The sequence below is a fragment of the Polypterus senegalus genome, chromosome 15 (genome assembly GCF_016835505.1).
Source record: "Polypterus senegalus isolate Bchr_013 chromosome 15, ASM1683550v1, whole genome shotgun sequence".
Taxonomy (NCBI): domain Eukaryota; kingdom Metazoa; phylum Chordata; class Cladistia; order Polypteriformes; family Polypteridae; genus Polypterus; species Polypterus senegalus.
Window position 1 is genome coordinate 62813075 of NC_053168.1, and position 72089 is coordinate 62885163.

Consider the following 72089-nt stretch of genomic DNA (forward strand, 5'->3'; position numbering starts at 1 on the left):
AATATGCCCCGAGGTTGTCGCCCATACAGTAGTTCAAAAGGGAAGAACTCCGTGGAGGCTTGTGGGACTTCCTGATAGGCAAAAAGGACGAGGGGGTGGAGCTGGTCCCAGTTCCTTCCATCCTCGCTGACCACCTTACGCAGCATTTGCTTGAGAGTTTGATTAAACCTCTCTACTAACCCGTCGGTTTGAGGATGATACACCGAGGTCTTTAAATGCTTTATTTTCAGTAACTTGGGCAGTCTCCCTGAACGTCTCCGAGGTGAAAGGGGTCCCCTGGTCCGTCAAGACTTCCTTGGAGATCCCCACACGCGCAAATACCCCTAGTAATTCCTGTGTGATGGCTTTAGAGGTAGCTGAGCGCAATGGAACAGCTTCGGGGTATCGTGTAGCATAATCCACGAGGACTAAAATGTACTTGTGTCCTCGGGCTGAGGGCTCTAGGGGTCCAACCAGGTCGACCCCGATTCTGTGGAATGGAACATCAATCAAGGGAATAGGAACGAGAGGAGCACAGTCCCTCCTAGGAATTTGTCGCAGTTGACACTCCGGGCAGGAAGCGCCAAAAGCCTAACCTCCTCATTGACTCCCGGCCAGTAGAAACGGAGCTTGATCCGCTCCAGAGTTTTCTCGGTGCCCAGGTGGCCACCTAGGAGGTGGGCGTGTGCTAGCTCGCAGACCTGCCGCCGGAAGGTATGCGGCACTAGCAGCAGCCTCGTCTCCTGCCCGTCATGCATTGCTACATGGTAAAGAAGGTCATTATCTAACACAAAGTGGGGGCCCTGTGGCATCGACTGATCAGTGCGCTGGCCATCGACAAGGACCACTGCATTTTTTGCAGACTTCAGGGAGTCGTCGTTCCATTGCTCTGCTCTAAAAGAAGCCGGTTTCCTTTTAAATTGAAACCGCAACATGGAGAGAGGGTCAGCGTCAACCTCAATGGGCGTGGTTTCCTCCCGCTCCGCCACGGCGTTGGTGGATGACGTGTCAGCACGCGACGGCCCGGGAGTTGCCACATCACTCAGGACGGCCGCTTCGTCTCCCTCTGCCGGCTGATTACATGGCGTGGAGGCAGCCGTGGACACAGGTTATACTGGTCTTGAACTTTAGCCATTGTCGCGGTAGCACAAAACGGCGGGCAACAATGGAAATGTTGCTGCCGGAATCGAGCAGAGCGGACATTTTAAACCCGTTAACGATCACCACGTCTGTGTGCGGGACCGTCAACGGGTTTGTCAGAGCACACCAACCCATCCTCCCCCTCCACCTGCATTCCTCGTTTTCTCGAAGCGGGTTGCGAGCCCGCGGCACCGCGGACGCCGATACGAGCTCCGGGTTGTACAGGGAGGGGCTAGGTCTTGGGACTACCCCAGCTGAGATTGACAGAAGGACAGTTCTGCTCTCCCAGAGTGTGAGGCCACCATCTGTGTCTCCAGAAGTTCTATGAGCCCTGACATGTTCGTAAACTGCTTGCCACAGACCGGCTGGGTGAAGCCATGGGGAAGCGCTTTCAGGAGCAGAGAGCAAGCTACCTGCTCTGTTACCTGGTAGGGCTTGTTTTCTAACGGCCGTAGCCACTGCCATACCTTTGCCCATAAAGACCAGGCTTGTTTACTGGTCGGCCGCTCAGGGTCCAAACTCCATTTTTTTATTTCACTCACCTGCCAGTCTGGGGCACCCCTAGGTGGTAAATGGGGCTTTGGTTTCACTGGGAGGCAGGCACTCTCCCCCAAGAGAGCATACTGAGTCCCTCTTGCCTCCCCCCTCCAGGGCAGCCCAACTCTGTGAGCCCCACCCGCACACTCCCTGGCCTCTCTAGGTGGCCTAGTTCTGCATGCCAGGAGCGGAGCCCGCACCAGGTCTCGCCGAACCACGGGGCACCCTCCCTGCCTGAATACTCGGCCCCGGTATGCTCCCACTTGGGTGTATTGCAGGTCCTGTCCCCTTCTCTTCTGGGACTTCTCCATCCTGCCGACTACGCCACTGTAATAAAACGAGACAAAGACGGATAAAGGTTTGGGGCAGCCACCCATATAATTTGGTATCCTGGCTGCAAAAGTCGTTTTCAAAGCACTGGCACTGAGGAGCATACAACGGAGTCTAAAACCGGATGTGACATCAGGGGGGGCGTAGCTGGTAAAGGTCTGTTTCCATTGATTCGGTCCCAGTAGTGATGTCAAGAGAGCCAGGTGGAGCCTCCCGGGTTTGGTCTACAGGGAAGTGAGAAAAAGAGTTAGTGCACTCTGCCACATCCCGGCATGCCTCAGAACTGCCTTCACTCGAGCCCTTTAGCTGCCTCCCATGTGCGCGTGCGTGACAATATACATTATAAACAAACAGTGACAACACAATTACGTTGATTACATTGACAATCATGTTACGTTATTTTCAAAATATTTCCTTTTCTTTTTCATTACTTCTTTAACACACTACTTCTCTGCTGCAAAGCGCGGATATTTTGAGATATATATATATATATATATATATATAAAATATATATATATTGTATATATGTATATATGTATATGTATATATATGTATATGTATATATATATGTATATATGTATATATGTGTATGTATGTGTATATATATATGTATATGTATGTGTATATATATGTTGCTATATGTATATATATATATATATATATATATATATATATATATATGTTGTCACACAAGTGCACATGGGAACCAGCTGAAGGGCCTAAACACTAGTAATTATACGCCAGGCCAGGGGGTGGCAGAGCGTACTGACTATCTCTCTCAGTCCCTTGCAGACTTTTTCCGGGAAATCCCGCCTGTTGCCGGCCCCAAGGATGACGTCACTTCCGGGCACAAGGACACCACTCCCAGTTCCGCATAGATGACGTCACTTCCCTTCCAGCCCTTTAAAACTGCCATCTTGCCTCAGTACAGGCAGTTCTGTTCTGGACTCCAAACTAAGCACATTGTGCTATTTACAACTACTTTTGCAGCCGATTCAATTATATGGGTGGCTGCCCCAAATCTTTATGATGTCTCCGACTCATTCTTATCACAATGTATATATATGTTGATGTATATATGTATATATATATATATGTGTATGTGTATATGTAGATATAAACATATATACATATAAACATATGTATATGTATATATGTTTATATATGTGTGTGTATATATATATATATATATGACAGCAACACTCATAACAGTGACAAAACAATTACATTGACAGTCATGTTACGTTATTTTTAAAATGTTTCCTTTTCTTTTTCATAACATCTTTAAAACAATACTTCTCCGCTGCGAAGTGTGGGTATTTTGCTAGTAATAAAATAAAAATAAAAAGAGGAATAATCTTGGAGGTCAATCATCCCCCCGAAAGCGCATAGTAAACGTCAGGTAGTATATGTGTACCAAGTTTCAGGTCAATAGTTCAAACGGTTTGCGAGCTACAGGTGATTTAAAATTCCGAACAAACGAACAGCCATAGTAGCGTATTATATAAGAAGATGATGCCATAGGGGAACAATTTTGGTTCCATAAAGATACATTTTCATGAAGGTTCCAGAAAGAATCTTTATCTATTTAGATCTGTACCAGGCTTCATACAGCAAATAGTAATGAAGAGATGGTAAAACATGTGAAATACTAATGAGTCAAGATATAAAAAGGACTTTTGCTGCATACAATATCACAGGCTAAGTCCAGTTTTTCTAAATCTGTTGATGTCCTGCTCATAGCATATACAATAAAGATTTCAGGCTTTTTCTACATATTAGGACTTTTTCAAAGAAAGAAGAACCAATTTCATATGCAAAGTACCCTTCCCAAAATGAAAGGGTGCTTTGCCTAGCAATAGTTCTATGAGGAATCACACAACCCAGTAACGAACCATAGAGCGCCATTAAAGAATCATTATTTTTAAGACTGTATTTAAGAGTGTATTACAAAAGGTGCAACTCCCAAAACTATATATATGATATAGTAACAATGATAAAGAAATATTTATCTATGCTATGCTAATGTAACTGTTACAACTGGTTGGGGTGATAACAACATGATGGAAGGAGACATTACGCCGTCTTATTCCTGCTCACAAAACATAGGCCAAGTACTATCTCTTAGCATACTGTGGTAGATTGAGCTTATGGTTAATGATGCTCCATGACAATTGACAGCTTTAGCCATAATGGCCTTTAAGTTTGCTGTTGTTTTGTTTTCTGTTATTACCTCCAGTGAATCCATTGTGTTTTAGGTGTTCCTCCCCCAACAAAACCACATTGGCCATTACAGGTGGATAGAATAAGTTGATGGATGGGTTTAACTTTGACCTTGTATTCTTGAGTGACATGATAAAAACTGTCCTAACTCCAGAGTCCTGGATTCAAATTCCAGTCCATACACTTCATGAGTAATTGTCCTCATGAGTATGGTATACAAACTTCCTTCGCTAATCCCAAGAACATGTATTTTAAATTGACATGTGACTCTAAACTGGCCCTGTATGCCCTGGTGCTCATGTGTACATGAAATGTTCAATGCAGTTGCCTTGCTTATGTAAAGGATCATCTGCCATACTTAATCAGATAATTGGAGCCCAGAATTAGAAAGTAGTGAGAGGCGTTCAAGAAAGTTATCGTGCAAAGAGAACCGAAGTGAGTAAGTCTTTAAGCAGGACAACAAAAACCAGAAGAAAAACTGAAAACAAAGTAAACTGCTTCTGTTACTGAGTCTTTTTCTTCGGGAAGACAAATCCTGGACCATAAACTATCTGTGTCTTGGTCTTTAACAGACAGCAGCTGTGATGTGAAAAACTAGTCAGGATTAGCCTTGTGGCCGAGTGCCAGAATGACAGGACAAAGATGAAACAATGGTTGGGACACCAACTGGGTTATTCTATTTAATTCTACAGTCCAAAATAAAATAAAGGCTTCTATGGTTTCAAAAGACAGCCCGTCTGGGCAAATCAACAAAAGAAAAACAGTAGGCTCTTCAGCTGTCAATATCTGAGTTTTTCAATGAGCTCTCTCCACCTGTCTGCTCTGTACAAAAAGATGCTTCTTTCTGTGTGGCCTAGCTTCTTATCTCATGCAGACTATAAGGGGCGGGGCTAAATGCACTTACTGGACAGTTTCTTGGTGCTGCGTGGAGAGAGGAAGAAATACATGTTAGCAACAGTGCCCCCTCTTGTCCCGGTGGGTTATTATATCCCTCGAATGAGCATGTGAGAAGATCCTAGGACACCCTCAAAGACAAGAATTCCTGCTAAGATTAGAAATCCCTCACAATCCCTCCTAATTCATTAACAGCTGTGTTTATGTTCTCCCAATTGTACTTAAAGTGGAGAAGGACAAACAAACTGTAATTGCCTTTACTTCACTATTAGCACATAGACTTATCTTGCTCAACTGGAAGAATTCTAACCTACCTCTGTTAAGTCAGTGGGTAACTGATGTTATACAGTGGGATGCAAAAGTTTGGGCAACCTTGTTAATAGTCATTATTTTCCTGTATAAATCGTTGGTTGTTACGATAAAAAATGTCAGTTAAATATATCATATAGGAGACACACACAGTGATATTTGAGAACTGAAATGAAGTTTATTGGATTTACCGAAAGTGTGCAATAATTGTTCAAACAAAATCAGGCAGGTGCATAAATTTGGGCACCACAAAAAAGAAATGAAATCAATATTTAGTAGATCCGCCTTTTGCAGAAATTACAGCCTCTAAACGCTTCCTGTAGGTTCCAATGAGAGTCTGGATTGTGGTTGAAGGTATTTTGGACCATTCCTCTTTACAAAACATCTCTAGTTCATTCAGGTTTGATGGCTTCCGAGCATGGACAGCTCTCTTTAACTCACACCACAGATTTTCAATTATATTCAGGTCTGGGGACTGAGATGGCCATTCCAGAACGTTGTACTTGTTCCTCTGCATGAATGCCTTAGTGGATTTTGAGCAGTGTTTCGGGTCGTTGTCTTGTTGGAAGATACAGCCCCGGTGCAGCTTCAGCCTTGTCACTGATTCCTGGACATTGGTCTCCAGAATCTGCTGATACTGAGTGGAATCCATGCGTCCCTCAACTTTGACAAGATTCCCAGTTCCTGCACTGGCCAAACAGCCCCACAGCATGATGGAACCACCACCATATTTTACTGTAGGTAGCAGGTGTTTTTCTTGAAATGCTGTGTTCTTTTTCCTCCATGCATAACGCCCTTGTTATGCCCAAATAACTCAATTTTAGTTTCATCAGTCCACAGCACCTTATTCCAAAATGAAGCTGGCTTGTCCAAATGTGCTTGAGCAGACCTCAAGCAGCTCTGTTTGTGCTGTGGACGGAGAAAAGGCTTCCTCTGCATCACTCTCGCATACAGCATCTCCTTGTGTGAAGTGCGCCGAATGGTTGAACGATGCACAGTGACTCCATCTGCTGCAAGATGATGTTGTAGGTCTTTGGTGCTGGTCTGTGGGTTGACTCTGACTGTTCTCACCATTTGTCACTTCTGTCTATCCGAAATCTTTCTTGGTCTGCCACTTCGAGCCTTAACTTGAACTGAGCCTGTGGTCTTCCATTTCCTCAATATGTTCCTAACTGTGGAAACAGACAGCTTAAATCTCTGGGACAGCTTCATGTATCCTTCCCCTAAACCATGATGGTGAACAATCTTTGTCTTCAGGTCATTTGAGAGTTGTTTTGTGACCCCCATGTTGCTACTCTTCAGAGAAAATTAAAGGAAGAGGGAAACTTACAATTGACCCCCTTAAATACTCTTTCTCATTATAGGATTCACCTGTGTATGTAGGTCAGGGGTCACTGAGCTTACCAACCCAATTTGAGTTCCAATAATTAGTTCTAAAAGTTTTGGAATCAATAAAATGACAACGATGCCCAAATTTATGCACCTGCCTGATTTTGTTTGAATAATTACTGCACACTTTCTGTAAATCCAATAAACTTCATTTCACTTCTCAAATATCACTGTGTGTGTCTCCTATATGATATATTTAACTGACATTTTACATCGTAACAACCAACGATTTATACAGGAAAATAATGACTATTAACAAGGTTGCCCAAACTTTTGCATCCCACTGTATACTGTTTCAAATTGGAAAAAAAATCACATTCTCACTTACAGGATCTGTTCAAAACATTTTTAAAATTTGGCAGGGTCTAATCAATAATATCTTAGAATAAACATTTATATTGGAGAGAAAGACTCCCTCTATACTACCCTCAAAGTTTTACTCTGGCTGTTGGCCTTTCTCTCTTTAACATGAGTGAGGGTTGAGTTGAATTTAGTTTTGTTAAGTTTGACTGTATGGAATGTTACATGCTTTAAATAAATTCAATGAAAATTAAAAAAAAAAAAAAAGAAATCCTACTCAAGGCAATCAAATCAAAGTAACAGCGTAGTAATTACTTAATAATAAGTGGACTTAACTAAGGATGAATTATTAACAGCAGCATTTATTAACATAATTTAAATCAGAAAGGATAAAGTAAAAGGAAATAATACAAGAAAACCAGCTGAATATAATTAAATAGAATAAAATGATTTATTAAAAAAATAACCAAACGATCATCCGAAAACCGTTAATTTACTCACGGATGTTGGTATGTGAGGAGATAGTAGACATATTTAATATAACGTGCAAGCTAAGATAAAATCTAATTAATTCTATAACATTAAAAACAAGTAATTGAAAGGGAATTAATCCAAAGTCACAAGCTGTAAACAACACCAAGAGATAAAGTCAATAAATCCAAAAATAGGAAAAACTAAACTTAAGACTGAAGCAAAACCTGTATTCAAGACTATAGAGGAGGACCACTAAAAAGTCGAAACAGTCAGTGCTACTACAAGTGTTAACAAACCCTAAAAAATGTGTGGCATCATAAGAGAAAATGCACAAAATTCCACGGCCTAACCAAAATACAAAAAAAAAAAAAATAAAAAATTCCTGATTATGATAAACTGTCCATGAATGGTTTCAGTTTTATGTCTTGCCTCAGTACTGAAATAAGTGAGTTTGGAAGATTGATGGGTAGACTTTGGATTAAGCTTTTTGTAATTGATTTTCTTTAGTTGTGTTATATTCTATGACTTAAGCCCAGTAGAAAATAGGTTTCCCCTCACATTACAAAATGTATAAGTACAGGGAATGTGTTTTCTGGAGAATTAATCTGACAACATTCCATACAGTCAAGTCAAATGTAATAAATCAAAGCAAAATTCGACCCAAGACAAAGAGAGAGGAGCCAGCAACTGAAGCCACTCTATAAAAGGAGCAAGAGAAGAAGGGTATCCAATTGCTGTTATTGCATTACAGACTTCTTGCTTATGGATTTGTTGGGCTAAGATCTTATTGGCCTTTTCTCTGTGTTCATAATAATGATGTTGTGATTTAAAAATAAGCTGTTCCATTTTTTTAGTTGTCAACAAGTTAAATTGTGATTGTAAAACCTGTCCTTTCCTATAGAGTGCCTCATTTGGAGACCTGGCGTATTCTAGATGTATTCTGGAAATTTTGCTGATTATCTCAGACACCTTCTTGGTTTACAGTTTATTTTTGGGAGAAAGATATGGAATAATCTGTCCTCTTAAAAATGCCTTCAGAGTTTCCAAAAGATTGCCTGCTAAGACCTCTAAGGATGCATTTGTCTGTTTCTCTACAGTTCTCATCAGCTAATGACAGGGGTTTAAGACGGCAGCTATGAAATGAATGCATAGCACTGAGCAATTTAAGCCCCATGATCAGAGGGGCTTGATCAGAGATAAACATATAACATAAAACATTTTGCCTATAAGTAAATAGTCAATTCTTGAGCAACAATGATGTACAGGTGAGAAGAAGGAGTATGCTTTTAGGTAAGGATTTACGAACCTCCATGGGTCAGATAAGTTATGATCTGTTACAAACTCTGTAATTATCTTTACAGTATTTGATTTAGATATTATTAGTATTATCACTGTTGTATCTGAGGATCTCTTCAGGTCTGGATTAAAATACAATTAAAGTGAGTTTTCACATTAAGGATAGATGCAAATACATTTTGGAAGAAAGCTCTATCATCCATGGTAGGTGCATTGAGAGAGAGATGTTAGGAGCATGCACTGATACAGTGCACTGCCGCACCCACCACATGACAAACCAATTCAGGGTCCCAGATTAGGACCCAAGTACAGCCATGTAACGGGTGACACCTCAGCACCACACTAGTTCAGATGGAATGGAACCAATGTGAGTTTTTCTTATGGTGGCAGAGTGCCAATTCTGCCACCAACTCCCAGGTTTTTCCCTGCAGGTTGGAGGGCCGACATAAATTATTTTATCATGGGTTGTGCGCAGCACAGCAAGCATCTTGCGGTAGGCAGGAACAATCTCTGGAAGGGCCGCCAGCTCGTCGCTACCACTGCGGCACCATGCCTCAATGTTTTATACATGCTTTAATTCCTACCATCATGAAAATGATATCAAGTATATATCTTAGTATTTAAACTGTTCAGAGAGCTGTCACATCATGAATGTAACGTATTCTGTGTTCTGTTAGCATAATGAAAAGCCTGTTTAAGAACCACATACTGATTCAAACTCATAGATTACATAGAAGAACACATTGAATACGAAGCATTTAACGTGCCACTTTACTTACGATGGGATTTGAGAAACTAGTAGGGGAGAGTGGGATAAGTTGAGCCATTTTTTTACTTAGGCTGTCCTCTAGGCAAGGGAAAGTGATATGCAAATAAAAACAAAATGTCTACATCTTTTTTCGGATTTTTCCTGTCAGTGGAAATGCTAAGAATGCATACATGACATATGAAAAAAAAAATGTGGCCTCTTGAAAAAAAGTGGTCTTGTGGCTCAACTTGCCCCAGCTTAGGGGTAAGTTGAGCCAAGCCAGGGGGTAAATTGAGCCACCTGTGTGTAAACTGACCAATATATGTCATTTTGAATTATCCTAAAGGAAACTTTAAACTATATATAAATAAGTCAAATGCAAGTGTACTGTTCAAAATATTTTAATAAAAATGATGATATAACAATTGAACACTATCAACAGTGTAGAACAACTGTAAAAAACTCACAAAAAAGAACAGGCCTACTGTGGTTTTCCTTAACTATCTACTCCACATTCCACCCCTCAAGGCTGCAGGGAAATATGAATTGCTGCTCTCGCCGTGCAGTTCCTCTAGCCTTTTGAGGTTGAGGCAGCTTCTTTACCACTTCACTTTGCCGGAAAAGTGCCACGTCATCCTCCTTGAAAGCAAAAGTTGGTTTCCCTTTAGCTGTGCTCCCTCGGATTCTTAGGAGAAATCTTACAGTTACTTCTTTGCCTTTAAGATTCTCAACCAAACCAATGTAATGGTAGCTCCTGTGTTTGGTCGCAAAGTTAACTATAACAAAGTCACCAACAAACAGGTGTGTGCTTTATGGTTCACTTCTCTCATCCTCTGTTGCTTCATCCTCAGATGTGTCTTCGAGTGGGATGGAAACATCACTCTCAGAGCTACTGCTCACTGTGATTTTCTTCCTGGTTTGTTTCTTCGCCAGCTTTCCTTTTTCTTTTATGTTATTTTGCTTTTCCCCCTGCAGTTTCTTTGCTCTCTCTTTGTGAGCCCTTACAATTGCCTGCTTTTCAGGTGTATCAGTTAGGATCCATGATTTTACACGTTTTCTCTTTGTTTGTGCTCTGAGATGTGGACTTTTGGGTAAGGGCAGAATTTCATCTGCAGACCCATATGATGCAGTGTGGCTGAGACACACATCTGTGTCACCTGGTAATGCGCATCCTTGTGGGGAGGCTGATGAAGGCAGCATAGAAGTAATGGAGGTTGAATCAGTGGATGGATTATCTGCTGTGGTTGGCTCATCGGCAGTAGATGGATCTACTACAGTGGGAGACTATTGTTTTGGGTTTGGTCTGTCTGACACCATGGATGGTACAAACTCAGCATCTGGGAAAATATCTCGGTTGTATGGAAAGATCCCTGTGAACCAAAATCCAGAAATTATATTCAGGGATGTCATTGCTGACATGAAAGCTTCATTCACACATCCAGCGATCTGGTAAATGGTGGCTGTTTTACCTTGATTAGATCTCATCCACCCATCAAGAGCTTTGTTGAAGTGGGTCTTGAATGGACCATACACACTCTTGTTCAGAGGCTGCATGCGGTGGGATGTTTGGGGTGGAATGGTGAGCAGAACAACACCCTTGGTCTTTGCAATATCGACTGCCTTAAGTGAGATGTGGGCCTCGTGGTTATCAAGGATTAGCAGCATTGGATGGTCAGAGGAGCAGTTGGTGTACTGAACCAGATGTTCAAGAAACCCAGTCTGTCTTTCTGCTGTATTTTCTTGGCATGCTTACTTTTCTACAAGTAAAACATTAGGGGGAAAACAGCTATGTAATACCACAATAAAATATGTTTTGACATTTTAAACATAATATTACTTGAGCTTCAAGGTGGGGTAAGGTGAGCCAGTGGTTCAACTTACCCCAAGGCATCTGGCTCACTTTACCCCACAGCCACCACTTTGGAAAAAGTTACCTAGCTTAGCAATTCAAGCTAACCTTTAGCTAAATGGTTCACATGGTTTAATATGCTAGTAAATCATCAACGTGTATGGTATTAATTTTTAGGCCTGGATAAATTAGCTTTCATGTTACAGTCAAAATAACTGAAATGCAAAAAATTTACTTTGACAAGGCAAAAACAGGTTTTTGTGAATAGAGCATACTTACCACACTACCACAAGCTTCTTTCAATCACGGGGGCAGCAAAATGGAGGGTGCTTTCAAAATTTATGGTCACATGACAACAAATCTGCACTATTGCCTAGATACAGGGGGTGGGTCAACTTACCCACTGGCTCAACTTACCCCACTCTCCCTTATTTTTTTCATTTTTTAAATGAAAAAGTTTATGACACTCTACTTTAATGACAAAATAAACTTTGTGATTAAAGTGGAAATTTTGACCTTTTTTTCCCCACTGTGTCCCAATTTTTTCTTTCCTCTGTCCTAATACGTTTCCATACGACACTCAGATGGTGGGCTATGATTCACCTTTTTTCGCTGACTTTTATATCTGACCACTTCTTTTTATTTCATACACTGTGTGAATTTCTGAACTATAACTTTCGAGTTTCTCCACCACTTTCTGTCATTCAATCAGCTTCCTTTTGTTGTTTATACCACTGCTTAAACCAACAAATAGTAAATTTTCCTTGCCTCTACTTGGTATTTGCTGAGATTCTTCTTTTTTCCCCTGCGCTTTTGTCATTGTTTTTCATAGAATGCAAAACATAAGGGGCTATTTATATGGATTTGCATATTCAAAGAGGCATAATTCTGGGAGGAGTTGGGGTGGAGTGGCAGGCACTTGCATGTGTGTTACATTTCACACTAACTGGGATTTATGTAACAGAAGAACGTGGAAGTTGGCGTACGCACAGATTTATGCATTTGAATTTTTTTTGTGTGTGAATTCTATGCATGGTGTTATGCATGAGGCCCCTGGTTATCTTTGTACAGCTAAAGTGAAAAATATGACTAGACCACTCTCTTTGGAACTGAAACTGGTCCTTTCTAAATAAGTGAGTCTCCTATAAAACTACTATCTTGGCATTTACAGTAAACTTGTTAAGTGTGAGAGTACTTTCTTTCTCTTTAATTCATGATTAAGACCCTTGACATTCCAGCTCACAAAGTTCACTATTTGGTCATGGAAATATTTCTTCTGAACTTTTGTTGACATTTTGTAGTCTTAGGTTAAGATAGTACATTGTACATATAATAGATATTCATATTATTGCCAAGTGATACAGTTATGAATCGTATTGTTATGTTGTCACTAACAGTTATTGGGATATCTATACTAATAAAAGGCAAAGCCCTCACTGACTCACTCACTCATCACTAATTCTCCAGCTTCCCGTGTAGGTAGAAGACTTATTGCTTACAGCTTACTTACAAAAGGTAAGCAGGTTTTATTTCGAAATTCTACACGTAACGGTCAAAACGGTCGATAACAGTCGAAAACGTTCGCCATGTTGAACTTTCTTATTTATGGCCCCATCTTCACGAAATTTGGTAGGCAGCTTCCCTGCACTAATTGAAACCGATGTATGTACTTATTTCGATGGTATGATGCCACTGTCGGCCGCCATATTGAACTTTCCAACGTCACTAATTTTCCAACTTCCCATGTAGGTAGAAGGCTGAAATTTAGCAGGCGCATTCCTTACAGCTTACTTACAAAAGTTAAGCAGGTTTCATTTTGAAATTCTATGCGTAACGGTCATAATGGTCAACAGCGTCCGCCATGTTGAACTTTCTTATTCATGGCCCCATCTTCACGAAATTTGGTTGGCAGCTTCCCTGCACTAACCGAAACCAATGTACGTACTTATTTCGGTGGTATGACGCCACTGTCAGCCACCATATTGAACTTTCCAACATCACTAATTCTCCAACTTCCCGTGTAGGTAGAAGGTTGGAATTTGGCAGGCTCATTCCTTACAGATTACTTACAAAAGTTAAGCAGGTTTCATTTCGAAATTCTACGCGTAACGGTCATAACAGTCAACATAGTCTGCCATGTTGAACTTTCTTATTTATGGCCCCATCGTCACGAAATTTGGTACGCGGCTTACCAGCGCTAACTGAAACCAATGTATGTACTTATTTCGGTGGTATGATGCCACTGTCGGCCGCCATATTGAACTTTTCAACGGCCTTTGTTACTTATGGGCCCATCTTCAAGAAATTTGGTACGCGGGTTCCCAACGCTAACTGAATTCTACTTACGTACATATATACATCCATAGCCTGCAGCTCGGTCACCGTGTGAGGCGGCATTGGGTCCCCCATCCCAACGCCTCCCACCTTGTTGGATGCCTGCCTATATAAGGCCGTCCGTCGCTCCGGTCTCTACATTCCCTTCCTTGCTTCGCCACGGGATTCACGTCTCCCTGCTGATAACTAAAGCCTTTTTATTTAATCCACGGCTTCTCCACTGTTTTATTGTTCGTTTATTACGATTATAGTTATTGTGTAGGTATTTTAGACTTTCTTTACATTGTTCAGGTACCCATTTCCTTTATCATTCCAACCGTAACCCCATAACATGTCTATCGAAGTGATCACCATTGATCAAAGAACTGTCACTTACCGAGTGGTTTCCATGCCCAGAGATGGCACCTGCCTTTTCCATTCTCTTTGTTACATATTGCACGGCCATATCAGGGTCACTCTTGATATCCGGAGGAACATTGTGTCTTATGTATTGAATGACTGGGACAGGTTCAAGGTGTGGACTGATGACGGTACAGGAGATAATTATACTACACAGGAGCACTATAAGAGTGAAATGCTTAAGCCCTTCACTTATGGTTCTGCATGTGAGTTGATGGCTGCCACTGAATTGTTCGGTTGTCGCTTTCAAGTGTACCGAAATGGCCAAATATTTTACACCTTTCGACAACCGCCAATGCCTCTTAAACATCTTAGATTCACAGGTTACGATTTCAGTAGTGGACACTTTGATGTTTATGAATGTTTAAACTCTCAAAAGCTGGATGTGAAGTTATCAATGAAACCGGTTGTGTGCTTACAACGCTTGACAGATGCCGAATGTCACTTCAACACAAGTCCTGCAAATACTGTCGTAATTGAAACAAACCATGAAACTCAAACAGATTATGACAGCAGCAATCCAAGCTGTGAGATTTGAAACAAGGATTACTGTTCACATGGCCAACTGTACGTTGCAAACTCAAGAGTAAGCTCAGTGCACAGCTTGCTCATATTACAACTAGAGGGCCGAATTCACAATGTGGTATACAAAGAGATCCTTAACAAATAATTATTGGCATATTTTCCCTCAGTTTCAAAAGGTTTAATTTTCTTCTTAATAAAAATTTTAATGCAGTACTTCGCCGCTGCGAAGCGTGGGTATTTTGCTAGTAAGGGATAAAATAGAAATAGCATTGCTCTCTTTCTCTCCCTCCATCCCCTAGTGCCTCTGAAATGAGGCAAGCCTCACTTCGTGAAGTCCCAGTCCTTTGACTTGTCAAGACAAGGAGCATGTTGAAGTAAAATGAACCCCCAACATCAGAATGAAGAAGGATAAAACTGAGTTATCTTGTGGAGATACTATCCATGATATAATCTTAAACAGTCCAAAAATAATAGACCAAGGGTATGATGCTAAAGAAAATAAAACTGTAAAAAACACTGCAAAGGGCTGGTTACTTAAAGTTTAACAATAAGATAATAGCTTGTTACTCTGTGGTAGATAAGTGTGCATATAATTAATGAAAGAAATCTCAATATAACTGAAGCTTAAACAATAACTGTTTACTTTTTAGTAACCAGTTAGCCAAGTGGCCCAAATGTGCATATAATTAATGAATAAAATGTTGTCACAATAACGAGACATACTGAGATAAAGATTTGGGGCAACCACCCGTATAATCTGGTATCCTGGCTGAAAAGTCGTTCTTTTTATGGAAGTACACAGCACTGAAGTGCATACAAACGAGTCCAAAACAAGACTGAAGGAAAAGGGAAAAGGGCAGGCTTTTAAAGGGGAAGACAGGAAGTGAGGTCATAAGGATCGGGAATATGTTTTTCACTTATTGGATCGAGCCCGGACGTGACATCACAGGGGCCGGAGCTGGTAAGGTCTACTTCCATTAGCTCGGTCCCGGAAGTGACATCAAGAGAGCCAGGTGGAATCTCCCGGGAATGGTCTACAGAAAAGGGAGAAAAAGAGTCAGTGCACTCTGCCACATCCCAGCATGCCTCAGAACTGCTGTCACTCAAGCCCTTTAGCTGCCTCCCATGCGCATGTGTGTGACAACGTCAATATAATAATTGCAGTTTTAAAAAGGGGAGGAAGTGATGGCTGAAAAAGAAGTAAAACATAAAGTAAAAAAAAAAATATATATATATATATATATATATATATATATATATATATATATATACATACTAATAAAAGGCAAAGCCCTCACTCACTCACTCACTCACTCATCACTAATTCTCCAACTTCCCATGTAGGTAGAAAGCTGAAATTTGGCAGGCTTATTCCTTACAGCTTACTTACAAAAGTTAAGCAGGTTTCATTTCGAAATTCTACACGGAACGGTCATAACGGTTAATAACGGTCGACAACATCCGCCATGTTGAACTTTCTAATTTATGGCCCCATCTTCACGAAATTTGGTAGGTGGCTTCCCTGCGCTAACGAAACCGATGTACTTACTTATTTCGATTGGATGACGCCACTGTCGGCCGCCATATTGAACTTTCCAACGTCACCAATTTTCAAACTTCCCGTGTAGGTAGAAGGCTGAAATTTGGCAGGCCCATTCCTTACAGCTTACTTACAAAAGTTAAGCAGGTTTCATTTCGAAATTCTAACGGTCGCGGTCAACAACGTCCGCCATATTGAACTTTCTTATTCATGGCCCCATCTTCACGAAATTTGGTAGGCTTCCATATTGAAACCAATGTACATACTTATTTCGTGGTATCACTGTCAGGCATATTGAACTTTCCAATCTCTCCAACTTCCGTGTAGGTAGAAGGCTGAAATTTGGTACTTATTTGAGTATGATGCTGCTGTCGGCGCCATATTGAACTTTTAACGGAAACCGATGTCCATACTTATTTCGTTGGTATGACACCACTGTCAGCCGCCATATTGAACTTTCCAACGTCACTAATTCTCCAACTTCCCGTGTAGGTAGAAGGCTGAAATTTGGCAGGCTCATTCCTTACAGATTACTTACAAAAGTTAAGCAGGTTTCATTTCGAAATTCTACATGTAATGATCATAACGGTCAACAATGTCCGCTATGTTGAACTTTCTTATTTATGGCCCCATCTTCTCGAAATTTGGTAGGCAGCTTCCCTGCACTACCCGAAATCAATGTACATACTTATTTCGGTGGTATGATGCCACTGTTGGCCACCATATTGAACTTTTCAACAGTCTTTGTTACTTATGGGCCCATCTTCAAGAAATTTGGTACACGGGTTCCCAATGCTTACTGAATCCTACTTACGTACATATATACGTCCATAGCCTGCACCTCGGTCACCGTGTGAGGTGGCGTGGGGTCCCCCATCCCAACGCCTCCCACGTTGTTGGCTGCCTGACTATATAAGACCGTCCGTCGCTCCGGTCTCGACATTCTCTTTCTTGCTTCGCCACGGGATTCACGTCTCCCTACTGATAACTACAGCTTTTTTGTTTAATCCACGGCTTCTTGGCTGTTTTATTGTTTGTTTATTACAATTATAGTTATTGTATAGGTATTTTACACTTACTTTACATTGCTCAGGTACCCATTTCCTTTATCATTCCAACCCCCATTACCATGTCTATTGAGGTGATCACTATCGATCAAAGAACTGTCACTTACCGAGTGGTTTCCATGCCCGGAGATACTGTACCACCTACCTTTTCCATTCTCTTTGTTACATATTGCACGGCCATATCAGGCTCACTCTTGATATCCGGAGGAACATTCTGTCTTATGTATTGAATGACTGGGACAGGTTCAAGGTGTGGACTGATGACGGTACAGGAGATAATTAGACTACACAGGAGCACTATAAGAGTGAAATGCTTAAGCCCTTCACCTATGGTTCTGAATGTGAGTTGATGGCTGCCGCTGAATTGTTCGGTTGTCGCTTTCAAGTGTACCGAAATGGCCAAATATTTTACACCTTCGACAACCGCCAATGCCTCTTAAACATCTTAGATTCACAGGTGACGATTTCAATAGTGGACACTTTGATGTTTATGAATGTTTAAACTCTCAAAAGCTGGATGTGATTTTATCGATGAAACCGGTTGTGTGCTTACAACGCTTGACAGATGCCGAATGTCACTTCAACACAACAAATCCTGCAAATACTGTCATAATTGAAACAAACCATGAAACTCAAACCGATTATGACAGCAGCAATCCAAGCTGTGAGATTTGAGACAAGATTACTGTTCACATGGCTGACAACTGTAAGTTACATGCTCAAGAGTAAGCTCATTGCGCACAGCTTGGTCATGTTACAAACCGAAGGCAGAACTGACAACATGGTATACATAGAGATCCTTAACAAATAATTATTGGCATATCTTCCTCAGTTTAAAAAGGGTTAATTTTTTCTTAATAAAAATTTTAATGCAGTACTGCCAGTGTTAAAGGCTGCCAGTACCCCTTTGTCATGCAAAGCTGGTATTTTGTAGCAGCAAAAACAGGCCACTTGCTGCACTATTTGCAAGGGGTCAAATCAAATGGCCGTAGCCACTCACCCACCTGTTGCCAGAGAGCCATAGCCTGCTCTGACAGCCCTTTGTTGGGTTAAACTCCCAGTCTATTATATTCTTTACCTGCCGGCCTGGGGACAGCCCATCGTTAACAGGGACCTTGGTCCCGATGGGCGCCTCGGCTTTCCTGCCAGAAGAGCATACTGAGCCACTCGTGTGTTTTCCCCAGAAGCCAGCCCACGCCTGTGGGTCCCCTCTACCTTCTCCACGAGATGGGTTGGTAGCCCCGGTTATGCTCGTGGAGCAGAGCCTGCACCGCGTCCTTCCTGACCCTCCGGCACTCCCTGCCCGAAACTCGCCCCGTACTCACCCACCTGGTTCCTTGAAGGTCCGTGTCCCGGTTCTTCGGGACACCATCCTGCCGACTACGCCACTGTAATAACTGGAGACCAGAGGCGTGAAAGGTTTGGGGCAGCCACCCGCTTAATGCGGTTTCCGGCTGCAAAAATTTGAGGCATTTCAAACAGTTGTTTACACAACAGAGTCCAAACAGAACTGCCTGCCTAAGCAAAGGCAGTGAGCTTTATAGCTCAGAGGGCGGAAATGATGTCGACCTCTGGGCCGGAACTGGAAGTGACATCACCCTTGGGGCCGGAACCGAAGTGACCTCATTCTTGGGGCCGGAACCGGAGGTGGTGTGTCCTTCCTAGTATATATATATATATAATATTGTTACAGCAAATTTCACTTTACAAAGAGTTTAAAATGGAAGCTTCAAGCCTTTGCCTTGCCAGAACATGGTGTAATCGTGTGTTTCAAAAGAATGTCAGGATCAGTCTTCTCAGTGCTTTATCTGCTTCGTCTGAGAACTAAAAATGTAAAATTGATCTTCAATAACCACTTTCAGTTTAGCAGGGTACAAGAGGCTTTGATTTCAGCTCTACATAGGAGATGTTTAATGCTGTAGAATGTGGCACATTTAGCAGCTGTAGCAGGAGAGAAATCTAGGAAAATATGAATGTAGATATTTTAAAAAATAATCTCGTCTTTCTGTCTATGAAGGGACAAGAAATTTTGTTTGGCCTGTAGTTTCTCGAAACAGACAATTAGGCTTTTTGGTTTGGAGGCATTTGATTAATGTATACGGTAGGCAGCAGAGATCTCAATGTCTTATTTAAAGTCCTCTCCAGTTATTTTAGACAATAGTTAAGCTATGATTTTCACTGGGTTTGGACTTTTCCGTTTTTCAGGAAGACCTTTGATTCTGATGTTATTCTTCCTATATCTATCTTCTAGTATTGCCAGTTTGTTTACGAGCACTTTGCATTTTGATTTTTGTAGCAGTTACTTAACATCTTCAAACTGAGCAGCAAGTACTTTAATTTTAGCTTACTTGTATTTTTTCAGGAACTTTTCGTAGCATTTCTGTAAAGGTTATAATAAACTTATTACTTAAAAGTTTCTCTAGGTCTTTCATATCCTGATACAGTTTCTTATTTTTCTCGTTTAGGACCTTTATTTAATAATTTATTTCCCTATTGTTTTTCTTTGCAGTTCGCCTTATATCATTTATATCCCTCTGAACGTGGTAATCATTACCTTCAGCTTAGAGAGTGCATTTCGATCTTCCCCGATCTCTGTAGGCAGAGTTGGCGAGTTCAGTAGGAGATGATGTGGCAGATTTATGGGGAGAATTAGCTGAAGCTTGACAGTGGAGATGAAAAGAAAGACGGGGCTTTTGCTGCCTTATCCTTTTCCTTTTCCTTCTGAGCCCTTTGTTTGCTACTCATGCTTATTGGTACTTGCATGTAGTATTATTCAATCCCTAGGGGATAAATAAATACAGGATATCTAGAAGTGATATATAAAATAAAGGTTAGAATAACATTGCTGCTAATGGAGCTCCCCCCTACATGTCCATCTCCAACAACGGACGAGACCAACTAATATTTTTAATTGTGAAGAGTAAGTGAGTAGGCTTCTAAACTACTGACAAAAGAACAAGGGCTTCATGTATCTGAATATAAGCAAGAATTTTGCTAAATCAGCCTGTCTAGATATTTAAAGAGGTAAAACAGTCTTCGATTTACAGGATGGATTAAATGGAAAAGGTGTCATTTTGCTTGACTTTTTACTAGGTTTCCAGAAATAAGGTCTGACATTTCTACCCTGTACTGTGTGCATACAGTGTTATATATGTGGCTGTTCAGTACTTTTAAGTTGGATAAAAAATGATAGCATCTTTAAAATGTTTCCAGTGTCCAGATTATATAAAGACAAGCTGATGAGGTAATGGTAAAACAAAATCAGTACAATTATTATAGAAATAAAGTCTCCTAGTTGATGGTGGGAAGGCAAGATTGCAATAGCTGCCTTTATTGTGTCTGGGGTTGCAACACATTTGTTATGTAGCTTGTATGTCCTCCACATATGTTTGTGTGAGTTCTTCTGGGCATAGTCAGAGCTGATTGCTGACCTTTTATTCCTACATTTTCGATGTAAACATGGCTATGTTTGTGTATTTCTGGAGGCAAACTGGATATGTTCAAGACCCAGTAGATTAAAAAAGTGAAGATGTATGATCTATCCCTAAAGAAAAACACTTGTTTCCAAATTTCCAAGTGAAGATGTATGTTAAAGGTCATAGCACTTTTGAGAGGTCCACCTCTTGCTGTAAAGAGTTGGCCTTTTTAGCTGGCTATTAGTTTATGTATTTATTATGAATTTATGCTTATTATTTAATAATTTATTTCACCAGCTTTAATCTACAGTTGTCGGACCTCTTAACCAGCAATGGGATTTGTTAATCGGACTCCACTTTATTATTAAAGATTGCTTTTACTGTAAGTTATGAATTGATTATAAGCTATGGTAATATTTGAGTTAGTATTGGCATAAAATAATTTTTCAAACATTTAGGTTATATACCCTTAGAAAGAAATAAAACTATGACTAATAGTTGTCTTTTATATGTAATCTTAGAGGCACTGTTCAAGTACAATGAACCCTCGTTTATTACGGTTAATCCGTTCCAGACTCTACCGTGAGAAATGAATTTTCACAAAGCAGGATTCTTTATTTATAAATCGAATATTTTCGCAGTTAGAGTATAGAAAACCTGTTTACGACCTTTTAAATACATTTTTTAACATTATTAGAGCCCTCCAGACATGAAATAACACCCTTTAGTCACCATTACACTCGTATTAGACAAAATGTGAGAAAATAAGACATATTAGACATTACAAATATATTATTACTAGGCTCACCCGCCTTTTAAGATGACCGACTTTTATCCTCAATTTCTGTGCGCTCCATGTGTACATCAGGCATGTAAGTGTAGGGAATGAGAACATCAAAGTGTCCATTCATAACATCTCCCAAAAACAAAAGTTTTTTTATCTCCTCGAGTGCCTGTCCAAAGTCGTACGATGTCAGCCCGAATCTGTACCACTAAAGACGGAGATTCATGCACTAAATAAGCTATAGATGAAAATAAGCAAGCACCATCTCCCCTGATATTTACTACGTGGTGAGGCATTTGTACTCCATTAACATTAATTATTTCCAGAGACATAATTTTGTCTATTTTTCCAGTGCATCACGCACAAAAGCAAGGGAACAATGGAGCACCAGAACTCTGCTCACATCGCGTTGCTTCATACCGCAAGCCGCAAGTAGTAAGTCTGTGATAAGCGGAATACTGCTACGCTTTGCACTCATGGGACGGAAGGACAATCCTTAACACTTTTATACTGTGTAGTAGATTATTGTACTGTACATTTAATTACACACAACCACTAACCTATAAAGGCACAACCTAAGTAGGAGAGTCTTCAGGTGGTGCAGTATCTTCAGCAGGTGCGTCAGTGTCTTCTTCTGCTGAAGGAGTAGGCAGTGGGTGTCTGGGTGTGTGGCTGAAGAACATCTTGATAGGCAGTTTCTGGCGCTGTCTTTTCAAATGCGTGAGGAGGCTTTTGTAGGGTATTGCCATCTTTAATCATATCCAAGAGTTTCACCATCTCCTGGATAGTAAGCATCTTCCTCTAGTGCTTAGTTTTATTGTCAGAAGGTTTAGAAAAAGCAGCACGTTTAGGAACCATCGTAGGGCTTAGATAAAAGTTCTCAGAAAGCGCATGTGTAGTGACGTAAGCATGTATGAGAAAAAATCGCGATAGAGTGAAGCAGCGAAAGTCGAAGCGTGATATAGCGAGGGATCACTGTACTGTGTGATTTATAAGGGGCTAAGTGGTTTTCTTAGCATGTGCTACATGAATAATAGTTTACATACTGTACATACATACAACCTCAGAAAGTAAGCGGCATTCCTTAGCGTATGTTTCAAAATAAAACCTCAGAGACTATGTAGCTTAATGCAACATGTGCTGCATTTAATTCAAAACCTAACTATTAAAAGAATACTCACCAAGAATGAATATGAATATTCAGATTGTGAACTTCAGAGATTGAGTTTCCAGTTTGTGCCCACAGGGAAAGGGTTATTGTGGTAATCCGCCTACCAGGCATTAACACTTCAAAAGACAGTCCTATGAATAGGGTAAAGTCGATTTCAAAATAAACATTAAAGCACTTACCTGTTTAAGTCATTAAGTGCAGGTTGTGCGTTCACGGTCATGTAGTCCTGTAACGGCTGTATTCCAAAATGTATTTCTTCTGTGTGGTGGGTGAGGTGCAACAACGTGCTATCATCACATGCTCCCAACCTCTTCATCGTATAGTAATAGATCGACACAAACACCAAAATCATACAAGCATGTCTGTTATGCTGAGAAGAAAAGAAGTCTAAAAATGAAAAGTGTCTTTTTCCCCCTCTCCAGATCAAAGAATATTGTAAAGACTCCATTGTTGAGACATAAATGAGGCGGTGAAAAATCGATTTGACTTAAAAGCCAGCATATTATTAGATATTTGGAACAGCCATACTGAACTGTTAAGCTTCATCTTACTATCCATGCATTTATTGTAGTAGTGTTATTGCCAGTTTGTGTTATTTATGAGTAAATATTCTATTTAAGACACATGTAGAACATTTCAAATGTGGCACTAACAGTGTACAGTACATCTACAGTTTACTGTATCTTTGAACTGGTGAATGGGACTTGAGAAAATTTCTTTTCTTTTGTGAATATAATCTGGTGACATTAATTTGGAGTTGTATTACAAGAAGATCACATTTCAAGATCCTCTGTCAGAACACAAAGACATTCTCAAGCAACTCTTGTCAACTATTTTATATTGTGAAAAGCCTCAGAAAGTACAAGCATCATGGCAAAGGTGCAACACACCCCAAATAGAACCAGAGAGATACTCTGCCACCCCATTCATCTACTGTATATACATGAATAAAAATGTATTTGTTTGTTCACCAATCACTCACAAACTTTTTTTTAGATAGATAGATAGATAGTGTGAAGGATGGCCGGCCATTTATCCCGGCCAATACCCCCAAGCCGCCAAGTGGAGCCCTCCTTGCAGCATGGAGGTCCCCAGAAGACCAGCAGGGCATCATGGACAATGGAGTTTTTATGCAAAGCCCTGCTGGATGCCGTGGGGGCCACAGGAGGGAGCTGCAGGGAGGACCGAGGGCTTCTTCGTGCCCTGTGACCCGGAGGTTCGTCATAGGAAGAGCGACGGACTTCCGGGTTGAAGAAAAGGACTATTTACCCTGACCCGGAAGGAATAAGGACTTGTGGACTATTGGGCAGAAACACCTCCGGGTCAGGGAGTATAAAGGGACTATGGGAACTCCCAGACAATGAGCTGAGCTGGGTGGAAGGGTGGCAACGCGTCTGGGAGCTGGAGGATTGGTTTATTGTTTATTATTGTGTAGTATTGTAATTATATGAGTATTGTGGAGAAGAGTGTGCTTTGTGCACTGTGGGAGAAAAATAAAGTCAACTTGAGGACTTTTACCTGGTGTCTGGAGTCGTGGACAGGGGTTCAAGGGAGCGAGAGCGCCCCCTATCGTTCACAATAGATAGATAGATAGATACTTTATTAATCCCAAGGGGAAATTCACATAATCCAGCAGCAGTATACTGATACAAAGAAACAATATTAAATTAAATAGTAATAAAAATGAAAAATGAAAAAAATAAAAATAAAAAAAAAGACAATAACTTTGAGTAATGTTAGCATTTACTCCCCCGGGTGGAATTGAAGAGTCGCATAGTGTGGGGGAGGAACGATCTCCTCAGTCTGTCAGTGGAGCAGGACAGTGACAAAAGTCTGTCACTGAAGCTACTCCTCTGTCTGGAGATGACACTGTTCAGTGGATGCAGTGGATTCTTCATGATTGACAGGAGTTTGCTTAATGCCCGTCGCTCTGCCACAGATGTTAAACTGTCCAACTTTACTCCTACAATAGAGCCTGCCTTCTTAACAAGTTTGTCCAGGCGTGAGGCGTCTTTCATCTTTATGCTGCCACCCCAGCACACCACCGCGTAGAAGAGGGCACTCGCCACAACCGTCTGGTAGAACATCTGCAGCATCTTACTGCAGATGTTGAAGGATGCCAACCTTCTCAGAAAGTATAGTCTGCTCTGACCTTTCTTACATAGAGCATCAGTATTGGCAGTCCAGTCCAATTTGTCATCCAGCTGCACTCCCAGATATTTATAGGTCTGCGCACAGGGTCCATGAGGGGCCTGGGCCTCCTAAAATCCACCACCAGCTCCTTGGTCTTGCTGGTGTTAAGGTGTAAGTGGTTTGAGTCGCACCATTTAACAAAGTCTTTGATTAACTTCTGTACTCCTCCTCCTGCCCACTCCTGATGCAGCCCACAATAGCAGTGTCATCAGCGAACTTTTGCACGTGGCAGGACTCCGAGTCATATTGGAAGTCTGATGTATATAGATTGAACAGGACCGTAGAAAGTACAGTCCCCTGCGCCCTGTATTGCTGAACACAATGTCAGACCTGCAGTTCCCAAGACGCACATATTGAGGTCTGTCTGTAAGATAGTCCACAATCCATGCCACCAGGTGTGAGTCTACTCCCATCTCAGTCAGCTTGTCTCTAAGGAGCAGAGGTTGGATGGTGTTGAAGGCGCTAGAGAAGTCCAAAACATAATTCTTACAGCACCACTGCCTCTGTCCAGGTGGGAGAGGGATCGTGTAGCATATAGATGATGGCATCCTCCCTCCCACCTTCTCCTGGTATGCGAACTGCAGAGGGTCGAGGCGTGGCGGACCTGTGGCCTCAGGTGGTGAAGCAGCAGCCGCTCCATGGTCTTCATCAGATGTGACGTCAGAGCAACAGGCCGGAAGTCATTCAGCTCACTAGGACGTGATACCTTTGGGACAGGGTGATACAAGATGTTTTCCAAAGCCTTGGGACTCTCCCTGTTCCAGGCTCAGGTTGAAGATGCTGTAGAGGACTCCCCAGTTCCAACGCACAGGCCTTCAGCAGTCGTGGCGATACACCATCTGGACCGGCTGCTTTGCTGGCACAAAGGCTTTTCAGCTCTCTGCTCACCTGGGCTGCTGTAATTGTGGGTGGGGATGTCTCACCTATGCTGGTATCAGCAGAAGGATGGTTGGAGGATGCAGTACTCCGAGGTGAGAGTGGGTTACTGTGATCAAACCTATTAAAGAAGTTGTTCATTTGGTTTGCTCTCTCCACGTCTGTCTGATGGCGCACCCGCTCGAGCTGCAGCCAGTGATAATCTTCATCCCATCCCACACTTCCTTCATGCTGTTGTTCTGCAACTTCTGCTCCAGCTTTCTCCTGTACTGCTCTTTCGCCCTGAGCTGGACTCGGAGTTCCTTCTGCACGCTTGAGCTCATGCTGATCACCACCTTTAAAAGCCCTTTTCTTCTGGTTCAAAAGGCCCTTGATGTCACTTGTAATCCATGGCTTGTTGTTAGCATAGCAGCATACTGTTCTTACTGGAACTACAATGTCCATACAGAAGTTGATGTAATCAGTTGTGCATTCAACAGCCTCTTCAATGTTCTCACTATGTGACCCAAGCAATATATCCCAGTCTGTAGTTCCAAAGCAGTCTCTCAGAGCCTGCTCTGCCTCAGGGACCACTTCCTGAATGAGCGTGTAGTTGTAGGTAGCACCTTCACTCTTGGTTTGTAGTGAGGCTGAAGCAGAATCAGGTTATGATCTGCTTTCCCAAGCGCAGGCAGCGGGGTGGCGCTGTATGCGTTTTTAACATTTGCATACAGTAGGTCGATAGTCCTGTTTCCCCGGGTGTTACAATCCACATACTGGGAGAAGGCAGGTAATGTTTTGTCCAGCGTTACATGGTTAAAGTCTCCAGCGATTAGCACAAGTGCCTCAGGGTGCTGCGTTTGTAACTTAGCAACTGCGGAATGGATGATGTCACTCGCCATCTCGCGTTCGCTTGAGGGGATGTAAACAATAACAACAATCACGTGTTCAAACTCTCTGGGCAAGTAATAGGGACGCAGACTTACGGCCAACAGTTCGATGTCCCTGCAGCAAGTGGAGATTTTAACGCTTACATGTCCTGAGTTGCACCACTTTGTATTGACATAGAGAGCGAGTCCTCCTCCTTTCTTCTTCCACAGGTACTTGCGCCTCTGTCCGCTCTAACTGTGCTAAACCCGGGTAGCTCCACGCTAGCATCTGGGATGGTAGTTGTTAGCCACGTTTCACTAAAACACAGCAAGCTGCATTCTCTGTAGGTTCTGACATTTTCACCAGCACAGCCAGTTCGTCAATCTTATTTGGTAGTGAGTTCACATTTCCCAGGATCACATAAGGCTCCGACGGTTTATAACCCCATTTTCTCTCAAGTTGTCTCAATTTAATCTTATCTTTTATCTTTGCGCTCGGCTGCCCCAATATCGTTTTCTTAACTCGTCAGGTAAATAAGGAACCACACCGGCATAAGCATTTCTTCTCAGTGCTTTAAGCTAACTACTTGAATAGGCGATTCTCGGAGTGTAAAAATTCATGTCAAGTAGTAAAAAATAGTAAAAAGTGTCCAGGGAGCAATTCCACATAAAAGAAAGTGGTAGACGTGATCAGTGAAATAGAGAAAAATAAAGATAAAAAGGTAAAAAGATAAAGTCATATATGGATCTGCTGGAAAGGCTGCCACTCGGATGTGGCGCCGGAAAATTTTTTTTTACACTATTCCTTTGGATGAGCTTAAAATACAGGCTATATAACGTATTAGGGGGGGGCACTCCAAAACCTAGTGTGGACTTGGGGACTACAATTTCCATCAGGCAGCAGAAGTGTACTGGGGCTGATGGGAGGACGCCTATATCAGCACGCACAAAGTTTTATGTTGTAGAAAGCTCATCTAAGGCTGCAGTTGCAGTGTCTTCTCAACAAATTTGGATAGTAATTTCATAGTCTTGTTTGCTTTTATCTAAATGTATGTCTTTTTGGCTCATTATGGGTTGTGTTTAGTAATTTTGACTACCCAAAAGACAATTTTTTGCCCTTATATTTTCATCTGGATCGCTTTATGAAAAAATATACTGGTCCAAAAATGGTGTGCACTGTTGTCAATTCCTTAAGGACCAATGCTCCTTTATTTCCAACCACCCAAAATCTTTTAAAACACTCTTTTTAGTGAGTTTTACTGTTCTAAAATCACACAAAAAACAAAGTTTATGGTCAATTTGTGAAACTGTACTCTAAACAAAACTCACCACTATGTAATATTTTACATAACCTATGGCAGGAAATTCCTGCTGCTGGACAAGAACAGTGGCAGCCTGGTGACTGTTGGCCAGGTGTGCAGAGAGAATAAATAACTTGGAACTTATGACACTTTTTTTATCAAAGCAAAACATTAGATTTTTGAATAAGTCTATGCTATCTGCTGTCGTCTACAAGCCTGTTATTGACAGCAGAAGCGCTCTGTTATCCAAGTCAGACATTTTTATGTGTATTTGGGGAGGGTTGTTGTTTGTTTTTATTATATTTATTTATTTGTTTATTTCAGAGCTTCTGTAAAATTTTAATTTCCCCTTGGGGACAAATAAAATATAATAAAGTATACTGTAAATAAAGTATAATCTATCTATCTGTCTATTTATCTATCAGCTGCATATTGTTACTAAGTTCGGATGCTTTGCCAAGTTTATCATAAGTGGTGCACACATTTTATAATAATTAAATACAGTTACTAGTTCAAGAAATAGAATGCCATCAATGAAGAATAATACACAATTAGAATTATTTATTTAGCACCATTATCAATTTAATCACAAGTCGTTCAACTGAAAATTCTCCTTTGGCATGTACAGTATAACTCAATGCATACTTTAATTTTGTCAATTTAAGCTTTTTTTTAATATTTTATTATTACAAAATGCAAATGCTTTGAGTAGAGAGAGAGATGCATCAGAAACAATAAAAAAAGAGTGCACAACTGTGTATAAAAGCAGTTTTCCAGCACATGTTTTCATTTGTACATCAAATCCACTGCTATGGTTTTTTGGCAAAGGTTCTCTGACTTGTCTTTGTTTTAGGCAGATAAGGGATAAAAACACTCTGCAGTCCAAGAATCGAGCAATCCTCCAAAAACATCAAGCCCCAAAAATTAAAACGTTTATGTGTGCTACACTTGTTTTAAAAATGACTGTATATAGAAATGGAGGATAATTGCATGCTTTTGTTTTATAATTTAAAAAGTATATCTGTGTTCCAAATGAAAAGTGTAGCCTGTTTGTTTAGAAGGCTTTAGCTCAAATTATTCTAACAGCCTTTTAAAACAGTAGCTGTTTTAATGAGAATGTCTATTTTGATACAATTGATCCATCTATTCATTTTTTTTTTTTTTTTTATTAATTTCGTCTATTACTAAGTCCCATGTAGTTGAAGCCTACCTTGAGCCAGGCAAGTAGACGGCATTGCTTACCCTTACATTCTCAATCGCACCTACTGGGCAAATTCAAAATGCACGCTGGACACAGGGAGAACATGGAGTATACACACAAACAGAGATGGGGTTGTGAATTGAAATCATTGCTTTGGAGCTGTGAGATAACTTCCTTCACCACTTTGCTATCCTGCTGTGTACTGTGAATTAGATGCTTTCAGCAATATGTTTTTAACACATTAAATGCAGTGTTTTAAATGCTACTTACCATTTTAGAAATATAGGTGGGCTCAAAAAGTTCTTTGGATCTGAGTTTTATAGAGCTACACATGACACATCCAGTCTATGCCTGCTTTATTTTTCCTCTTCTGTTTTCCTCCCCATGCATGCAAACCCCTAAAAAGGCAGTATGAATAAGTGAGAGTATGCATGTTACAGTATTCTGTGAGTGGCTGGTGTCCCATTGTGGAAAAATAATTTAGGGTAACATAGCATTCATCTTTCAACATAGCATAAAGGGTTAAAAATTTCAAAAACGAGATAAACATCAAACGAACAACAAAATTTACACTAAAATATAAGAATTGGTTTAGGAAAAATACTGAGATGGTCAAGTAAATCAAGAATGTACCATAAGAAAGGTTGATGTACTGAAGGATGACTAAAACATGACTAAGAAATCAGCAAATATCCTATAAACTAGAGTGGACAGTTGTTGTATGCACAGAAAGTTCAAGGGTGGTGGCTCATCTCAAAAGTTATAAGAAGAACCAGAATATAATATAATACTTTTATCTTATATAAATCATTTGGGTGTAAACCAACGAATCAACCAGAGTAAAATGTATGCATTGATTGACACTGTATGTAAATTCAGTAGTTTATAAAATTAACCTCAATTCTTTGTTTCTCTGACCATTCTGATCTACTCTGACGATGTTGTAACAGACTGCTTCTGAAGAATGCGCCGTGGAGTAATTAAAAGATACAATTAACAGCTTTTTTCCTGCCTGATTACTGAATTGTCCTGTTAGGCCTTGTTCACACGGGCGTTAAGTTTTTGGATAAACGAACTTGCTCTGAACGTCCTAGACGTTTATGTTGCATTTTGTGGTGGCGATCGATTGACTTCTACACAGGCGTTCGTTTGTCTCTGTCTAACGCCAGTCTGCAGCCCAAATTGTAGTTTGTGTGTTAACCTGTGGAGGCAGTGTCGGGAACTGGATATGAAAGCCCTTGTCGTTTTATTTGAGGTGCCTCCTTTCAATATGGACCATTTTGCTATGTTAGATATTAATCTTCTTGTTTTAAAAATACTCGTAATGCGGCGTAGGGAGAGAAAAAATCGCCGCCGCTACTGGGTTCATCCTCTGACTGCACAACGTCGGGTTAAAGCAGTGCTTCTCAATTATTTTCTGTCATGCCCCCTAGGAAGAAGAAAACATCTAAGCCCGCAACGACTATAAATAGTATCATTTGTCTTTAAAATTGTTATAAGTACACCTCTGCATAACACTGTATCCTTATTAACGTATAAGAGAATAAAAAAGAAAGAAATATGGACCAATTTACAACAAAGAATAGCTTTATTAAATGTAACAGAAAAGATTTAAAGTGCATTCTAAATTCAAAAAAAATTTAAAAGAAAAATAAAAAAGCATGTTCCCGAGGTCAAAGCGACCTCCTTGACGGAGCCACGGGGCGCGCCCACTATTTGAGAAACACTGGGTTAAAGGAAGTTTTTGTGCTTTATGAAGAAATGCGAAAATTTTTTTAATTACTGTCGGATGTCGGTTTCCACTTTTGATTGTCTGCTGCAGCTGGTGCAATGCCACATTGCACGCCGATCAACCAATATGTGACTTGGTGTTAGCCCCAAAGAGAGACTACTTGTCACTTTGAGTTAAGGAAACAGTAGTCGAGTGTGCGCTTACACCGGTGTTATGCACTGAAATGCCCCTCAGCCCCCGGCCATGGATTGCCCCCTACATAATCGTTATCAAATATTATATTAGAACATAAATTAATAGGTCCATGGTTTACAAATTACATGAGACAATAAAATAAAATAAGCAATATGAAAATATATATGTTGTACATGAAAACATAAAAATATTAATATTTTTCATATACAACATGTAAACTTATATATATCCGGTCCTCCGAAGCGTAAAATAAACGCGCAGAAAACGAACTAGAAGCGGTTTCCTTGCGTTCGTTGGGTTTTGAACGCCAAGAAAAAGCTGCATGCAACGTTTTTTTGATGCCGTATAAGCGCAGCCGGACAAACGCACGTCACCAAAGCCCGTGTGAACACTCTCATTGACTCCTACGTGTAGAAAACACTCAGCGCTTGATCCGCGCTCACCGGACGCTACGAACGCAAAAAAAATGCTCGATTTTAACGCCCGTGTGAACAAGGCCTAAGAGGATGTTTCTTTCTTTAAGAAGATGTTAAATTTTGACCACACCATCCCTGCTAAATCCTACTCATGCCCCAAGGATGACTTTATCTGACTGTTCCTCTGTAAGGAAAAGACAGATTCAGAAAAGCAAACAGTCACATCTTTGGGATGTGAGAGAAAGCTGGCATACATAAATACACAGGGAGGCATACAAACATCATACAGGTTAGGCCCATGTGGTTCCCCATGCAGTGACACCATTGTACAAATTCAGAGACTGGGCACCTGAAGCCGTCACTGAATGACCAGGGGATGGGAGAACTGAGACACAGACGATATCTGTTCCAAAAAACAGAATTCTGGTTTAATAAGCAGGTACCAATAACTATTTACAGTCAAATCTTGCAAGTATATATTGTATAGTTTAATGCAAGACTATTAACTAAAACAAGAGAAGTAAGTGCAGGTGCTATCTACAATAATTACAGTGATTCCAAGGCAAAAAGTGATGAGAAAATCCAACACAAAGGTAAACAAAAAAGCTTTTTTTCCTCCTCCTTCTTCATCCACAGATGGTTCACAAAGGATGGACAGAAAAATAAAATCAAAAAGGGAAAAATTAGGCACAAATGAGCACCAACAAACACAGATTACTTCCTCCCCCAATTGTATATACAAATCAGATGTAAACTGTCCTCACTAATATCTGCAGACTTAAACGTTCTTCTCTGTGTTCTACGCACTGCATGTCTTCCTCTGATTAGGTGCAGTTTCCCTATTTTAATCCTCCACCTTTTATGCTCCACGCATATGTGTTTGCAACCATGTCACACTGGCTGGTTGTTCACCTCCGCTGAAAAGATACGCGGTGAACTTTCATCTACTTTTACTCCATCTTTTCACCTTTCTTTTTATATGCATGTATTCTCTCAGCCGGTAAACTGTTATACTCCGCGCTCTGCTCTTTCGTTCCTGCAGTGGATTTGAGCACCTGATGTGCCATCTAGCCGCTTCAATTTGAAAGCACACTTGGAGATAATATAGAGGCATTGGACATGTGCCTTGGCATAGTGTCGGTTCATACCTGAAAAAGCCTTATGACTTCCAGGCCTACGAATCAGTGGGGCGGCTTGCAGGGGCACACCAAATGCTGGATAAAACTTGCCCCACCACCGCGTTCTCCTTCACAGGAGCACTAAAACAACAGGTAAGTAACTTTTACTGCTACAACTAAGCTATAAATAGCTATTCAAAATGCTGCTTTTAAATTGACTACAGGCTCAGCTTATCACTTTGGGACTCTGGAGTAAGGTATCTCTGCCTCACATTTAAAATGAAATACCAGAACTAAGAAGATATAAAATAAACTTAACAAATTGGTGAAGGAGCACACAAGTCAACCTTCGCTTTCTCTGTTTAAGGATCAAATGTGGAAATAGACTTTTTTTGACAAATATTCCAAACAAACCCACTGTAATAAACAAAAAATATAGCTATTTATAATATAAGGGTAATTAAAGATGGCTATGTGAAGGTATATACAGAAACTGAGTAATAAATGACAACATATAGGCATAAACTATATAATGTGTGAAGCCTGAAGTCCAAAGATCAAATAAACACTTTCACTTTCAGTAGTGAGCTGCTCTTATTGTTAAATGTATGTGTCTATTGTATAATATTACCAATAAGAGCAGCTCACTACTGAAAACGGTAAATATAAGAGGCAGTCAGGACCGAACCAGGAACTCTTGAGTACAAGTCAACAAATCTTACCACTACGCCATGGAAGATGTTATATTGTACTTGAACCTTTTGTGAAAGTGTTTATTTGATCTTTGGAGTTCAGGCTTCACACATTATATAGTTTATGCTTACGTTTTGTCATTTATTATTAAAATATGAAAAACATTTCTGTTTTATCAAAGTGTTTACACAGATTATTGTAGAAACGGAACACACATTAAATGCATGTGTTCCAAATAACAATCTATTATTTCCACTCTAAAACTCCACCACTTCACTCCCAGATAATCAAGGCATGAGGTGGGAGAACTTTGCGCACGGTCTGCGGCAGTGGGGGGATGGAATAGCAGGCTGCTTGTCGTTATTGGCACATTTATAGGACAAAAGATGCTGATGGAGAGGTGCAAAGGGATTTAAGAGTTTTTTCATTGTCTCTGGTAATTCTAGTGTTAATCCCATATGATTTCCAAACATTAAAAACTGTGTAAGTTTGAGAAGGTGGAAAAAGGTTAATTATCATGTACAGTGGAGGTGCCACAGATAAAATGTTCTCTAACTTGAAGTGCTTCCTACATTGGTTCTATATTCTGAGTGAAGGAAGGATAATTGAGTTGTTAGTATATTGACAGTACCTTGTATTTACCGGGACACTAAGCAAGGAATATAAAGAAGTACTGTAGGATTTCATTTCTGTTGCAGACCAAGCTAGTGTGTGTTCGTCTGTCTGTGTAAGTGTCCAGCTTTTTATAGCTTGTATATTTGATGCCCAGTAGTAAAACTGAAAATTAGAGCCATTCTGCCTTCTGATTTAGGTCATTGTAGGGTCACCCTTTGGATGCATGGATATTTCGAATCACAAGTAAATGAGGTTATGATTGAATTTAATTTCTTAAAAAAATATTTGTTAATGTATATGGTGATGTTTTGAAATAGAAACAGAAGTTTAGGGAGGATATTTATCTTGATAGTGTTAATTCTCCCTGCTAAAGTAAAGATGGTGGGTAGAACATCTATACATGTCTTGTTTAATTTTGTCCATGCAAACAACAAAATTTTGTTGAAAGAGAGCTTTATATTTACTTCTGATATTTACCCCAGGGTATTTAAACTGATCAGCAATGATAAAAAGAAGGTATCCAATCTAATGTTGTTTGTTAGAGAATACACTAGAAAAAGCACACTTTTGTTCAAATTAATTCTGAGTCCAGATATCTTTTGAAATTCTGCTAGTACAGTTAGGGCTGCAGGCACTGAATTTTGTGGGTCTAATATATATAGTACCATATTGTCAAGATTCACTAAGATTCACACCGTCAATGTGACAGTGATTTATTTATTTTAGTGAAGGATTACCAGGGACAACCCTAGCCTTGGAACGACACACACACACTACTACAGAGACCAAATAAAGCACGCTGGGCACATTAAACAATAAAGAATATAATGAAATTAAATCAACTAAATGAAAACAATAATACTACCTCAGATCACTTCAGCGATATTACATTTAACAAATAAACACAAACACCACGAAGCAAAGTCCATGTAAACCAAACTGGATGAAATGAGAGGTGATGAAGTTAAGTCCAGTGATCTGTATATTGAAAGGGTGAAAGAAAACTCAGTCCTACCAGTAGTTACTGAAAGGATGAAATCAGATGGATGGTTCAGGAGTGCTTCACTGTTCCGGAAAACCAATGAATTCCAACACAGTCCTCAGTGCACAGGTAGACAGACGATCCAGACCCCAACAAACGAATACAGTCCAGGACACAATGATTAATTAAGGTTCAAATAACAGCAGGCAGCACGACAGATAAACGTAACACACAACGCACCAAAACAAAACAAACTTTTTTTCTCTATTTGCCCCCTGCCCTCCTTTTAACCACCTTTGACCCCAGCAGCCCCTGCAAGGACTGCTGGGAAATGAAGTTCTTACTTAATAGCACTGCTACAATATCATCTGCATATAGTGATATTTTCTGTTCAAGTCGTTCTCTGAAAATTCCTTTTATCTCTGATGCATTTCGAAAGTAAACAGCCAAAGGCTCAATGGCGATTGGAAATAGCGGTGGTGACAAGGGGCATCCTTGTCTAGTACCGTGTTGTAGTTTGAAGTAGTCTGAGATAGTGTTGTAAATACAAACTGAAGCTTGTGGACTGGTATACAGTAGTTTGATCCATGCACATATGTTACGACCAAACCCAAATTTACACAAAGTGATGAATAAATAATCCCATTCAATAATATAACATGCTTTTTCTGCATTTATCTTCAAAGATTATAAGATCTCTGGAGTGTTGGACTTAATGGGTGAATATATTACATTAAATCGGTATTGGAGATTAGAAGCCAAATGTCTACCTTAATAAATCTGGTTTGGTCTTGTGATATTACTGAAGGGATCACTTTCTCTATCCTTCAAGCTAGGACTGTGGAGAATATCTTAACATCATTATTCAGAAGTGGGATTGGTCTGTATAATATACAGTACATTGTAACAAGTCCTTATTTTTCTTAGGAATAATGTTTATTAATTCTTGGTGAAAAATTTGAGGTAGAATTTTATTGTCTCTGGCTTCTGTTTAAAAGTTCAAATAAAAGGGGAGCTAACCTGATTGAAAATTTTTATAAAATTCAGCAGGGTAGCCATCAGGACCTGGCGCTTTCCCACTCTGAAGTGAGTTTATAGTGTCTAGTAATTCTGATAGTGTCAGAGGTTTATACAATTCCTTTGCACTGAGAGTATCTAGCTGTGGTATCCGTAATGTATCAAAAAACGGATTAGATTGTGTGTTGTATTCTTTAAACTGAATAGAATACAAGAACTTATAGTAATCTCTAAATGTATGCATTATATTTTTATGGCCAATGATTCTGTCTCCATCTGTTGGCAATTACTGATATTGCATTGCGAACTTCCTGTTTGTGGATTTGTTGAGCTAAGATCTTATTAGCCTTCTCTCTGTGTTCATAGCATATTACGATTTTAAAATTAGCTGTTCTGTTTCTTTCATTGTCAAAAGGTTGAGTTCTGAATTCAAAGCCTGTCTCTTCCTGTCTTCCTAAAAAGTGCCTCATCTGGAGACCTGGCATGTTCTTGATTGATTCTGGTAATTTCAGCGATTAACTCTAAGGCGTTCTTTGTTTCCAATTTATTTTTGTGGGAGAGATATGAGATATTCTATCCACTTAAAAATGCTTTCAAAGTTTCCCAGAGTATTCCTGCAGAAATCTCTGAGGATACATTTGTCTCTAAAAAAAACAATAAGATGCCAGCTGCGAGATGAGTATGTGAGGCATAGTGATATGAGCTCCATGATCAGCGGGACATGGTTGGACATAACAATAGCATCGTATTTGCAAGATTTGATCGCGGGCAAGAAACTGTTATCTGAAGAAACAATCAATTCTTGACTAAGAATGATGTACTCTTAAATTTGGATTTAGAAATCTCCATAGGTCTGATAAGTTATGATCAATTAAAAACTCTGTGATTATTTGTGCAGTGTTAGATTTTGTCACCCCTGTATCTGAAGTCCTGTCCAGCTCTGAATTTAAAACACAAAATCTCTGGCCATTATAATGTTGTGAGTGTTCAAGTTAAGAATCAATGCAAATACATTTTGGATAAAGTCTCTATCATCCACATTGTGTGTGCATATATTTATCAAAATCACTTTACCAATGAATAAATTACCCATCACCATTGCATATCGTCCTTCAAGATCAGATACTATATCTGATACTGCAAATGAAATTCTTCTATCAATTAAGATTCCTACACCTCTATCTTTTTTTTGTATAGCTGGAGTGGAATATTTGGCCAGTTCAGTGACTTTGCAACCAAAACTGATCCTTGCTGATTAGATAGATAGATAGATAGATAGATAGATAGATAGATAGATAGATAGATAGATAGATAGATAGATAGATACTTTATTAATCCCAAGGGGAAATTCACATAAGTTAAGTGAGTCTCCTGTAAAAATATTACCTTAGCGTTTAGACCTGTTAGGTGAGAGAATAATTTCTTCCTCGTTAATTCATGATCAAGACCTTTGCATTCCAGCTGACAAGGTTCACTGTTTGGTCATAGAGACATTGCTTCTGAACTTTTGTTGTCATTTTATAATATTAAATTAAAGTTGTACATTATTGCATATGATAGCTTTAACCTTAATTTTCAATATTGCCTGGAGTTACGGCTATGAAGCCTATTTTTGTGTTGACTATTGTGGGGATAAAAAGGATAGATCAGAAATAGCTTGCTCTATTTCTCTACTCCCCAGACCCCTGCCCCGCCCCCATTTTTCCACCCCAAATGAGGCTAGACCGCACTTCACGCAGTCCCAGTCCTCTGACATGCCTAGAGACAGAACACATCCAGAACAAAACAAGCCACCGAGCAGCGGTGTATAAGGAATTAAGCAGAGGTATCTATTGGCAATACATTCCAAATACTATAAACCTAGAATATAATCTTGAACAGGCTCAAGAGAATAAACCCAGGGTATGATGTTAAACAGTACCCATGGAGGTGCAGATAACGTATTATAGTACATTCCTAATAATTTAAAACAGGAGTGTGATGTTAAACAGTCGCGTTTGGAGAAAAAAAAAAAAGTATACATATATATATATGTAAAGTATGCCTATATACATACATACACACACGTATATATGTAAACATATATATATATCTCCAGTTATCTGAGAGAATAGTTCAGTGATGAATTTCATTGGATTTGGGCTTTCACTGTTTTCAGGGAGATCTTCAATTCTGATATTCTGATATTATTACAGTTAGTCTGTCTCCAAGCACTTTGCATTCGAATTTAATAGCTGTTGCTTTTTCAGAGGGGGCAGAAGCCACTTTACAACTATTTCAATATAAGTCGTGAACACTTGCTTAATGTCTTCAAACTGAGCATCAAGTGCTCTGAATTTATTTTCAAAACTGCTCCCAATTTCCTGTATTTTTTTCCTCAATTTTTTCTAGCATATCAAGTTTGGCTTAAAGCGATTACTTAAACATTTCTCAGAGTCTTTAATATCCTGAAAGAGCTTCACATTTGTCATGTTTATGTCCTTTATATCTTACCTTTTATCATTTGTGATTTTCTTTATATTACACTTTATCTCATTTATGTCCTGCCCGAGTGTGGTAGTTATTGTGGTAATTATTGCGGTGATCATTGAGGCAATTATTACCTTTGGCTCGGACTGCCCATTTCTGTCTTCTCCGAACTCTGCTGGTGTAGTAGCAAACCCAGTCGGAGTTTGTGGCTCTGGCTTGCGGTGGGTAGTTGACAGCGTGAAAAGTAGGGCCATTTTCAGTTTCAGTAAACCTTCTGGAATCGACAAGGTCTCCTGACCTGACTTACTCGCACTTTCTCTTCCATGTTTGCCCTCAGCTGGAGGCGATGCTGTGGCGTCAGGTCCCCGGAGATCCATTCTTTTGCCTATCTGTTCCAGGTCAGTCTCTGCTAGGCCTTATCTTGAACTTGGGGCCTGTTTAGACTTAGATGACACTTTAGCTGTCCTTTTCCATTTCTTTCTGAGTCTTTTTTTTCTGCCAGTCATGCTTATATATACTTGCATATGCTGTAGTCAAAGTTGAGTAAATGCAGGATACCTTGGGATGATAAAAAAAAATTCTAAATTCTTGATAAAAGAACTGCCAAAAGAACCAGGTTCAGCACCAGGTTTTTAATGCCTTTTTTGTGTATCACTGACAACCAGAAATGCATATCCTTCTATATAAAAGCGGTCAGGTGTCCTTCCGTCCCGTGAGTGCTATGCAGGCGCGGAGTTTCACACGCCCCGTCCATTTTGCAATGCACGATGGGATTTGTAGTTTCGTTTTTCCAGGTAAAAGATGATTCTCTACTCCAGACTGTGCGATATCTTCTTCTTCTTTCTTACTATATATAAGCAGGTCGGGATTGTCCTTCCGTCCCATGAATGGAAAGCGTAGCGGTATTCCGCTTATCACAGACTTACTACTTGCAGCTTGTGGTACGAAGCGACATGATGTGAGCAGAGTTCTGGTGCTCCCATCGTTCCCTTGCTTTTGTGCACGATGCGCTGGAAAAATAGACAAAATTATGTCTGTGGAAATAATTAATGTTGATGAAGTACAAATGCCTCACCGCGTAGTAAATATCAGGGGGGTTCAAAAGGGCAACCTCAATATAGAAAAAAAGTTTAAATTTCATCACAAAAATAACAGAAACTATGAGTGTTAAAGTAATACCGCTCAAATGCAATATAACCAAATTAATGAGTTTGTATAAAATATCAAATTGATCTACATATTGAATTGCCTTAAGAAGTGGTCAACTTAAAAGTTGGTCACCTTAAAAGGCGGGTCAGCCTAGTGCTAATACATTTGCTGCTCTTACTTTTGGTTTACAAGCAATATTAATATCAGAATCAAAGTTAGAAAACAATAATGCACAAGTCTCTGTGATTCCTGTCTTTGGCCATGAGGTGATGCACTGTTCTGAAGTCTGCAGGACCCACAGAGAGAATTTCAGCTGCAAGGGTTGAAGGCTTCTGAGTGGGCTTTCTGTTTGTTTGCTCAGATATTTTGGACTCACTTTGTACTGTAATTTAGCTTTAGTCATTCAGGTTTTGTACAATCCTCTTTTGCTAATATAATATACATACAGTATATTGATAGTTCATGAACAGTCAACTCTTTACTTAAAAGTTGTGTCCATCATTATTCTTATTTTTGCTCTCTGACCAAAGTGATATACAGTAACAAGACTACGTAAGATGTCTCTGAGCCTGACTATGCCAGCACAAGTGTCTTTTGACTCTGATTGATGCAGTCTTATCAGATACAGATGCAGATGCTTGAGGCTCATATGAAAATGAGGCAGCTGTAGCAGTTCCACAGAGCACTCATGCTTTGGCTGAATGTTAAGTGTTAAGTGTCAGCAAAGGGGGCCTGCAGCTGTACAGCTCATGTGCCATGGCAAAGAAAAAAGAGCAAATGGCACTTTGTCCTGCACTGGAGCTGTAAGCTGGAATTGTTAACCACTGCACCACCTCATGTAAAACATACAAGGTTTGGAAATGACAGAATTTAAGGACCCGTTGATCCTTACAACACATTGTTTAGTCATCCAATCCAACTTCCATGTGGGTACTCCAGTAAAGGCTGTATTCTCTTTCTTCTGTTTAAAGATGGCTTTCTACAAACGCATAAAGCTGCAACAAATGTCTGGAGACTCTGAGCAGTCTATTAACATCCAATGGTCACTCTAAAGACCAGTGAGATTTTATACACTGTGGTAGTTTTGGGCTGGTAACATCACTTCAGAAGAGGCCTACTAAATTATTATGTGAATTAAAAGAGCACGCTCAGTTATAAGACGCTCTCTGGACTCCCTGGAGGTAGTAGCAAAGGAGAATATTAAAACAAAACTGAGTGCCATTATGAACGATGATGCACATCCTCTCCCTAACACACTAATAGAGGACTTTTAGTCAATTAATTACTTAACACGAGTGTATCAAGAAACACTACAGGGGCTCCTTTATACCAACAGCAATACGCCTTCATAATGCCTCGCCGGGACTGGGACTGCCAAGTCAGTTTTTTTTCTTTTTTATTTTCTTGCTTTATAGTAGTTTGGTGTGTGTTCATACCAACGTATGTGTGTACATTTATTTATTTACTTACCTAGTTATCTACCTATTTATGTACAGGTATTTATTTTATTTAAAGAACTTCTGTAAAGAGCCAAATTTCCCCTTGGAAACAAATAAAGTTCTATCTAATCTAATCTAATCTAATCTAAACGTAACTATCAGTGACATGTTTTATTTCTGTCTGTCTCTATAGTAGAGTGATACATTTGTAATACCATTTAGAAAAATCTTCTATTGTTAAAACATTTTTATTGTTTTTGTCTGCAAAGTGTTTCCAAGGCTCCAAATAATCCAAATATGAGAAAACATTTTACAATTCTCAACTGAGGGCGCAACATGATTATAGTCAAACTAAAAAAGCAGCACTGACAGAAGCACAGGCATTTACTTTGGCAAATTTCATGAACTAATTACTGTGTTCTTTTCAACATACTCTTTCTGCAGTATTCTGTCATGCTAATCACTACGTTATGTCAGTCCATTTCGATTTAGCTGTCTATTGTTTGACTTCCTTTTGACTTTTTGAATTAACCTTCATATGAAAATGTAGTGAAAATGCTACATAGTACATGTGTTAGAATACAGGATTTTTCTTTTTTCTGTTGTTCATCTGAATACATTCTGTCTCGAATAAAGGCATGTTTTAGTTTATAGTGTATTTACCTTTTTTTTTTGATTTTCAGCTTGCCAACGATTTCTGTAACTATAAACCTTTTCACGTCCTTTGTTAGGAATTACCACTGGAAGAATGTGCTTCTCTTTCAAGTGTAAGTAAATTAAACCATTTTTGCTTCTGATGTGGTTAGGCACAAGTTGCACTGTTCCTGTTGATTGAAGCCTCCTGCCTATATACACAACACACGTTTAAATTATTCATTCAATGCAAAAATATCAGAATGGATGTCCTCCAGCAGAGCAGATAAACATAATGCTCAAACTACTGGACTTTAACTGCTGTCTGGTGATAATCTCAATTCATGTGAGCTGAAGGTCTGTGAGGTTTTATGCCATTTGCAAATCTGTGACCTTTTCCTCTGCTGTGAAAATGTGTAAGTGGTGCTTTTCATCAGACGTTGGCAGCTCTGGGAAGATTCACTGCTTGATTGCACTGACCTAGGATTCTCTTATTAAGTAATTCCTCTATAGAAATGAGGCTTACAAGATTGCTCCTGCTGAGTTATTATGCACTCACTCACAAAGATGTTTTTCTTACTTTTCATGCAGAAAGCTGTGATGTAGTTATCCTATCATCATGAAAACATAGTCTTTCATCCTTATAATATTGAAATCAAATGCTTCAATGAAACCTACAATGCAAGTCACACCATTAAAACCTAATAGAAGGGAATAAAGGATAATACCATTCAAATATTTACAAGGCTTTTTTTGTTTGTGTGTTCGTTAATGTCACATACACAACATTCATTTTAGGTTTAAATTTAAATTTTCTTTTAAGATTGGTGCTTGATTTATAGGTCATTGTTCATGACAAACTTTTATTAAACATATAGTGCTATAGATATACTGGAGGATTAATTGCGGTATCATTAAACAGTGCTTGACAATTACAGTATATAATACTGTATATAGTAAATATAAATATAGGTACATCAGATAATTGAACTCATGACATTTTCATACATGGCAATGAAATTTGTCACATATGTTCACAAAAAATATTAATTTGTCAGTTATAACACAAAAAATGCATAACGAGAGAAGATGGCAGCCTATAAATAGTGTTTATTCCACACAAAGCATGAATGTGCACCATAACTTTTTAAGACTTAGTAATTAAAGTGTCTTTATTGAAATGAGGCACTCTGTGGCATATTAATAATCATTTTGTTTTTCAGATTATGAGCTAGAACCAGTAATCAAAAACACAAGGGGAAAAAGCAATGATAAAAATCCTTCCATTTCCGTGCAGGTAATGAGCACTTATTCAGAAATAAATTGAAAGCAGAAAGAGAATAAAAGTCATTTTAATCAAAACATCCAAAATAATACCATCTGAATTAATAACTGGCAGTATGGAATTGCTCCACTGTCTAATATTGTGATTATGTGAAATTAAACACAACAATGAAAACTTAAGTATTGTATACTAATGTAAGATTTCTCTGTTCTTTTCTGTGTAACCAAGACTTCAGGTGCCCAGCACTTCCAGTATATTTTACACGGAGATTATGAGATTAAATAACATTTTATTAACTGTAGTGTTTATGTATAAGAAGTTCCCATTCAATGACAAGATGTTTTGCCTTTTTAAGACTTTTAATTTATCCAGATATGTTGCTACTGTTCATATGCTGTTCTCTTTATGCTGATTGGTGCAAACCAATTTTTTTACTATGTATTTTTGTAACAGTCTAATAAGTACTGCATGAAGATTATTAATTAACTAGCTGTGTTAGCCCGTGCTCCTAAAAAAAATTGAAATCATCAGAAAAAAAAATTGAAATGCAGAGATGGTGGTTTCGTTTTGCCGACATGCTCGCCCCCCTTGTCTATCAGTGGATAAGCGAGTTTCTTCCTCTTCGGAGGTTTCGTTTTGCTGTTGTGATTGCCTCGCATGTGTATTACCGGCTAAGCGATTTTGTCTTTCCTCGGCGGTCTCACTTTGGCGACAGAGTAGCAGTCTTTCAGCTTCATGCTGTAGCCTCATACATCTTTCTTCTTCCGACTCATTAACTTGGGGCCGCCTTGCCAGCTCTTTGAGCTTCATACTATAGCCTCGCACTTCCGGACTGGAACAACAGACGCACACACTTCCACGCGTAGACATTTATATATAAGTTATATTCATTTTGTGAACCTGCTTATGGAAATTTGGAGTTATCTGGATAGCAACAGACACTAGGAATACTGTAAGTCCTGGATGGGGTATAAACACGCATATTATTCTAAACTATGCAAACTCAGAGTCACACAGCATTGTAACTTGCGCCTCTTCACAAAGTGAGAGAAAGCTGGGGTACCCTGGGAATACTCACATCTAAAAAAGGAGTCCATACAAGCTTGACAAAGGGTGTCCAGATCTACCGTATACTACAGCCCAACTTGGAAAAAGCTGGAACGGCACAGAAAATGCAAATAAAAACAGAAAGCAGTGATTAGTAAATTATAATAAATGATCTTTGACCTGAAAACTATATAACAGCCCATTACTTATTGTTACAACTAATGAATTGTATTATAGTTTTCAAAAATAAACACCTATTTTGATTTTGACACTTGCAAAATATTCCAAAAAGCTTAAGAGTAAAGAATCTACCGCTTTGTAACGTTGACTTTATTGAGTGCTTCAGGTGTAATTTTATCCCAGTTTTCTTGGAGACAACTCTTAAAGTGTGTAACAGTATTTCAAAATGAAATATGAAATTTTCAAAATTTCGTGTTTCAAAATGTGCCACACGTTCTCAATTGGGGACAGATCAGGACTGTAGGCACACCCTCTTTTTTTTATGCAGCCATGCCTTTGTAATGCCGTGCAGAATATGGTTTTAGTTTGTCTTGCTAAAACATGCATGGGTATCCATGGGAGAGCTATCGTCTTGAAGGCAGAATATGTTGCTCCAAAATCCGTATGAACGTTTTGGCATTAATGGTAGCTTTACAGAACTGCAAGTTACTGACACAAATCCATACCATCACAGATCTGACTTCTGAATTTGTAGCTAGTAACAAGCCAGATGGTCATAGTCTTATATTGATCCAGAGGGCACTTCTTCTAAAAAAGACCTCTATCAGAATAAAAAAAAAAGAAAAAATATCAATTCATCCAGCCACAATACTCGTTTCCACTGTGTGAGATTTTAAGTATGCAGAAGGATGTGTGGAGGTTATATGCAAATGCTACACCATTTTATTTTATATAAAGGATTTGCGCATATGCAGGGGTTTGGTTACAGGATTGATGGGCTGACTATATTTATGAAAAAATTACGTTGACCAGACTAAACAGTAATTATCTGATCTTTATACTGTTTTTGAGGGATTACAAGTCAACGTGAATTTTGAAGTTATTGCTTTCTGTTTTTATTTCCTTTTTCCATATGGTCCCAATTTTTCCCGAGTTGGGGTTGCATGTGTGAGAAGAATCTTTAAAAATGCTCGGGCTAGCAAGGCAGAATGTTTAAAATAAGTAGACATACTATGTTCTCCTGTTGTAAGTTATAATTTTTTGCAGCACTTTTATATTTAGAAGACTCAACTTTTTAAGAGCAGTTGAAAGTGTCTGTAGAAAATGTGAATATTGTAAATACCAAAAGTAATAATCATTTCAGTGCAAGGCGGCTAAAACTTGCTTCACTGTAAGGTGATTGTTTTATCTTACAAGAAATAAAAAGATCATTCATTTTGTGCAGGTTGTTTTACATTTAGGTTCAGCTTTTTAGATGTTGATCCTAGTCTGAGACTTGTACTTTTGGGATTGTTACAAATAAACTACTAATACATTTAAATAAAGTTTTGTGCACAAGTAAGCAAGAGCTTAAAAAAACACGTACTCCAAAAATGTCAGAACGGGTGGGCCTTGCACTTGCATATGACCTCCTCCTTCTCTCCTTGGATTATCTTAGGTCTGCTGTAATGCTTAGTATTTATATTTTTCCAATATAATTCTCACAAGAGTTCATTAAGTGTTTTGTATAGAGCTTCCATCATCTTACCTTAATATGTAGTAATCTTGTTGCATAGAAATTAATTCAAAATGATTTCATTTTTTGGCTGTCTGCACTCAAAGCATAGAACCAAGGAGGCCTGTAGAGAGTCATTCAAGCATTCAAAGCTTACCAACTCCCAAGGTCTTCAGAAAACACAAAGGTTTTCACAAAAGGGGCCTTTTCTATTAAATTATAAGATTAGTATTTTTTTTAAATCAAAATTATTTCCTCACAATCATGGTATATTTGCCACATGAAATTACATTCTAAAGTGAAGCATATCTTATAAATGTAAAAAAAAAACTAACTCGCTCTTACCTTTTATAATATAGGTGAATGCTACCAGAGTCTCATTATAATGAAAAGTGTTATAACTTAATCAAATATGTCAATTTTTTTGAGCCAAAAGTGCTATCGGGTGTTGGTATGCATATTGAGATTAAAGTAATATTAATACTGCAAAACAGTGTATCCGTGTCATTTTAAGGAGGAAAAAATGCAACACATTTGCAATGACATTCAGCCATTTTGAAAGAAGACTGTGTACTTTACTTTGTCGGACCTTTCAAGGCCAGAGACATAGATTCACCTTGGAAATTAATTGCTAGGTGTCATTATTGACATTATTGAAAGTTGATGTCCAGAAGTGAACCTCTGTCTCTGTTCTCTAAACAACTAGGCAATAATAACTGAAAAAGTCATACTTATGACAGCTTATATTATTTCACTATACAGAGCCTTATTTCATTATTTCACAAAGATATTCCCAGCTGCCACAGGACTTATAAAATGAGTGTGTGCTTCGGTGAGCGAGAAAATTGTAATGACCAAGGGGTACAAGAGACAGAGTGAAATTGGCCACTTTACGCCAACTGCTGGTGAGGTGGCTCTAAAAAAGGACTTTTGGATCTCTTCAGCGGTCACTTCCACCACATGGTGACATGCGCTCCCAGCAGTTGTTTTCTTTTGTCTGCTCATGCATTTTATTGAGGGAAGAGATAACCAAGGAACAGTTAACAGTATCTACAGCTGATGAAAGGTTAAGGATAAGTACAAAGGGGTGAGAAGCAAATCAAGCAGATCTGTAACTAAAAAGCAGTGTAGTGCTGGTAGAGAGACTCTTGTTGAAGCTAGATTTACATGGTTCTAGAAAATTGTTGTCAGAGAGAAAATAGGAGAGATGTCTGTGGACTATGCTTTGTAGAATCTTGGACAGGAATGACAGAAGGGAGACATGATGCTAATTCTCAATGGCAGATGGGTTGAGTGAGAGATTTTTGAGAATAGGGATCACATGGGACTTCTTGAAATCAGTCTGGAAGATGCAAGATGTCATTGAGGCATTAAAAAGAGAACATATGTAGGGGATCAAGGAAGGAGAGAGATGTGCAGGAATTGGGCCATGTTCATCATTGGTAGGTCTGTGGTTCCAGAGCATTTCAGAAATGTCAGTCATTTACAGGAGAAGAGGAAGAAACAGAATAAAGATGAAATGTATACAAGTAGGCAGCACGGTGGCGCAGTGGTAGCGCTGCTGCCTCGCAGTTAGGAGACCTGTGTTTGCTTCCCGGGTCCTCCCTGCGTGGAGTTTGCATGTTCTCCCCGTGTCTGCGTGGGTTTCCTCCGGGCACTCCGGTTTCCTTCCACAATCCAAAGACATGCAGGTTAGGTGGATTGGCGATTCTAAATTGGCCCTAGTGTGTGTTTGTGCGTGTCCTGCGGTGGGTTGGCACCCTGCCCAGGATTGGTTCCTGCCTTGTGCCCTGTGTTGACTGGGATTGGCTCCAGCAGACCCCCGTGACCCTGTATTCGGATTCAGCGGGTTAGAAAATGGATGGATGGATGTATACAAGTAGGTGGGTCAGAGGATGTTTTAGGAGTGCAATAGAGCAGTACAAACAAATTCTACCTAAACTGAGTTAACCTAATACACCATGACTAACTGGGGTACTGGACTCTTAAATACAAATGTCTATTTGTTTAACTTTTTTCTCTTTTTTTTTTGCTTCCTAGTGACTTCCAAAAGATTTAATTCTATTTGGTTAACAGGTTCAGACCAGTAGTTACATTGATCAGATCTGCATATTCATTTCTTTGTTTTAGACCACTAGGCCCCATAGAGCTTATAATATAAACATTGAAATAACACTCGATCAGGAGCATAAAGGTTTGGGGAACTGCCACCCTATATACTTGAAAAAATAAAGCAAAATAAGAAATTGTTTTTACAGACACAAGTTCAATGTGCAACTGAGAACATGATGGTGGCAGATTTACATAGTGGGAACAGGAAGAGGCAGAATCTTGAGTGAACCACAACTGGAAGGGATATCATCAACAGACGTGATCTTGGGAGGCAGAAGTGACATCTTTAAGATGACAGTTCTGATGAGGGTCTGCGGAAGGAGAAAAGGAGAGAATGTTACTGTGCAGTGCTAACCCCTGGCTCAGCTGAAGAACACTTATGTTTGAGCCCATAAACCATCTTCCTTCCGCAGGTGTGTGACATTAATAAACATATATAGTTATAGACAAATCCCAATTACTAATTTGTTACATGATCCCAATGACAGTGAAAAAAAAATCAAACAAAGTAATGAATGGTAAAAGTAATGCGTTCCGAAACCATTCCAACCTGTCATTAATGTGGACCACCTCTACATCTACTCCTTGAACAGGGGCCGGTGTGGTAAGCGGCTGGGGGTGGTACCCAGCCGGGGCGACCAGGAGGACAGGAGGGGGGTTTGCGCCTCCTCCAGACCACGAGGGGGCGACCGCCCTGGTTGCTTTGGGGACCACGGGTAGAGAGCATTGAAGTTCAAGCCTGTAGGGGCCCGTGACCCCAGCACTTCCTCCACACCCGGAAGTGCTAGGGGTAAGAGGAGCAGGGACACCTGGAGTGCTTCCGGGGATACAGCCGGCATTTCCACCACACCGGGGCGTGGCGGTGGAAGATTGCCGAGAAGCACCTGGTGCACATCCGGGGAATTATAAAAGGGGCCGCCTCCCTTCATTCAGGGCTGGAGTCAGGTGGAAGTGGACAGAGCTCGGGAGGAGAGGCAAGAGGCTGCCTGAAGAAAGGACAAGGCATTTGGAAGAGGCCTGAACTTTGGGGTGATTGGTACTGAGGCACTGGGTTTGTGCACTTTGTTACTTGTAAATATATTGTAAATAAACGTGTGTTGGGTGACAAAATGATGTCCGCCTGTCTGTGTCCGGGCCAGGTTCCACACCGGATATAGATGCTGTTAGGTGCAGCTAAAGTCAATAACCAGTTCCTTGTTTTTGCTGATGTTAAGATGCAGACAATTCTCTTTGCACCAAGAAACAAACTTCTCCTCCTGACTCCTATACTCTGTTTCATCCCCTTTATCAATACACACCATTAGTGCAGAATCAACTGAGAATTTCTGCAAGTGACATGACAGGTGTTATATTTTTAGTCTGGGGTTTACAGAGTGAAGAGAAAAGGTGACACAGGACTGTTCTTTGAGGTGCTCCAGTGTTGCTCACATCCATATCTGAGACACAGTTCTTAAGTCTCACAAACTGCTGTGTGCCCAACAGTCCACTATCCAGGACATCATCAGCTCATCCATCTGCTATTTAACTGGGATGGCTGGATGGAATTGAAGGCATTGGAGAAATAAGAAAAATAATCCCCACAGTGCTGCCAGGTTTGTCCAAGTGACAATAAGCCTTGTGGAGCAGAAAGATAATTGCATCCTCCCGTCTAATCTTTGACTGATAGGCATACTGTAGCAGGTCCAGGAGGTCTACCTCAAGGGAACTCATACTGTCCAGAATAAGCTTTTCAAATGTCTTCATGATGTGAGATGTTAGTGTCACTTCCCTGTAATCATGATGAGTTTGATGGACTGAAGGGTGTCCTCTCGTTTGTCAAATTTCGTATGCTTTTCTGTTGTTGTGGACCCTCTTTTGTCAGTTTCTAATTATATGGTGGTGATTTCCATACTAATTTATTGCGCTGTTGTCTACAACTGCAAACATGTCTTGCATAGCCTACTCTGCTCAGCCAGTTAGGATGGAGTTGTATGACCCTTGATATTTCAAATTTTCCTATTAATAATATGGATTCTTCATTTTAACTCGAGAGTCAACAAAGGTTGGAATTATTTGCTTTAATCCTGTTCTGGCATTCAAAATAATGAAATATGATGTTTGCATAATTTGGCAGAGTATACTTGATGTTCGTCATTTATACTGGTTCCCACAACCTTCCCTTACTTATGAATCAACTTCCCAGCTAAATGTGAGCATACAGACATTTTGACATACATTCTTTCTTATTTATCAAAGTGAATGTGTTCACACAGTAAAACCAGAGTTACATTTTTGCTGGTGGGGTACTACGTAGTGCTGCATCTTTACTGTTATTCTGTTACAGGTATGAAAAAGTACAGATAATTTAGCTGCCTGAAAACCGAGCAAATCCCTTCCAAAAACAGCTAGACTGAAAGAAGAAACTATTAAATTAAGGAATTGCATGGGTGAATCAAAAAGGACATGGCATGCATTCAATAATTAAAACAACAGGAAAACAGAATTCAAAATGACTGCATATTTAACATATTTATTGGGCCACTGCATTGCATTTCCATACCTTCATAATTAAATATATTCTAGAAAAAGATACACCAGGCAGCAGTGGTGAATTCCACATTATAGTGGCAATCCACAAATGTTTTGAGCACACCGACAATCTAGCAGAATCACTCACCTGCATTTCAATTACACAGTTATTAAGAAAATCAATGAACATACTACCAAAAACATTTATTTGGATTTAATTGCTGATGCAAGCCTTACACTGAACAAATGTACAGGTATTACCTCTTTTCTGCGTGAACTGCCACTGAATTTGTTAGGCAGGCAGGCAGGCATATAAGGGCTGAAACAGAGGTGTGCTTAGCAGGCATGGATATGCGTTCAGTGCACGAGCAGACTGCAGAACATCATCTGCACCTAATGCTACACAGCTCAGTAGCTATAAATACACATAATAATGAAATGTAAATCTTTCCAAACACCCTGCTGGCTCCTGCTGATGTTTCTTTATTGCATTTACTTATTGTTTAATGTTTTCTTCTTTTCTATTCTAAGAAGCTATGCTTTGACATGGAATGCATGGAATGCCAGTATTGTCATATAAGCAATACGTCATTCTCTTAAACCTAATGTGGACTAAATTCCTTCAAAGATGTAATCAATAGTACAAAGTTCTGAACATTTAGTTACACATAAAGCCATGAATAAAATCAGGCAGTGATTCTGAGAGGGGCTTAGTTTCATTAGGACATTATTCTACTGCTATAAAAATGAAAACAATATTTATGCAATGTTGCAAATATATTGTAATAGTAGCACCATCACAATGTAGAGTGAAATGTATTTTGTGAGTGTTAAATGGATTACTCCAGGAATTAAACACCACTACACACTTTACATTGCATATGTTTTTCACAATTTATTTCACATCGTGCAAATGCAATTTAGAGCAATCCAGATGAGAACAGGCCATTCAGCCCAATAAGCTCACCAGTCCTAACCACTTAATTCTACCAAAATAACATAATAACAATTAAAGTCCCTAAAGTCCTAATATCTGCCACACTACAAGGTAAATTATTCAATATGTCTATGGTTTTCTGTATAATCTTCCAAATGTTTTTATGAAATTTACCCATAACAAGTTTCCAACTGTGTCCCCGTGTTCTTGATGGGCTCATTTTAAAATAACAGTCTTGGTCTACTCTACTAATTCCCTTAATAATTTAAAACACTTCAACACTGTTTTTAATCTTCTTTAGCTTTAACTGAAAAAGCTCAGCCGTTTTAATCTTTTCGTCATAATTCATCCCCTGTAGCTGTGGAATCAGCCTAGTTGCTCTTCTCTGGACTTTTTCTAGTGCTGCTACATCCTTTTTTATGGCCTGGACACAAAAACTGCACACAGTACTCTGGACTCGGCCTCTCCAGTGTGTTATTAAAGCTTGAGCATACACTCCTTGGACTTGTACTCCACACATCGTGCTATAAAACATAACATTCTGTTAGCCTTCTTAATGGCTTCTGAACATCTAAATCTTTCTCCTAAGGTGTACTTCCAATTTTCAGACCTCCAATTGTGTATTCATATCTAACACTTTTACTTCCTACATGTAATACAGGTAGACACCCCTTTGTATATATACCCTGGACTTTAAGGAGTGTGCCTCTTGGTGTGCAAAGTGTATGCAATTTTATTATCACAAATGTTGTCAGCGGGTAAGAACGGCAACTCAGTATAATCAGAGTTTGATGCCCAGGGATGTGGTCATCCTTTGTGTCCCGAGTGCCACCCCTTAACTTTCATAAATGCCGTGCCACAGATGATAAGGTGGTTGCCTACTTCACCTAATGGATTGACCAGCTCTGTTTGTGGGATATAATGACAGTTCTGCATATATATTTGGCCACGCCATATAGAAAGTTTGTATGCTGTTTAAATTTCTTTGGTTTTGTTTAATTAAGGATATTATTTTTTACATTCTAATCGAAAGTGTTGTGGTGATTGTTAACATTAAGCAAAATGGATTAAGAAGGAGAAAAGAATAACCAAACCATTGGTACACTAAGTATATGTGATATTTATGAATTACTGAGCACATTTTACCTCTTAATTTCACTCAACCCACATGAAGAAATCCAGTTTTGCTACAACTAAACTAAACTGGAGAAAGAATTACAGTAAACTGCATGTGAACACTAAACAGTACCTACATATACTGCATGTGCCACTAAAATCTGCTCTTTGTTACATTAACAAGAAATTAGGGTAACTTTTGCTAAAAACGATAAACTAAACTATAAACTAAATGTTTAATGTTAAATTGTTATATCCTCTTTAATAAAACCCCTGTGTGCGTCCAGGTGTCCGTGTGTGTGTGTCTTCTGGTGAAGTGCGCATGCGCGGGGCCACACGGCACGTGTTCAGTCTCTTCCAGTGCATTCCCCGTACAGAGAGAGAGACACACACACACACACAGGTGCGTGCAGGGCCGGATTTTCCTATAGGCTAACTAGGCTTCAGCCTAGGGCCTCAAGATCAAGAGGGGCCTACATTCAAATTGTTATCAATTTGAACAAACTTAAAAATGGAAAGTAAAAGGGCCTCATAAGTGGAATAGCCTAGGGCCTCTTTTCATCTAAATCCGGCCCTGGGTGCGTGCGAGACAGACACACACACAAGCGCGCGCGAGAGAGAAAGAGACAGAGACACACACACACACACACATAGAGGCGCGCGTGAGAGAAAGAGAGACACACACACATGAGAGACAGACAGACAGACACACACAGGCCCGAGAGAGAGAGACACACAGGCGCGCGCGTGCATTGTTGCAATGTTACTTTTCTTGGTTGTTTATTAAATTACTGATTTTTGAAATGTTCATTTTTTTCCCTGTGCTTAAAACTCGTTTTTAGCGAGTGGGTCGTAACGCTATAGTGCAAATTCTTGCAGTGTTACTTTTCTCTGTTGTTCAAGGTTTTCTTAGTGTTATTCAATGTTTTTACATTTAGTTTACTGTTACGCTGTGCATTCAATGGTGTAATTAACTATATGTGTGCTTAAAAACTTTAAAAAATATATATTTACATACAGTTCATACTGTCTGGAACGGATTAATTGTATTTACATACAATCCTATGCGGGAAATTACTTCGGTTAACGACCAAATCGGGTTAGGAACAGAGTTTTGGAACGATTTATGGTCGTGAACCAAGGTTCCACTGTATTACTGTCAGACAAAATTACAGGCATTTTACGGAAATACAAACCAGTATTACTGAGAGAGAAAATTAAAGGCACACAATACAGTGATGCATATTACAGCCACATACAAGGTCCCATGCCATTTAATATAGACTGTTCCTACTAATGTTTATGCACTACTGTTCTAGCGCCCGTTATTGTAACGGGCTTAATGTCTAGTTAAATATATGATAGATATATACAGTATGTATCTATGATATCTGTCTCTCTATCCATCCTTTGCTCTTATCTAGTAGTGTTTTGGTATGAAAATTGTAGTGGGGCCATACCAAATTTGCATTAATATTAACATTAAAATTTACTTAATTAACAATTTCTGTCCCTCTTTTGATAATGACTGGCAAGACAATGCAAGTTCACATCTTTCACATCACAGAAAATCAGTCACAATGGAATGCTGGTTCTGATCTGTCTTAACTGGCATCAGATTATTGTGTAACATTGTCATCATCTGACAAAATGCAGCAAAAGAGATTTGACAGTAAAGTGAAGTAAGAGCTTTGTAACTACCTGCTGCTCAGCACAATATGTCGGCTATGACCTGCCAAAATTTAAATTGCAGTGCCTGAAGTTTAGAATTGTATGGCTTTGAGATGAAAAAGGACAAGCCACAATAACATTCAAAGATGCACAGACTACACACACTGCATGGTTTGAACTGCAGACTGCATGTCCAGTAGCAGTGCTAATTATGATGCGGTCAGTACAAAGCTAGCAACAAATTAATTTTTTTCTGTAGTACATACTGTAGCAAAGGAGGAGTGTATATCTATGAGGAGATCAGGACATATAGCGTTCATTTTGGAGTGTCAGTCAGAACACTGTTAAAGGATTCAGAGTAGTCAACACAGCAGCTCAGAAGAAAATGATGGCTAATTTAGTGGATGGTATAACAACAACCACATTTATTTATATAGCACATTTTCATGCAAAAAATGTAGCTCAAAGTGCTTTACATAATGAAGAATAGAAAAATAAAAGACATAGTAAGAAATTAAAATAAGTCAACATTAATTATCATAGAATAAGAGTAAGGTCCGATGGCCAGGGAGGACAGAAAAAACAAAAAAAAACTCCAGACGGCTGGAGAAAAAAAATAAAATCTGCAGGAATTCCAGACCATGAGACCGCCCTGTCCCCTCTGGGCATTCTACCTCACATAAATGAAACAGTCCTCTTTGTATTTAGGGTTCTCACGAAGGACTTGATGATGATGGTCATGCAGACTTCTGGCTTTTAGTCCATCAATATTGGAGCATCATGATGCTTTGAGTAGATGGTGGTGGCATAGTGATATAAATATATATCATATATAGTGATATATGGTGGTGATGGTATATAAAGACGTATATGTGTTTTTGGGGGATGTGTGGTCTACAATAAAGAAAGGATACAGAAAAAAATCAATGAGTAATTTACCATAAAAATTCCACTAAATGTAGATGTTATTCTCAAACAAGTTACTAACTTGTTAGTGTGAAAGTTAAAGCAATAAACGTTTACCAATAAACAGTGTCAATGAACTTGAAGTAAAGCATTATGGTAATGTAGCAACATGAAATTATTAAGGTTAGGAGCATGCACTAATAGCGCATTGCTGCACCCACCACATGATGAACCACCCAGATTGGGACCCGAGTGCAGTGGGTGACACCTCAGCACCACACTGGAACAGTGTGAGGTGTTTTTACGGTGGCTGGAGAGCCAATCCTGCCACCAACCCTCAAGTTTTCTTTGTAAGTTGGACAACCTGCTTGCAGGGCTGGATGCACATTAACGTTATACCCAGGATGAAGCCAATGGAGGGTCCAACAGAGTAGAGTCACATCTTGGGCCTCATGTATAAATGGTGCGTACGCACAGAAATGTTACGTAATAACTTTTCTACGTTCAAATCGCGATGTATAAAACCTACACTTGGTGTAAAGCCACGCACTTTTCCACGGTACCTCATGCCTTGTCGTACGCAAGTTCTCCGCTCGGTTTTGCAGACTGGCGGCACCCAGCGTCAAAGCAATGCTACTGTTCCTGTGTGGTTACTCATTATTTTCCTGGCGCGGCTTTAGAAATACACTGAAACTAACCGCATATTGTTTATTAGTGTAACGTATCTGATTGTAATTAACTTGTAACAATATAATGGTCCAGGGAACAGCCATAGTATTCCAAATACCATAACTGCTTTAGTGTTGTTACTCTCACTTCTCCTTCTTCTTCTTCTTTCAGCTCCTCCTGTTAGAAGTTGCCACAGCGGATCATCTTTTTCCATATTACTCTCACTGCACCACTCAGAGTATTTATATCACTGTATCTGAGTGTGAATCACAGCAGCAGCTGATCGGAAAGAGAATTATCGGTATACAGCTTCATGGACACGCTGTCTCAGCCACTGCAAAACGTTTTAAAGCCTTTCCTGTATGGACCTCGCGGTTCAGAAACAGTTTCATCCCAAGAACTTTAAATGCACTCAATCAATTGCGCCTTGTAGAACTGTTTGTACTTATAAGTACAATCACCCCACTGTAAACTTGCACTATAGTTATAATATCGCACAACCTGAGCCACTTTATAAAGCGTATTTACATATGATGACGATATCATTTTTAAGGTGAAATGCAGCAAAATATGTTTATTAAATTATACAGATAAAACTTTAACTTCATTTAAATAATCTATATTCTTCACTGGGAGTGTCATTAAGGATAGAATAATTAAACATGTACTACGAAGATATTTCAATGTTCCTTAAACGTTTTGAAGAATCGGTGCTAAGCTTACAGATGGCTTAACTTCTATTACAGAGCTGATTGTGTGGCGATCAGTTACTTGGGGAAAGAAAAGCACTGACTGCAGTGACGGCTACGCCAATATATATTGAATATAAAACAGAAAGAGAAAATAACAACACAGCTAAAAACACAGCGACAAATTTCGCAAAAGTTAAATGCTTGTGTCATGAGCACGAGGCGGCTATGCAGTGTCTGCAACGGACGTGGCCATCCACCGTGCATAAGCTACCTTACTGACATTGGCGGGAAGGAGCCACCGATTCTTCCTCTGCCCAGTGCCACCACAAGCCTAGAGCCCCTGAGTACTGCTGCAATAAATTATTTCATCGAAGTGAAACACATGTTTAATAACGTGCTTTAACTCCTATCATCATGAAAATTATATCACGTATACATCTCAGTATTTTAGTTATTCAGAGAGCTGTAATATCACGAATGTAATGGATTCTGTGTCCAGTTGGAGGAAGAGAGCCGGTTTAAGAAGCAAGTAGTGATTCACACATAGAGCACATAGAAGATCAAATACAAAACAAAGCATTTAACGTGCTACTTTAATTACGATGTGATTTGAGAAACTGGTTAATTAAACGATTTTAAGATGAAGTTTATGATGTTCTACTTTAATGACAAAATAAACTACGTGATTAAAGTGGAAATGTCGAGATTGAAGTTGACATTTCGTGCTTTTTCCCCACTGTGTGCCTTTTTTCTCTGTACCCTAATAAGCTTTCATATGACACTCAGACAGTGGGCTACAACTCGGCTTTTCACAGCGACTTTGATATGTGACTTCTTTTTATTTCCGGCACTGTGCGATTTTGTGAATGTGAGCTTTCAAGTTTCTCCAACACGCTATGTCACTCGATCAACTTCCTTTTGTTGATTATACCACGGATTATTTGAACAAATAGTATGTTTTTCCTTTGCCTCCACTTGGTATTCGCTGAAATTCTTATATTTCCCCCCGTGCTTTTCCCATTGTCTTTTCACAGATGGCTGAGCTTAAGGGCGATTTATATTGATTTTGCATATTCAAAGAGGCGTTAGTTTTCACGCTGATCGGGATTTATGTAGCGGAAGAACGTAGAAGTTGGAGTACGCAAAGATTCCTGCATCTGGATTTTTCTGTGTGTAAGCACATTTCGGCTTTTGTGCTTACGCCATGTTATAGTGCGAGTTCTACGCACGGCGTTATACATGAGGCCCCTGGTGTTTACGGGATTTGAACTGGCAACCTTCCAATTTCTGGCACAAATTCATAGCCTCAGAGCCCCAACACTGCCCCATATGAAATTATTACTGATAATAAACATTGTTGTATGTACAGGTAAATAACACTGAGGAAAACATTCTTAATATGGAAACATTAAACAGTTCACTTTAAGCAATGTTACAACTTAACTGTGTAACAAGGGTAATATTCGATAAATACAAATTAACCTACATATTGTCATTAAATGCACACTTTACTAGTAAATAACTAGTACACATGTATCTCTTTCTTTCAGCTAACATCAAATAATACCATGTGCTCCTATGCATGCTGGGACATGCGCCCTGATTGGTGCTGCCACTCTAACACATTCATAGCTGTTCTTTCCACAAAAGGAGTCTGCGCTTCTTTCAAAAAGGAGCATCGAACTGCTGGCTTTTTTGTCCATGAAGTGAAAGGGACACATCTAGGTTTGCTCAGTAATGGGTGAAAATCATGATATGGCATGTCTCGTGAACGTTGCAGTCTTGATATTGAACTCCTTTGTTTTGTTTTAAAATACAGTGGCTGGCCCTAAGACTGCAAATGGTACTGGTTTTTTCGTACCTTTTGCCAGCATGTGCTGTGTTCCCTAGACTGAGAAAAACAACTGGAAGTGCAGGTTGTTCTCCTGTACATCAAGCTGAGTCGTTCATAAAAAATGTAAGAATAAGCTAAATTACATCTCAAGACTCTGTTTCTCCATTGGCCTTTAACGTGGAAATGCCATTTCTCTTATCTCTTTTTTTTTTGCTTTTGGATAGCTCTGATGATAAGTTATTTTTTTTAAGAATAATAGCAACAGTAGGCAATATAGAAAATTTATTAGCAGGCAAGAGTAGTTCTAGAAAAAAGTAAGCATAACATAAATACTCTTATTTGACTTGAAAAGTCAGCCTGTGAAGTAAAATCCTCATGTAATTTCATGGACCTTTCCAATTTAATTTAAGCACGGTGCATAAAGATTTGCTTTAGTACCCCAATAGCAGGCTCTTGCTGAAATAAAATACATTTTGTCATGCATTACTTTGAAATATCCACTCCTTACACACAATTTTGCTGTGCTTATCCAGTTTATAACATTACATTATGAAGTTTGTATGCTCAGCATATTATATATTATTATACATTATAATGTAATTACTGTGTAATTAATGAAGGATGCATTTCCAGGTATCTCCATTTACACTTTCATTCTTCAGCTCACAGTGTCGAATCAGCTTAACTGCTCAGAACCAATAATGTGATTTAGGTCTGCTTATTAGCCCACGGAAAGCGTCAGATCTTTAGACTCTCCCTGTGTTTCCTATGGTATCTTTGAATATGCAGTTTTAAGGTAGAACAGTAGATCTTTTGTGTAGGGAGGCTTTCCATGTAATTGAAAATTAAATTTGTTTTTTTTATCTCCCCATTCAGTATCATTTTAGAATCTGAAAGGGGAAGAGACCTAAGTATTTGATTTATTACTTAGTTTCACATTCATTTACTTGCTTCAAAATGACTTACTTCATATAGAGTGGCAATTAATGCTGTATAACTTCAATGACTTTTATATTTTATTGTAGGAATTACAGAGTCATGGCTAAATGAGAGTGATGGAGAGGATTTTTTATATTAGTGGCTATACATGCTTCAGGAAATTTGGACAAGGACAGGAAGAAAGGAGTGTGTGGCTGTATATGAAAAATAATATTCATGCCCACATCTTCAAGATGGAAGATGGAAACATCATCATCACTGTGGGTAAAGCTAGTAAGGAAAAAAGCCAGAGATCTAGATATTGGCCAGCAAATTCTGATTTATTAGAGAATAATATATTATTTAATGAAATAAGACATATGTGCAACAAAGAGGACATAGTAGTCACTGGTGATCTTAACTTTCCAAACATTGATTTGAGGAAACTAAAATGGTGCAGATTGCAAATGACTGTTTTTTTGTCTCAGCCCAACATGTGGTGAAACCTGTCTAGATCTCATCTTTTTAAACAATAAAGATACAGTAACAAGAATACTTTAACGAACAGAGATCACAGCATGGTAACATTTTAGATAATCTTCGAAAACACACAAATGTACACCAAAATGAAGACATAACTTGAAGCAAGCAGACCTTATGGAAATGAGGAAACATCTACAAAACATTATATGTGAAAGCAAAAACCTTAGCAACTATAATTGACAGTTGGTATCGCTTCTGATCCAGGCTGAAAATAAGTTTATTCTGAAAAGCAATAAAACAAAAACAGTAAAAAAAATCAGCTGAGATAGATAAAAAGGAACATTATTAAAAAAGGAAAATTAAAAATATAACTGTACAAAAAAATAAAAAAGCAATTCCGACATATAGGAATATTGTAAACTATAGTAAGAGATCAAATAAAACATTCACAACATCAAAATAGAAACAGAAGTAAAAATTGCTAGAGACGCCAAAGCAGCAGCAAGCCATTTTTTTCAGTACTACTCCAGTAAAAAGACGATAAAATAGAATATAAGAAACCCTAGGGATATAAATGGGGAAATTATTGGAAATGAGAAGGAAATAGTGAATGAACTGAACAAACATTTCATCCAAGTATTTAAAAAGAAAGAAATAAGTGGAATGCCTTATGCAAAAGTAAAAACAAACTCTGAGTACATAGATTTTAAAATAGAGGAGTCAGATGAGCTTCAAGCCTTCAATATGTTGAAGACCAATAAAACCCTTGGACCTGATGGGATCTCATCAGTTGCACTGAAGGAAATGAAGGCCATCATCTATCAGACTTATTAGGCACATTTTAGCAGTCACTTCAGAAAGGACAAGTACCTCAGGACTGGAACGTTTCAAATGTGACTCCAGACCAGGGTTGTCAGACGTGCTGATTGAGAGGAACGTCGAATGTTCAACAGATAAATCCAGAGTCCCACATTGCCTCAGAAAATCCCAATAAAAAATTGTATGTAGAAAAAAAAAACTTTATATACTAAATATCTATTTCAAAGAGGCTCACTAAATATATGTAGACAGCCTGGCGTACCACTTTCTATGAATAAAACTTCATAAATGTCAGATGAATCCAAGTGTTTGAATCGTGTGTGTTCATGTACGTTGTGTACTCGTGTCATCATACATTTCTTGAGTATAATCAGGCTGCTTGTGCTCGTGTGAATTTCGTGTTGAAAGTGAAGTGATACTGATAAAGGCTTTTTGATTAACAAGGTAGGTTGTATCTATTCTATTCTATTCTATTTACATATACTGTGTCGTATTATATGAAACATAAAACATGTTACAAACTAAATCAAACATACCCACACCTAAATTTTAAATGAGAAAGAAATGATCCAAAAGAATGAGGTTATATACAAAACTGCACAAAATGTTTACCATATATTCAAATTTATGTCAGTTTAGTATGCATTGAAATATTTCATTATAAGTGCTTGTGTAAGTGAAACAAGCAAAAATGTAGATTTTTTTAAACATTATAATGATGATAAGCATTATTTCTTTCATTACAAATAAGTTTTTATCTAAAATTTGATTTTAAAAAATATAAAATATTTTAACATGTAAAACCTTTCGCCCTTATTGATGATTAAAATACTCCAACCAAAAAGAAAATAAAAAGGCACAAATTGGACAAAACAATATTCCTGCTTACAAGAAGTCTAAGAAAGATATGCTGTATGTTCAATGTGCAATAATATGTCATCTTCGATTGGACATGGTGGTGAAAATGACTTGTGAAGTCTACTGTACACACCAATAATATTTCAACAGATTCGACATCCACCAAAAAAATAAAATGTTTCATCATAAAAAATGTGAAGAAAAAAGATGTTATTATTGCTGCAGAAACAGCTTTTTGTTACCACGCTGTGAAGAATTCCCACAGTTACATTTCCAGTGACTGTTCAGGATCACTCTTTTCTTGTTTGAATGGTTAGAAGTAGAGTGGTCTGAAATGTTATGTCATGTGCCGACTTGATGGCCCACTTTGATGCCCACAATTGAGTGGATAATAAATCATTTTGAGCCAATGCGATTGTACTTTTTGAGTCAAAAATCCAAATCTAGAATTCTTGAATTATTTTTCAAAGATGAATTAGCATTAGCATACCTGGGGTTTATGGCAAATGCATGTACTTTTATTGAGAATGCATAAACAAAACTTCAAAGCAATAATATTTTAATAATTGATGTTTCTGAAATAATGATAGGCATGTTGCAGTTGCTCGATCAAAGAAAAAGATGATGCCTTTTTACAGAAGCATAGCTAGAACAATGTTACTACAGCGCTCAGAAATTGTTTGAAAGAGCGAAACTGTACCTACAAAAATGGTTCAACTTTAAAATGAACAAATTTCATTCCATTAATGTCATGTCCTTAAAACCAAACATACAAATTGAATTATTTTCAATTGAAGGATTAAAAAAATTATTTAATATTACTTGTGTTACTGACCTTCTATACGAAGGTGTCTGTTTATTAAACAAATGTGTACTGAATATGATTGAAGCGAACACGAAAAAAAATAGATGAGAAATGAATAATATTTTTTAAAGATCATCCCGCTTTGCAATAGTTTGTATAAAATCATGGCTCGCATACTCTCAATTCCACATTCCAATGCAATTTGTGAAAGAATATTTAGTCTAATGAGTGCAGCCTGGAGAAAGGATGGAAACAAATTATTGTTAAAGACTGTAGATGAATTAAGGATCAAACAAAATTTAATTTCAATATAAAGACTTAGAAAATTTGTGTCGACCAAAGATGGTGAACAAATTTTTGAAACAAGCTAAAAGCTGTTAAAAATACTTATAATAACAGTGTTACGATTGTATAATGTATTGTATTTAAATCAAAGTGTAATTCCTGTGAATGTACGTAATCAACATGTGATTGCATATAATGAATATATAATAACTGTTATTCCTGTGAATGATTGTTCAAACTTTTCTATATATGTATTTATTTATATATACTTTTAGATATATAAACATGTATAATCTAAGTATATAATTATAATTTAATTAAAACGATCTATTTTTTTTGTCTTCCTTAGTTTCTTAACATCTTTCTCTTGGCCACTAAAAATAGTGTGTGTCCCAATCTGTGATTTTGAAAATCTGGCAACCCTGCTCCAGTCTTTAAGAAGGGAGACAAAATGGATCCTAGTAATTACAGACCAACAAGTCTTACTTTTGTACCATGCAAAATTATGGAAAGTAAAATAAAAAAATAGAAAATTACTTAAACAACACAGCAGACAGCATGAGTTTAAAAGATGAAGGTCCTGCCAGACCAGTTTCTTAGATTTCTTTGAAGAGGCAACCAGAATAATTGATGAAGACAAATTGTATGAAATGATTTACATAGACTTTCAAAAAGCCTTTGATCCTGTCCCACACTAAAGACATCAGAGGTAACTTAAATGGGATCTCGAGTTGGTTAACTGGTAGGATAAGAAGAGAATGTTCCATATAGAGTAATGTCATCATTGGAGTCCCTTAGGGGTGTGTACTTAGACCATTACTTGTTCTGGTTTATATTAATGACATTGATCCTGGCATAGTTAGTAAACTTGTCATATTTGCAGATGACACTAAATTTGGAGGGGTAGCTGTAGGTTGGCAGGTTCTCAGCTTGATCTGGGGCGAGGCACACCTGCATGTGGAGGGTGCAGTTTGTCCCAATTGCCTCATCAACTTTCAGCATTGCGAAAGGGAGGTGCTGCACTTCACAGAGATAGATAAGGAGAGCCAGCATAAGAAACTGACCAAAAAAAATTTTAGATTAGAGACAAGAGGAGGTCAAAGCAAAGAAAGTGAAAAGCAGGCAGGAAGACTAGAGAGCTGGAGTGTGAGCAAGTGAGCAACTCGAGCGAGAGAAAGGACAGGCAGCCAGGAAGGGGAATGTGTGACTGATACCCAGGGGCTGAAAAAGTGATCACTCTGGCTGTGCAATTCAGAGAGCCAGAGCGATATGGTGTTGAAAAGGGAGACTTGCCATGTAAGACTGAGAAAGCAGCAGGAGGCGAAGAAGCTCAGAGTGGGAGCCCCAGTGTGAGTCCCATGGCCTAGGAGAGCCTAGGTCCGGAGTGGTAACCTTGTTGTTGTGTCACGCACGTGCGAGTAGGGGGCCGCGGACAGACCTAAATGAGATCGTAAAATCATACGCCAGAAGGGAATGGCGGGGTACTAACCTTTCTCTCTTTCTTTCCTGCAGAAAGAAAGACGCACCGCCGCCATGAATCTGCCTGCATCAGTTCCTGCTCTACGCTACTTCCACCCTTCCCCTGTCTACTCCTTATGACGTCAGCACTCCCACCATCCATCTCGGCTCCTACCCAGCATACCTCTCTACTTCCGGCCCCTCCTTCATAAATGTTCCTCCTCCGCCATCTTTGAACTGTCAATTGTGTACTGATTTCATGTATTGACCTTGATGACAATTTTTTGTCATATTTTTCGACTGTTTACAGTTTACAGGGCCGGAAACCCTAAACCTTTACTTGTTGTCTGTTTCTTTTACAGTAGCAATAGAACGGTAGGGAAACAGACCAGTGGAAGGCCAGCTGTGTCTGTCAGCAGGGCGACTCCTCTGCTGCCAGGGCAGAGGAGACGTCTGTATTACAGGGATGCACTGGGGATTTGATTTCAAAAGACAGTCGTCTACCCATGTTTTTAACCTCGACTTTTAAAATGATTATTTATTTGGATTTTAACCTCCACATTTACTTCTCATATCAGATTATTTATTGAACTTTGCACTTTACTTTTTGAACACTCTTTGATTTCTTTTAATAAAAGCACTGGAGCACTTTTCACAAGTTCCCCTTGCTTTGTGGGATGTCTTCATTTGCTCGGCTCATCCTTTGGTTACAGTACAGGTGATGCGGGTTCCAGACGTCTACTATCCGTTTTTGGGTGATTTTTATTACTCTTTTTATTTTTATTTTACTTTATTGTAGAATCAGCTCTCAGCAGCTCACAGCAGGGTGGTCATGCAGTGCATGCGTATGGGCACCGTTCTCATTCCCTACCACCTTTGCTAATCATTCTTGAGTCAGATTGAAGACTTAAGTGCCAGCTTAAGTGAAAAATCAAAGAAAACCTACTACGTAATTGCAACACAAAAACTAACTTAATCAGTTTTAACGTGAAAAGATGCCAATGAAAGAAGTGAAGCCGTGGACCACTAGGGTGGAGAAAAGAAGAGCTGCTCAGGAAGCAACAAGTACATCAACCTCTGAGCAAATGAATGCTAAACAGAGACAGAGAAAAAGTATGAAAACTAGGAATGCTCAAGTCAAGTGTATTCACTGCACATTATCGTGCAGTACGCCGTTACTGGTATTATATATTTTGATGGAATCAACCTAAAACCACAAGACAGTGGGACTACATATGACAAGTACACCTACAAAATTGACTGAAAAGTGAAAAATTACAGACTAAGGATTGAAACAAATTACTATGTCTGAGGCTGAAATCCTCATGAATAAAGCAATGACAAGTAAACATAATACTCTAACAAAAGAAGAAATGGCTTTTTACTTTATTTTTTCCTTTTTACTTATGTCATATAACCAATGATTTAGTCATGTTGGAGTAAGAGAAATACATTCTAATGACATTTCTTCATACCTGTAATAATGCCAAGGGTGCCAAAGATATCCACAATTGTAATTTGCAGCACACACACACATGAGAATATCTCCCAAATAGAGAGCAGAAAGTAACAAACTAAAGTTAACCAAAAACCTGGCTGCCCCATTGGAAGTCGCAACTTGCATTTTGAAATCTCCAGTCTACCCAACATTATGGCTTGCCAATTTGTCCAACTGTCTCTAGCACCACCAGCAGCCCTCCTCTTTTGACCTGACCTTGGCCTTTTCCTCTCACCAAAGAGCCTTTGTCCCAACACTCCAAGTTACACTACCCTTAGAACCTATTACCTCCTAACCTAGACTCATTTTTGGATTCAATCGTGGCTCTTCTTTGACTACAGTGATACCAAACTAGGACTGTACATAACAACCCCCCAGTAAGCTCTTGGTCACCTTAGAAACGTTCCAATTATGTTTCCTTAAAAAAGCAACACATCCCCAGTTCTTCAGGTCTGGAATCATTTGCTGGTCCAGCCAGTCAGGTAGAAGAATAACTCCACACATGCCAGTCTTCTCTGATCTCTTTCATAAATGAACAGCCTGATCACAGATTCTCTCAGATGGGAATTCTGGGCAACCATCGGTCACCCTGGAGGATCTTCTATGCATTTTGGAAAATCTACATGGTCCTTCTTTGTCTGTATGTATAAAGAGGAATTGCTTGTGTTACCTGCTGTGTTGTGTTATGATCTCAGCATAATCAGGAAAGGAAATGAGAGATGAATTAAAAAATATCTTATATATAAACATCTACACGTGAAAGTGTGTGTGTCTGTCTGTCCGGTCTGGAAGTGAGAGGTGGAGTTGGGGTAAGGGCTCCACCTCCGAGAATACACAAGCAAGGACAGCACGTCAGCAATGCGAAACCTCCAAAGAAAGAGTCACTCGCTCAGCCTCTAATACATAAGTGATGCAGCAAAACAAAACCTCCTATGACAGAGATGCCCAGAGTAGTTCCTTTCAATTACCTGACATCTCTACATTTCAATTTTTTTTCTGACAATTTTAAAAGTTTCTAGTATATATCTATTAGCCAAATAGCCAAGGAAAGGGGTGAGCAAAACCACTCTCAGGGTCACAGGTGAAGGTCACAAAGCGGGGCAGACTAATTGTCAGATGTGAGTAGCTGACAAAAAATAAAAAAGTTACTAATTGAAGTGTGATTGATATGTCAAACTACTCCTAAAAAAACACATTGCAAAAAGTTTTTAAACCTGTAAATGGATTTCTATGTAACAGGGTTAATAATTACTATTTATTGTTATATTTGTATTTTACATATTTTTTTCTATTTCTTCAAAATTGCCATGTGTTCTTAGTACAGAATATGTGAGTATAAACCTCAATCGTTGGCTCCTGGTTTCATTTATTATTTTTTATTTTTCTCTCTCGGGGAGTGTCAAGTGAAAATAAAATAAAATGGAGATTCACAGCAACTGACTGTACAATTATAGGAGAGATTACATACAGTATATGAATGTATGCTACTGTCTTTAAATAGAAAACACATGGTTATGTCACACGTTGTGAAGACGATGCTTACATGCCTACCAATAGAGAGTGGAAATCACAAACAGCATTGCTGCAGTCGTGAAAATGGTGGTGCCTATAAATAAATCAGACAACACGGTGATGATATAATGTCATTGACAAAATAAGAAAATGTAATAAACATGTAATAAACACAAACTCAGATGCATTCAGGGGATTCTAATACTCTTACATCCACTGTGCTGAGGGAGTACACAACATTTCTTTACAGGATTCCACCCTCATTTTCTTGCTCTTATGACTCTTGAGTTTTTCACTTCTGGGGTACAGTGCATAACATGACCAACAATCCTATGGTATCCCATTTCTTCTCACTGTGGCACATTGAGACATTCATCGGACTCATTCTTTTGGTACTCTTGACCCTGGTAACATCTTTCCAGCTGGACACTCCATCACACACAATTGTCCAGGCAGTCATGAAGGGCAAGCCTAACTTTAGTTAAGTTAAGGCAAACAACTTTTTAAAAATGTAAAAAATCGTGTGGGGAAAATTAATCTGTGCCAGCGTAGTCACTAACGTTTCTCTAAATCCAAGTTTGTGGAAATATTGTCTAGGCTGCCCTTACCATCTTTGATATGTACAATGGCTAAGATATGGTAAGTCTGACAGTAAATTTTGCACTCTGAATGATTTAGTATTACTGCCTGTTGTTTAAAACATGCAGAACATGATGGCAAAAGCTACATGCGCTACAAATGCTCTTCAACTTTGATCGGCTACATGCTGACAAATAAATGTGCTTAATCTCTGCAGATCTGCTTAAGTAAGTGTCTGACGGAGCATACGGGGAGTTTTAATTATCGCCCAGACTACATCCATTCCACTCATAACCTGCAGCACACCACATCCTCAATACGTGCAGTGCTGTCTTTTACATTTTTGCATAATCAGGCATTGCTATGAATTTAATCAAATGTCTGTCAAAAAGAGACGCTGTACGAAAATATATATTTAACGTTTCTAAGCCCTGGAGACTTAAAATGCACTGTTCCTCAGTGACTCTATAAAAAATAGAGTCTTTGTTGAACAAATTTAACTACAATTTCAAACACACTTTTCAAAATCACAAGAGACTCAAACCTTTAAGTGCTGGTGTTGTAAGAGAAGTGGCAAGAAATGTACTCTAAATGTGGAACTGTGGAGTATGTTGTGTTTATAATCTAAATTATCACTTCTTTCTTACAAGTGCAAAGTACGACACAATTTATAAGGGTACTACAAGTAAAAAAAAAAATTAGAAAACCATCATGTAAAACTTGGTAATGAACAGTACCCCAAATGCCTCTTCATTATTTGCTTGTCATTGATTGAAATATTAAAACCCTTATTGCTCAGACTGTGACATATTTCGCACAGCTTTTATAAATCTAATTCCTAATTATTTTTTGTAAAGACAAATTACAGGAAAAACTATTTTTACCTGTTAAGTACTGTTTATTATTTTCAAAGTGACACAATTATAAAAGAGGCCTTCAACATAATTCCACAGTCCCATTAAAAAATAATGTTCAAGTGTAATTAGCCTTTCCTGTAATATTTTACCATATGCTTTACTATATCATTGTACATGTGTGGCATGTAGCAGAAAAGAACAGAAGTAGAAAAACTCTCATTAAACAAATAATATAAAACAACTTTAGTCACTTGTAAAGTTCTATCAAGCCATCTGACCATGCCCCATGAAAAACAAAAAGAAAGTTGGGTCAAACTAATATAAGCCAATGTTGTGTGTTTGATAGCCAATACCAATTTTTTTTTGAGGGCAAGATGCCTAAAGCGGCAAAGTGCTTTTTGTTGAATTAAAACAGGACAACCTTGTTTCCACCCCAATTTTACTGCAAGATCTGTCATACCTGCACCCTTGCACGCCAGTAACAGAACTGCAGATTTAGGCATTGAATGCATTGCTAGAGGCTGATTTAATTCAAACTTTAAGCATCTCTCAAATGGGCCTGCAACAAAATTACATTAACAATCAGCAGATATCATCCTGGGTTATTCCCCCCAACCTGTGACTTGGCTAATTACATTCTTCACATTCACTCCAGGCATGTTGAAAAAGTTCTTCATAGTCGGCTTCTCACTAGAAGAACTCTGATGTGGTGCATTGATTGGATGGTGATACTGTGTTCTTTGCATAAGTAGACTAGGATACAGTAAACATGTTCAAATACTGGTATACTTCAGTTTTATTGTATTTTGTGATTTTATTAAGCTAGTCGTTTCATTTCAGGGCCTAAATTTAATTTATATTTTTATAAGGCTGCATTATGATGCATGTTGTCACTGTCACTGTAATATAGCTGGTAGGCTGATAGTATAGATAGAAAGTTACCCTTTAAGATACTGTGGTAGAAATCAACATTTTAATTAAAGAAAGAAGCTTATCCACAACCAGGACAAGTCTGATAAAACTTTTTTGAGTCAGTAACCAGGCAGGAAAAAAGCTGTTCATTTCGTCCTTTAATTACTCCTTAGCAAATGCATCCATCACAGCAGTCTGTTACAGCATGGTCAGAATGATCAGAGAATGCAGATAGAGGGTTATATTTATAGACAACTGAATTTGCATAACAATACTAAATTAATGATTACTGTATATAATCACAGATAAGTTCTCCCGCAGATAAGTTGAGGCTTGATTTTACTGTATAATTTCCAGTATTTTATAATGTTGGTCGTATAAGTCAAAAGCCGAAAACTCATGCTACTGGTCCAAGAGATTATGATATACTAACTCCCACCTGCAACAAAATTCAATGTGTCTGAGAAACTGGTGCAAGATTGGAGGAGGCAAGAAGATGTAAAAAAAAAAAAAAAAGAAAAAATTAATTGTTGCATTTTTGAATGGGCATATAAGTCGGGGTCTGATTTTATGGTCGATTTTCGACATATACGCGAGTATATACGGTAAATATCATACTCTTATTGATTAAAAGACATGAGGTGTTTTTGCATAGAGAACAACCAGCCTAAAATAAAAGTCTCTCTTTCATTATATACTAGTTCTTCAATGTCACTTGAATTGAGCTCTTAATCTATTATGAAAACTGCATTCATGCCAACTAGCAAGTGTTACTAGGTGTATGAAAGAACATGACATCAGCCAGTTTCTTGAACCATTCCCCCTGAAAATTCTGCTTGTTTACTTGATCATTTCAGCAGTCTCTTTATGACATTTCTACATAACTACATAAATGCTTAACTGTTGTTACCTCTAAATTATTCTCTCACAATACTTGTTTATACTTCTGTTAATTAATAACTTATTTTTCACTCGTGACAAAAATTCATTCTTTTTTAGGGAAACGTAAATTGCAAAATGAAAGAAAGTCTGCTAGTTCAGCCAATTTGCCCTATGTTTTCTGAAAGGCATATACTATGTTTCCAGTACAGACTTGCTGTTTTGCTCCTCTCTCGTGTTTCTACCTGTACATCCAGCACTGATGATTCCACTCAAAGCATCTGAGTACTTGCCATTGTGAGCTGGCAAATTTGCAGTAATCATTGTGGTCTGCATGTAGCTGTAATTCATGATTGTCTATTAGGTCACATCCATCTGATTTCTGACGCATTTTTAAATTTTGCCAATTCAGGACAGATATCGGTGTATAGCCATATCAGATTTTATTCTCTTGCAAAATTAATTTAAACAGTCAAAATGAAAAACTGAATAAAAACCAAAAACTGGAATTGAGTCACTTTTACCAGCAGTATAATGGCATCCAGTGTCAACTCATGATGGCTGAAAGTTATGTAACTGACTGACTGATATTTAACATCTCCTCTGAGGATTTGGATTTAGAAAAACAAATGTGTGCGGTAGTTAATGACAAATAATACATTAGCTATCAAAACAAGTGTATTGTTATATTCTTAAAAAAGACTTTCAATGTACATATTGGGTTTTCTCTTGATCTTCTGACTTTGATTTATACTTTTGCCTTCTCTTTCAACTTATGGTTTAGCATTGTGCCTTTATGTGTTTTATTTTTTCATCCAACCAGAGCACATAATGATTTAACTATCAATCTCAGGGCACTATCACTCACACTAGACACATTAGTGCGGAAATTGAGATACCCTTGAGAAAGCTCACACAGATATAAGGATGATATAAAAACAAATGAAGAGTGTAAAAACAAAATAAATGAATATGTAGGAAATTCTTTAGCCAAACTTACAGACAATGAGCATCTCCTGAAATAAGATTCTAGTAATTCAGATGGCTTTTCCATAAGTGCCTGCTCTAAATTTGCAGTTGCAGCGCAGTGTCATGTTGTTAATGCTGGTGCTGGCACTTCATTGGCATCTTCTTTCTCACCTTGTAAACTGTAATTACATGTTAGATTCACACTAGAGGGCTACTAATGACAACCCATTGTCACCTGAAAGGGAATGCATTGATGCTAAAATAAGCACATGGTCAGTTAAAATGACATACCTTTGTATGAAAAGAAATGATTTGTTAGATTACCATTGTAACAATACAAACCTCACACATACCTTTATTAAGCTATTAGGTTTGCAGCAACATTATAAAAAGCAGCACAACATATTTCTAATTAAAAAAAGGTCAAAAAACAACAGTGATTTAAATTAAATAATAAATGGAAATATAAATACGTATCTTCTTTAGTACCACACAATAATTCTACACCTATAGAATTAATCGGAAGAAAAGTTATGCCAAGGATACTGAAATAAATGAATGAATAATCTTGATTAAAAAAGATGATATAATTGTGTCGCCGAACTTTATTGGCCCTGCATTATAATGAGTAAGTCTTTATAGTGAAAGTGGTGTTTAAGTGTCAAGAAGCTAAGATTGAATCATTGAAATGTTACATCTGAAGTGGAATTAATTTCAGATGTATTAGATGAGCAAATGATTCTGTTATAATAAGAAAAAGCAGAAAAAGGTCAAACAGGCTTTTCACAGATATTAAAAGGATGAAGCTATTTAAAAATAACAACTTGTGGCTGTTAAGGATGATAAAAAGAGATGAAAATAATTAATGCCATCCTATTGTGAGGTATATGTCAATCGAATGTGCATTGTTTAGTCTGTCAATGGGGTGCTTTGTAGAACTAACAGGGGGCACTGTAGTAATATACAATTGTGTAATGTAGTCGACATTTTGGGTTAAATGTCGTATACATAACAAAAACAACACTGAAAAAATAAGAATTGCTATTTGTTCAGATATTTTTTGCTTTCATTTTAGTTTAATAATTTAATACTTTAATTTCAAAGATTATGTAGAGACATGTTTTTGGCATTGCATGTTCAGTCTATGTTTAAGAATAGACTATTTAACATTAGAATGTTTAATGAGGATATTTAGATTGAGAAAACATGGTACATAAAACAGAG